The sequence below is a fragment of the Triticum urartu genome, chromosome 5A (assembly GCF_056163025.1).
Source record: "Triticum urartu cultivar PI428250 chromosome 5A, HENAU_Tu73, whole genome shotgun sequence".
Lineage (NCBI taxonomy): Eukaryota > Viridiplantae > Streptophyta > Magnoliopsida > Poales > Poaceae > Triticum > Triticum urartu.
Window position 1 is genome coordinate 14649113 of NC_141877.1, and position 60948 is coordinate 14710060.

The 60948-nt window shown below is 44.8% G+C and overlaps 2 protein-coding genes across 3 annotated transcripts; both read right to left on the bottom strand.

The window, feature by feature from the left end:
• Window positions 1-15264: 15264 nt before the first annotated feature.
• Window positions 15265-19004, bottom strand: LOC125555438 (chloroplast envelope quinone oxidoreductase homolog). The gene is made up of 4 exons (XM_048718398.2): window positions 18831-19004; window positions 17616-17757; window positions 16625-16716; window positions 15265-15960 (listed from the first exon to the last, which is right to left on the bottom strand). Exons 1-4 carry the CDS (start codon window positions 18909-18911, stop codon window positions 15265-15267), a joined length of 1011 nt encoding a protein of 336 aa, XP_048574355.2. The 5' UTR covers window positions 18912-19004.
• An 11669-nt stretch (window positions 19005-30673) lies between these two features.
• On the bottom strand, window positions 30674-37359 carry LOC125506933 (neutral ceramidase-like). Of its 2 annotated transcripts, XM_048671638.2 has the most exons (11): window positions 37205-37335; window positions 36889-37109; window positions 35611-36038; window positions 34929-35137; window positions 34223-34579; window positions 33869-34124; window positions 33507-33777; window positions 33302-33427; window positions 32784-32847; window positions 32137-32306; window positions 30674-31436 (listed from the first exon to the last, which is right to left on the bottom strand). In XM_048671638.2, exons 3-11 carry the CDS (start codon window positions 35955-35957, stop codon window positions 30888-30890), a joined length of 2349 nt encoding a protein of 782 aa, XP_048527595.2. In that variant the 5' UTR covers window positions 35958-36038; window positions 36889-37109; window positions 37205-37335; the 3' UTR covers window positions 30674-30887. The 2 variants fall into 2 exon arrangements, with proteins under 2 accessions (XP_048527595.2, XP_048527596.2); XM_048671639.2 differs by lacking the exon at window positions 36889-37109 and having other exon boundaries at window positions 37205-37359.
• Window positions 37360-60948: the final 23589 nt, after the last annotated feature.

The window sequence follows — 60948 nt, forward strand, 5'->3', positions numbered from 1 at the left end:
AGATTCGATTGCAAGATCTAAAGATATACCTTAAAGCGCTAACCTCCCCGGCAACAGCGCCAAAAAAGAGCTTGATGTCTACTACACAACCTTCTTCTTGTAGACGTTGTTGGGCCTCCAAGTGCAGAGGTTTGTACGACAGTAGCAAATTTCCCTCAAGTGGATGACCTAAGGTTTATCAATCCGTGGGAGGCGTAGGATGAAGATGGTCTCTCTCAAGCAACCCTGCAACCAAATAACAAAGAGTCTCTTGTGTCCCCAACACACCCAATACAATGGTAAATTGTATAGGTGCACTAGTTCGGCGAAGAGATGGTGATACAAGTGCAATATGGATGGTAGATAAAGGTTTTTGTAATCTGAAGATATAAAAACAGCAAGGTAACTAATGATAAAAGTGAGCACAAATGGTATTGCAATGCGTTGAAACAAGGACTAGGGTTCATACTTTCACTAGTGCAAGTTCCCTCAACAATAATAACATAATTGGATCACATAACTATCCCTCAACATGCAACAAAGAGTCACTCCAAAGTCACTAATAGCGGAGAACAAACGAAGAGATTATGTAGGGTACGAAACCACCTCAAAGTTATTCTTTCCAATCAATCCGTTGGGCTATTCCTATAAGTGTCACAAACAGCCCTAGAGTTCGTACTCGAATAACACCTTAAGACACAAATCAACCAAAACCCTAATGTCACCTAGATACTCCAATGTCACCTCAAGTATCCGTGGGTATGATTATACGATATGCATCACACAATCTCAGATTCATCTATTCAACCAACACATAGAACCTCAAAGAGTGCCCCAAAGTTTCTACCGGAGAATCACGACGAAAACGTGTGCCATCCCCTATGCATAGGTTCATGGGCGGAACCCGCAAGTTGATCACAAAAACATACATAAAGTGAATCAATAGAATACCCCATTGTCACCACAGGTATCCCACGCAATACATACATCAAGTGTTCTCAAATCCTTAAAGACTCAATCCGATAAGATAACTTCAAAGGGAAAACTCAATCCATTACAAGAGAGTAGAGGGAGAGAAGCTTCATAAGATCCAACTATAATAGCAAAGCTCGTGATACATCAAGATCGTACCACCTCAAGAACACGAGAGAGAGAGAGAGAGAGAGATCAAACACATAGCTATTGGTACATACCCTCAGCCCCGAGGGAGAACTACTCCCTCCTCGTCATGGAGAGCACCGGGATGATGAAGATGGCCACCGGAAAAGGATTGCCCCCTCCGGCAGGGTGCCGAAACGGGTCTAGATTGGTTTTCGGTGGCTACGGAGACTTCTGGCAGCGGAACTCCTGATCTATTGTGCTCCCCGATAGTTTTAGGGTATATGGATATATATAGGCGGAAGAAATACATCAGGGGAGCCACGAGGGTGGAGGGCGCGCCCAGGGGGGTCGGCGCGCCCCCCTACCTCGTGGCTTCCTCGTTGATCCCTTGACGTGCACTCCAAGTCTCCTGTGGTGCTTTCTTTCCAAAAATAACTTTTCCGAAGGTTTCATTCCGTTTGGACTCCGTTTGATATTCCTTTTCTTCAAAACCCTAAAACAAGGAAAAACAGAAACTGGCACTAGGCTTTAGGTTAATAGGTTAGTCCCAAAAATCATATAAAATAGCATATAAATGCATATAAAACATCCAAGGTTGATAATATAATAGCATGGAACAATCAAAAATTATAGATACGTTGGAGACGTATCAGGGCATCATGATCATTCTTAGAACATCAACTTATATAATTATTGTCATATGATTTCTTATGCTAGAGTAACAATTCAATCACAATTTCAAGTATGAATCATAAACTTCATTGAAAACTAACAAACTATAATCTCAGTCATTGAAGCAATTGCAATTTATCATAACATAGGAAAGAGTCAATATAAGAGCTTTTCAGCAAGTCCACATACTCAACTATCATATAGTCTTTCACAATTGCTAACACTCACGCAATACTTATGGGTATGGAGTTTTAATCGAACACAAAGAAAGATAGGGGCTTATAGTTTTACCTCCCAACGTTTTACCTCAAGGGTAATGTCAACAATAATAGTTCATGAAAACTCACATCCAATTAGCCATATATACCAGGATCTTTCCAACATATTATGCTTGCCAAAAGATAAAATGTAAAAAGGAAAGGTGAGGATCACCATGACTCTTATGTAAGGTGGGAGATAAAAGTAAAATATAGGCCCTTCGTAGAGGGAAGCAGAGGTTGTCATGCGCTTTTATGGTTGGATGCACAAAATCTTAATGCGAAAGAACGTCACTTTATATTGCCACTTGTGATATGGACCTTTATTATGCAGTCCATCGCTTTTATTTCCTCCATATCACAAGATTGTATAAAGCTTATTTTCTCCCACACTAATAAGTCATACATATTTAGATAGCAATTTTTATTGCTTGCACCGATGACAACTTACTTAAAGGATCTTACTCAATCCATAGGTAGATATGGTGGACTCTCATGGCAAAACTGGGTTTAGGGATATTTGGAAGCACAAGTAGTATCTCTACTTGGTGCAAAGAATTGGCTAGCATGAGAGGGAAAGGCAAGCTCAATCATGTTGGATGATCCATGACAATACAATTTATCTCAGATGTAAGAAAACATAACCCATTACGTTGTCTTCCTTGTCCAACGTCAACTCTTTAGCATGTCATATTTTAATGAGTGCTCACAATCATAAAAGATGTCCAAGATAGCGTATTTATATGTGAAGACCTCTCTTTCTTTATTACTTCTTATTAATTGCAACGATGACCAAAACTATGTTTGTCAACTCTCAACAACTTTTAATCATCATACTCTTTATATGTGAGATCATTACTCTCCATAAGATCCATATGATCTCTTTTATTTCTTTTTATTCTTTCTCTTTTATTTTATTCACTCAAGATCATGGAAAAATAATCAAGCCCTTGACTCAACACTAATCTTTATTATATAGCTCACGGACTCGATTACATAGAGGGATCATAAAGCAAAACTCAAAACTAGATCATACCAAAAACTTTATTCTACTGGATCAAGATATTATCGAACTAAGAAAAACGATAAAGATAAAAGTGATGGTGATACGATACGATACCGGGGCACTCCCCCAAGCTTGGCAGTTGCCAAGGGGAGTGCCCATACCCATATGATTATGTCTCCTATGTTGGTGAAGAAGGTGATGGTTTTGTTGATGGCGTAGGCTTCTTCCTTAATTTGCGCTTGAGGACAGAATTTTGGTCCCTTAGGTCATCGATCTCCTGCTCCAGGCTCAGTATCTTTTTGCATAGTTCCTACTTGTTTTCCTGCAAGAGGCGAAAAGGGATAAACTCGATCTTAGGTTTCTTTACTCTATCCGGTTGGCTTGACTTTTTGAACTCCACATGCATGTCCCCGGGTTGAGGTAATGGGACTTCATCTTCTTCTGAGCTCGTCTCCTCCCTTCCCTTGGGTTCATAGTCCTCTTCTTCTTCCGTAGTCCAACCACAATGCTCCACATCCCCATATACCTTAGGATCTGTAAGGTAATCAGCCACATAGCTTTCTCCTTCCGAATCCTGGGACGACATGTTGCTCTAATCTGCAGCAGGACAGCTCGAAACAAAGACAGGAGGTAATTGCGTGATACAGGAATCAAAACCTTCGGGAGATTATATAATGATTTTTTACTGACCAAAATACGTAACATGTAAGAAAACGGAGTACAGAGAGCACACGAGGTGCCCACGAGGTAGGGGGCGCCCAGGGGGTAGGGCGCGCCCTCCACCCTCGTGGAGCCCTCATGTCCTTCACGGACTACTTCTTATTTTTCTATTTTTCTAAATATTCCAAAACGGAGAAAAATTGCCACTAGAACTGTTTTGGAGTCGGTTTACTTACCGTACCACATACCTATTCCTTTTCGGAGTCTGAAACGTTCCAGAAAGTGTCCCTTATGTATTCCTCCGGGGTTACGGTTTCAATAACATTGGTTTCAACATTTATAGGATTACCTGAGATATAATGTTTGATTCTTTGACCGTTCACCACCTTCGGATTTGTGGCTTCGAAGTTGTTGATTTTTATGGCACCGGAACGATAGACCTCCTCGATAACGTAAGGACCTTCCCGTTTAGAGAGAAGTTTTCCTGCAAAAAATCTTAAACGAGAGTTGTATAGCAATACATAATCACCTACATTAAACTCACGCTTTTTTATTATTTTGTCATGCCATCTTTTAACTTTTTCTTTAAACAATTTGGCATTCTCATAAGCTTGGGTTCTCCATTCATCAAGTGAGCTAATGTAAAATAACCTCTTCTCACCGGCAAGTTTGAAATCATATTTGAGCTCTTTGATAGCCCAATAAGCCTTATGTTCTAGTTCGAGAGGTAAGTGACATGCTTTTCCATAAAGCATTTTATACGGAGACATACCCATAGGATTTTTATATGCAGTTCTATAGGCCCATAATGCATCACCAAGTTTCTTGGACCAATTCTTTCTAGATCTATTAACAGTCTTTTGCAAAATTAATTTAACTTCTCTATTACTCAATTCTACTTGACCAATAGACTGTGGGTGATAAGGAGATGCAATTCTATGATTAACATCATACTTAGCAAGCATTTTACGAAAAGCACCATGAATAAAATGTGAACCACCATCAGTCATTAAATATCTAGGGACTCCAAACCTCCAAAAAATAACTTCTTTAAGCATCTTAATAGAGGTGTTATGATCAGCACTACTAGTTGGAATAGCTTCTACCCACTTAGTAACGTAATCAACAGCAACTAAAAATGTGTATATCCATTAGAGGCAGGAAAAGGTCCCATATAATCAAAGCCCCAAACATCAAATGGTTCAATAACAAGTGAATAATTCATAGGCATTTCTTGACGTCTACTAATATTACCAATTCTTTGACATTCATCACAAGATAAGACAAACTTACAGGCATCCTTGAAGAGAGTAGGCCAATGAAAATCGGATTGCAATACCTTATGTGCAGTTCTATCTCCAGCATGGTGTCCTCCATAAGCCTCGGAGTGACACTTGCGTAGGATCTGTTCCTGTTCATGCTCAGGTACACAACGTCTAATAACACCATCTACTCCTTTATAAAGATGTGGATCATCCCAAAAGTAATGTCTTAAATCATAGAAAAACTTTTTCTTTTGCCGGTATGTGAAACTAGGTGGTATAAATTTAGCCACAATGTAATTAGCATAATCAGCATACCATGGAGCAGTATGAGAAGCATTTATGACATTTAATTATTCATCAGGAAAGCTATCATCAATAGGTAGTGGGTCATCAAGAACATTTTCTAACCTAGACAAGTTGTTTGCAACGGGGTTCTCAGATCCCTTTCTATCAATAATATGCAAATCAAATTCTTGTAGCAAGAGAACCCATCTAATAAGTCTAGGTTTAGCATCTTTCTTTTCCATAAGATATTTAATAGCAGCATGATCAGTGTGAATAGTTACTTTAGAATCAACAATATAAGGTTTGAACTTATCACAAGCAAATACAACTGCTAAGAATTCTTTTTCAGTAGTAGCATAATTTCTCTGGGCATTGTCTAGAGTTTTACTAGCATATTGAATAACAGTTAGTTTCTTATCAACTCTTTGCCCTAGAACAGTACCTACAGCATAATCACTAGCATCACACATAATTTCAAAAGGTAAATTCCAATTAGGTGGCTGAACAATAGGTGCAGAGATCAATGCTTTCTTAAGTATTTCAAATGCTTCTACACAATCATCATCAAAGACGAATGGTATATCTTTTTGTAATAAATTAGTCAGAGGTCGAGAAATTTTTCAAAAGTCCTTAATGAACCTCCTATAAAAGCCGGCATGACCAAGAAAACTTCTTATACCTTTGATGTCCTTGGGACACTTCATATTTTCAATAGCATCAACTTTAGCTTTATCAACTTCAATGCCTCTTTCAAAAATTTTATGCCCCAAGAAAATACCTTCATTAACCATAAAGTGGCACTTCTCCCAATTCAAGACAAGGTTAGTTTCTTCACATCTCTGCAAAACTCGACCAAGCTTTCTCAAGCAATCATCAAAAGAGGATCCATAAACGGAGAAATCATCCATGAATACCTCACATATCTTTTCACAAAAATCAGAAAATATAGCCATCATGCATCTTTGAAAGGTAGCAGGTGCATTACATAAACCAAAAGGCATACGTCTATAAGCAAAAGTACTGAAAGGGCAAGTAAAAGTGGTCTTAGATTGATCATCAGCTGATACAGGTATTTGAGAGAAACCAGAATAACCATCTAGAAAGCAAAAATGTGTATGTTTGGATAATCTTTCTAGCATTTGATCAATAAAAGATAAGGGGTAATGATATTTTTAGTAGCCTTATTTAATTTGCGGAAATCAATTACCATCCTACAACCTGTAATAATTCTTTGCGGAATCAATTCATCTTTATCATTAGGAACGACAGTAATACCTCCCTTCTTAGGAACACAATGGACAGGACTTACCCACTGACTATCAGCAACGGGATAAATTATACCTGCCTCAAGGAGCTTTAGTATTTCTTTTCTTACCACTTCTTTCATCTTAGGATTCAGCCGTCGTTGGTGATCAATAACTGGTTTGGCATCTTTTTCCAAATTTATTTTGTGTTAACATAGAGTGGGACTAATGGTCTTAAGATCATCAAGAGTATATCCAATAGCAGCAAGGTGCTTCTTCAGAGTTTTCAATAATTTTTCTTTCTCCTTCTCTGAAAGGTTAGCACTAATAATAACATGATATATCTTCTTTTCATCAAGATAAGCATATTTAAGAGTATCAGGCAATGGTTTAAGCTCAAACATGGGATCACCCTTGGGTGGAGGAGCATCCCCTAAGATTTCAACAGGCAAGTTTTGTTTCAGAATAGGTCCCTGTTTAAAGAACACCTCATCTATTTCCCTTCTTTCATTCATAAACATATCATTTTCATGGTCTAGCAAATATTGTTCTAAAGGATCACTAGGAGGTACGGCAATAGAAGCAAGACCAACAATTTCATCTTTACTAGGCAATTCCTCTTCACGGTGTTGTCTATGAAATTTAGAAAAGTTGAACTCATGAGACATATCACCTAAACCAATAGTAACAACATCATTTTTGCAGTCTATCCTAGCATTAATAGTGTTTAAGAAGGGTCTGCCAAATATAATGGGACAAAAGCTATCTTGTGGGGAACCAAGAACAAGAAAATCAGCAGGATATTTAGTTTTCCACACAAGACTTCAACATCTCTAACAATCCCCATTGGTGAAATAGTATCTCTATTGGCAAGTTTAATTGTGACATCAATATCTTCTAACTCAGCAGGTGCAATATCATGCATAATTTCTCTATATAAGTCAATAGGTATTGCACTAGCACTAGCACCCATATCACACAAGCCATGATAACAATGATCTCCTATTTTAACAGAAATAACAGGCATGCCTACCACAGGTCTATGTTTATCTTTAGCACAAGGTTTAGCAATTCTAGTAGTTTCATCACAGAAATAAATAACATGCCCTTCAATATTATCAGCCAAGAGATCCTTAACAATAGCAATATTAGGTTCAACTTTAACTTGCTCAGGAGGTTTATAGGTTCTAATATTTCTTTTACGAACCACAGTTGAAGCTTTAGCATGATCTTTTATCCTAACAGGAAAAGGTGGTTTCTCAACATAAGCAGTAGGAATAATAGGATCATTATAAGTGATAGTCTTTTCTTCAACTTTAATAGGTGCAGCTACTTTTACTTCTATGGGAGGATGATATTTAAACCACTTCTCCTTAGGTAGATCAATATGAGTAGCAAAAGATTCACAGAAAGAAGCTACTATCTCAGAGTCAAGTCCATATTTAGTGCTAAATTTATGGAAAACATCGGTATCCATAAAAGATTTAACACAATCAAACTTAGGTGTCATACCCGACTCCTTACCTTCGTCGAGATCCCAATCTTCAGAGTTGCGTTTAATTATTTCCAATAAATCCCATTTGAATTCAATAGTCTTCATCATAAAGAGCCAGCACAAGAAGTATTGAGCATGGTGCGATTGTTATTAGAAAGCCGAGCATAAAAATTTTGGATAATCATTTCTCTTGAGAGCTCATGATTGGGGCATGAATATAACATTGATTTAAGCATCCCCCAAGCTTGAGCGATGCTTTCTCCTTCACAAGGCCAAAAATTATATATATAATTACGATCACGATGAACAAGATGCATAGGATAAAACTTCTGATGAAATTCCAATTTCAATCATTTGTAGTTCCATGATCCCATATCATCACATAGCCTATACCATGTCAATGCATGTCCCTCCAAAGATAAAGAGAAGACCTTCTTCTTGATAACATCATCGGGCATACCTGCAAGCTTAAACAATGCACAAACTTCATCCACATATATCAGGTGCTCATCGGGATGTAATGTTCCATCTCCTGCAAAAGGATTAGCTAGCAGTTTTTCTATCATACCCGAAGGAATTTCAAAGTAGACATTTTCATTTTCAGTAGGTTCAGTAGGTTGAGGAGCAACTCTTTGCTCTACTGGTCGGGGTGAAGATACCCCGAACAAGCCCCTCAGAGGATTACTTTCCATAGTAACAAGTGACAGTAAATTTCAGCACACTATATAAATTTTTCCTTACCAAAGGCGCCTCACTCCCCGGCAACGACGCCAGAAAAGAGTCTTGATGACCCACAAGTATAGGGGGTCTATCGTAGTCCTTTCGATAAGTAAGAGTGTCGAACCCAACGAGGAGCAAAAGGAAATGATAAGCGGTTTTCAGCAAGGTATTCTCTATAAGCACTGAAATTATAGGTAGTAGATAGTTTTGTGATAAGATAATTTGTAACGAGAAACAAGTAACAAAAGTAAATAAAGTGCAGCAAGGTGGCCCAATCCTTTTTGTAGCAAAGGACAATCCTGGACAAACTCTTATATAGAGAAAAGCGCTCCCAAGGACACATGGGAATTATCGTCAAGCTAGTTTTCATCACGTTCATATAATTCGCGTTCGGTACTTTGATAATTTGGTATGTGGGTGGACCGGTGCTTGGGTATTGTCCTTACTTGGACAAGCATCCCACTTATGATTAACCTCTATTGCAAGCATCCGCAACTACAACAAAAGTATTAAGGTAAACCTAACCATAGCATGAAACATATGGATCCAAATCAGCCCCTTACGAAGCAACGCATAAACTAGGGTTTAAGCTTCTATCACTCTAGCAACCCATCATCTACTTATTACTTCCCAATGCCTTCCTCTAGGCCCAAATAATGGTGAAGTGTCATGTAGTCGACGTTCACATAACACCACTAGAGGAGAGACAACATACATCTCATCAAAATATCAAACGAATACCAAATTCACACGACTACTAATAGCAAGACTTCTCCCATGTCCTCAGGAACAAACGTAACTACTCACAAAGCATATTCATGTTCATAATCAGAGGGGTATTAATATGCATATAGGATCTGAACATATGATCTTCCACCAAATAAACCGGCTAGCATCAACTACAAGGAGTAATCAACACTACTAGCAACCTACAGGTACCAATCCCAGACTTAGAGACAAGAATTGGATACAAGAGATGAACTAGGGTTTGAGAGGAGATGGTGTTGGTGAAGATGTTGATGGAGATTGGCCCCCTCCTGATGAGAGGAGTGTTGGTGATGACGATGGCGATGATTTCCCCCTCCCGGAGGGAAGTTTCCCCGACAGAACAGCTCTACCAGAGCCCTAGATTGGTTCCGCCAAGGTTCCGCCTCGTGGCGGCGGAGTCTCGTCCCGAAAGCTTGCTTATGATTTTTTCCTCAACGAAAGACTCCATATAGTAGAGATGGGCATTGGAGGGCCACCAGGGGGCCCACAAGGCAGGGGGCGTGCCCAGGGGGTAGGGCGTGCCCCCCACCCTCGTGGCCAGGGTGTGGGCCCCCTCTGGAACTTCTTGCGCTCAGTATTTTTATATATTCTGAAAATAGCTTCCGTGAAGTTTCAGGACTTTTGGAGCTGTGCAGAATAGGTCTCTAATATTTGCTCCTTTTCCAGCCCAGAATCCGAGCTACCGGCATTCTCCCTCTTTATATAAACCTTGTAAAATAAGAGATAATAGGCATAAGTATTGTGACATAATGTGTAATAACAGCCTATAATGCAATAAATATTGATATAAAAGCATGATGCAAAATGGACGTATCAAAGGGGAACTACAAGAAAAAATGGCAAGCAAGTTGCTGCTCAAGTGAAGAAACCCAAGTCTAGACCTAAGCCTGGGACTAAGTGTTTCTACTGCAAAGGGACTGGTCACTAGAAGCAGAACTGCCCCAAGTATTTAGCGGATAAGAAGGATGGCAAAATGAATAAAGGTATATTTGATATACATGTTATTGATGTGTACTTTACTAGTGTCTATAGCAACCCCTCAGTATTTGATACTAGTTCAGTTGCTGAGATTAGTAACTCGAAATGGGAGTTGCAGACTGAACAGAGACTAGTTAAGGGTGAAGTGACGATGTGTGTTGGAAGTGGTTCCAAGATTGATATGATCATCATCGTATACTCCCTATACTTTCGGGAGTAGTGTTGAACCTAAATAAATGTTATTTGGTGTTTGTGTTAAGCATGAATATGATTTGATCATGTTTATTGCAATACGGTTATTCATTTAAAGTCAGAGAATAATTGTTGTTCTGTTTACATGAATAAAACCTTCAATGGTCATACACCCAAGGTGAATGGTTTATTGAATCTCGATCGTAGTGATACACATATTCATAATATTAAAGCCAAAAGATGCAAAGTTAATAATGATAGTGCAAATTATTTATGGCACTGCCATTTAGGTCATATTAGTGTAAAGCGCATGAAGAAAATCCATGCTGATGGGATTTTGGAATCACTTGATTATGAATCAGTTGATGCTTGCGAGCCATGCCTCATGGGCAAGATGACTAAGACTCTATTCTTCGGAACAATGGAGCGAGCAACAAACTTGTTGGAAATCATACATACTGATGTATGCAGTCCGATGAGTGTTGAGGCTCGCGGCAGGTATCGTTATTTTCTGATCTTCACAGATGATTTGAGTAAGATATGGGTATATCTTCTTGATGAAACATAAATCTAAAACATTTGAAAAGTTCAAATAATTTCAGAGTGAAGTGGGAAAACATCATAACAAGAAAATAAAAGTTTCTACGATCTGATCGTTGAGGAGAATATTTGAGTTACAAGTTTGGTCTTCATTTGAAGCAATGCGGAATAGTTTCGCAACTCACGCCACCTAGAACACCACAGCGTAATGGTGTGTCCGAACATTGTAACCATACTTTATTAGATATGGTGCAATCTATGATGTCTCTTACCGATTTACCACTATCGTTTTGGGGTTATGCATTAGAGACAGCTGCATTCACGTTAAATAGGGCACCATCTAAATCCGTTGAGACGACGCCATATGAAATGTGGTTTGGCAAGAAACCAAAGTTATCGTTTCTTAAATTTTGGGGTTGCGATGCTTATATGAAAAAGTTTCATCCTGATAAGCTCAAACCCAAATTGGAGAAATGTGTCTTCATAGGATACCCAAAGGAGACATTTGGGTACACCTTCTATCATAGATCCGAAGGTAAGACATTCGTTCCTAAGAATGGATCCTTTCTAGAGAAGGAGTTTCTCTCGAAAGAAGTGAGTGGGAGGAATGTAGAACTTGATGAGGTAATTGTACCTTCTCCCGAATTGGAAAGTAGTTCATCACAGAAGTCGGTTCTAGTGATCTCTATACCAATTAGTGAGGAAGCTAATGATGATGATCATGAAACTTCAGATTAAGTTACTACCGAACCTCGTAGGACAACCAGAGTATGGTCCGCACCAGAGTGGTACGGTAATCCTTTCTGGAAATCATGTTAGTAGACCATGACGAACCTACGAACTATGAGGAAGCGATGATGAGCCCAGATTCCGCGAAATGACTTGAGGCCATGAAATCTGGGATGGGATCCATGTATGAGAACAAAGTATGGACTTTGATTAACTTGCCCGATGATCGGTGAGTCATTAAGAATAAATGGGTCTTCAAGAGGAAGATGGACGCTCATAGTAGTGTTACTATCTACAAAGCTCGAATTGTCGCAAAATATTTTCGACAAGTTCAAGGTGTTGACTGCGATGAGATTTTCTAACTCGTATCGATGCTTAAAAGTGTGTCTGAATCATGTCAGCAGTTGCTGCACTTTATGAAATCTGGCAAATGGATGTCAAAATTGTATTCCTTAATGGATTTATTAAAGAAGAGTTGTATATGATGCAACCAGAAGTTTTTGTCGATCCTAAATGTACTAACAAAGCGAGCAAGCTCTAGCGATCCATTTATAGAATGGTGCAAGCATCTCGGAGTTGGAATATACGCTTTGATAAAGTGATCAAAGCATATGGTTTTATACAGACTTGCGGTGAAGCCTGTATTACAAGAAAGTGAGTGGGAGCACTACAACATTTCTGATAAGTATATGTGAATGACATATTGTTGATCGGAAATAATGTAGAATTTTCTAGAAAGCATAAAGGAGTGTTTGAAAAGAGTTTTTCAAAGAAAAATCTCGATGAAGCTGCTTACACATTGAGCATCAGGATCTATAGAGATAGATCAAGACGCTTGATAAGTTTTTCGAATGAGTACATACCTTGACAAGATTTTGAAGTAGTTCAAAATGGAACAGTCAAAGAAGGAGTTCCTGCCTGTGTTGCAAGGTGTGAAATTGAGTAAAGACTCAAAACCTAACCACGGCAGAAAATAGAAAGAGAATGAAAAGTCATTCCCTATGCCTCAGTCATAGGTTCTATAAACTATGCTATGTTGTTTACAAGTCCTATTGTATACCTTAGCATCTTTCTGGCAAGGGAGTACAATAGTAATCTAGGAGTAGATCACTGGACAGCGGTCAAAATTATCCTCACAGGACTAAGGAAATATTTCTCGGTTATGGAGGTGATAAAAGAGTTCGTCGTAAAGAGTTACGTCGATGCAAGCTTTTTACAACGATCTAGATGACTCTAAGTCTCGATCTGGATACATATTGTAAGTGGGAGCAATTAGCTAGAGTAGCTCCGTGCAGAGCATTGTAGACATAGAAAATTTGAAAAATGCATACGGCTCTGAATGTGGCAGACCCATTGACTAAATTTCTCTCATAAGCAAAACATGATCACTCTTTGGGTGTTAATCACATAGCGATGTGAACTAGATTATTGACTCTAGTAAACCCTTTGGGTATTAGTCCCATGGAGATGTGAACTAATCACATAAAGATGTGAACTAGATTATTGACTCTAGTGCAAGTGGGAGACTGGAGGAAATATGCCCTAGAGGCAATAATAAAGTTATTATTTATTTCCTTATATCATGATAAATGTTTATTATTCATGCTAGAATTGTATTAATCGTAAACTTAGTACATGTGTGAATACATAGACAAACAGAGTGTCAATAGTATGCCTCTACTTGACTAGCTCGTTGAATCAAAGATGGTTAAGTTTCCTAGCCATAGACATGAGTTGTCATTTGATTAACAAGATCACATCATTAGAGAATAATGTGATTGACTTGACCCATTCCGTTAGCTTGGCACGATGATCGTTTAGTTTGCTGCTATTGCTTTCTTCGTGACTTATACATGTTCCTATGACTATGAGATTATGTAACTCCGATTACCGGAGGAACACTTTGTGTGCTACCAAACGTCACAACGTAACTGGGTGATTATAAAGGTGCTCTACAGGTGTCTCCGATTGTACTTGTTGAGTTGACATAGATCAAGATTAAGATTTGTCATTCCGATTGTCGGAGAGATATCTCTGGGCCCAATCGGTAATGCACATCACTATAAGCCTTGCAAGCATTGTAACTAATGAGTTAGTTGCGGGATGGTGCATTACAGAACGAGTAAAGAGACTTGTCGGTAACGAGATTGAACTAGGTATTGAGATACCGACGATCGAATCTCGGGCAAGTAACATACCGATGACAAAGGGAACAACGTATGATGTTATGCGGTTTGACCGATAAAGATCTTCATAGAATATGTGGGGGCCAATATGAACATCCAGATTCCGCTATTGGTTATTGAACGGAGACATGTCTCGGTCATGTCTACATAGTTCTCGAACCCGTAGGGTCCGCATGCTTAAAGTTCGGTGACGATCGGTATTATGAGTTTTTGTGTTTTGATGTACCGAAGGTAGTTCGGAGTCCCGGATATGATCACGAACATGACGAGGAGTCTCGAAATGGTCGAGACGTAAAGATCGATATATTGGACGACTATATTCAGACACCGGAAATGTTCCGGGTGATTTCGGAGAAAATCGGAGTGCCGGAGGGTTACCGGAACCACCCCGGGAGAAATAATGGGCCTTATGGGCCTTAGTGGAGAGAGAGAGGGCTGGCCTAGGGCAGGCCGCGCGCCCCTCCCCCTCTGGTCCGAATTGGACTAGGAGAGGGGGGGCCTTTCCTTCTCCCTCTCCCCCTTTCTTTCCCACTCCTAGTAGGAGTAGGAAAGAAGGGAGTCCTACTCCTACTAGGAGGAGTACTCCTCCTGGCGCACCATATAGGGCCGGCCGGCCTCCCCCTTGCTCCTTTATATACGGGGGCAGGGGGCACCTCTAGACACACAAGTTGATCATTGATCCCTCAGCCGTGTGTGGTGCCCCCCTCCATCATAATCCACCTCGATCATATCGTAGCGGTGCTTAGGCGAAGCTCTGCGTCGGTAGCAACATCATCATCGTCAACACACCATCGTGCTGACGGAACTCTCCCGTGAAGCTCTGCTGGATCAGAATTCGTGGGACGTCATCGAGCTGAACGTGTGCTGAACTTAGAGGTGCCGTGCGTTCGATACTTAGATCGGTCGGATCGTGAAGACGTTCGACTACATCAACCGCGTTCTCATAACGCTTCCGTTTACGGTCTATGAGGGTACATGGACGATACTCTTCCCTCTTGTTGCTATGCATCTCCATGATCTTGCGTATGCGTAGGAATTTATTTAAAATTACTACGTTCCCCAACAGATAATTAGCCTATTTTCTCATAAACAAACGTACAAATGACTAGTGATTCCATCATAAGTATTCCTCTCCACTGTCTGCATGCAAGTCTGTTGGTAATATAATAGCATTATATTGACGACGATCAGCTCTTCATCTCAACGACAATCTTGCCAGTGGCATGGCCATCGATACTGCTCTGCCACGCCTTGCCTGCGTCGCTCAACGGGAACCTCGACTCGATCACCGTCTTCAGCTTGTCTTCCTCAAGCAACCCGGCCAAGAACTCCAGGTCTACCTTGTTGAGCGACAGGAGCAGCTGGGGCACGAGGCGCTTCTTGGAGAATGTCACCCTGTGCAGCACATATGTGAGGATGGCTGACAAGTTCGGCGTGATGTCTACCACTCTCCCGCCGTCACTCAACAATGGCTGGAAAGACGACCAGCTGACAGCGACGGTGCAGTGAACCACGCCGTCGTACTTCCGGCCGGAGGGGCTCTGCAAGGTCGCTCCCTCTGGGATCCTGTAGTCCATCACCTCGTTTGCGCCCAAGCTCTTCACAAGATCCATGTTGCGGTCGCCGCAGGTGGCGGTAACATGAAGGTTCGCCAGCTTTGCAAGCTGCACGGCATACAGGCCTACGCCACCAGAGGCAGCGGTGATCAACACGTTTAGAGGCTTGCCGGTGCCGTCAAACTTGGAACCAATGGACCTCAACGCCTGGAGCGCAGTGCCTGCGGCAATGGGAAGGCCAGCACCCTCAGCTGCAGAAACCTTAGCTGGCCTTTTGACAGTCAGGTTTGCGGATGCTACAGTGTACTCTGCAAGTCCACCTCCATTCTGAAACAACAAATACATTGTCATGTTGACGAGTTTACGGCAATATTTTTTTAAATGAAGAGGATTTTTCTTAAACTATATTCTTTTCTTTTCTTTTTCTTTTTTTTCGACAAGGGAAATGACCCCGGCCTCTGCATCAGAAAGATGCATACGGCCAACTTTATTAGTAAGCAAAACAGTTTGACAGGTCTTAAAGTCTCAAAAAAAACAAGAAGATGCTCACAAAGAGCTAAAAAAAGAAGGCACAACCGGCTAGCAAAAAAAAGATAGAAAACTAATTGCCTATCCTATTACATGACTGCCATTCAAACCGGTTGAAAATAGCCTGTGCTACCATCTCCCATCGGATAGATCCAGTAACCAAACGTTCCCTGGCCTCCGTCGGAGTGAGTAGCGACCACATACGGATCAACGTAGTGGCTCAGAAGATAACCTGTAAAAAATGAGTATTTGTTGTTCTGTTAAAGACCAAATCATTTCTGCAATTTCAGATAGCCCATAATAAAGCACATACTCACGAATGCGTCTCGCTGTTCCGGGCACTATCCCATCAAGCCACGTCCCAAATGATGTGTTGATATTATTCGGAGGAAACCATCTTCTTTTCTAAGTATATGGAGATGGAAAACATGGGAAGAAGTTGTCATGAGTGAAGTTCACTTACAAGAGAGTTCAACTTGGCGACAACTTGATCACCCGCTGTGAGACCATTCACTCCAGGACCAACATCAACAACTACTCCCGCGACATCAGGCACTGCAGGAAAAGGAGCAGTAGAGATGCAGCTATTAGCACATTGTTCGATGAATTGAGTAACACACACATACACACACACACACATGTTATCTTTATCACAACGAAAAGGTAAGAGACACTCTAGATAGATGTTAAAGGTGAAGAACCAAATAACATAGTAAGGCCCCGCTTGAAACGCCGGATAGGAAATATACAGAAATATGAAAGGAAATCGCAGGCAAAAGATAAGAATTGAAAACATAGGGAAAACTGCAAGTATGCTGTTTGGAATGCAGGAATTGGGACATCACATGAATCCTAAAAGCACAGTCAAACACAGCCTTAAGCCCGACCTGTCACTGAATCTTGCTGCCTACAACTACCAAGTACGTGTGGCCAAAGAACATCCTGCAATCATCCTTTCTCCACCACATGTTCTTTCTTACCCCAACCTCATCTTCTTCAGGCACGGTTCCTTCTTTTCACTCTGTGCTAGCTTTCGCTCGAGCGCGGCTATTGTAGCTGCGGTGCCTCGGTCTTATTATGCGACGAGACGGAAAAAGTGTGGTTGGACTGGATGTTCAGAATCCTGCGAAATTCCTGTACAAGTGAAGGAAATCGATTCCTGTCCTTCGCTTTTCCTACGACGGTTCCTGCGCTCCAAACAACATGAAATTTTCCAACGTGAATAGTGTTCCTATATATGGGTTTCCCGTGTTCCAAACAGGGCCTAAGACACAACAGGAAATGGAAATATTGACAGTTGATAAAACTGAAAGACAGACATCATCAAATGAAGTTCTCATAACTACCCTTGGTGCTATTTTGCTGTCTATACATAGGAAACCTCCAAACAAAACTCATGATAGATAGAAAATGGGTAGCATCCACACGGTGACACTATGACTGAGGATAGTTACCTGGAATAAAAGGCAGTCTACGAGGCAGCAGAGGCCGCAAGTCCCCTTTCTGTATCTTCCAGTCAAGTGGATTGACGGTCGCAGCTTGTAGTCTCAACAGGACCTCATTCCTCTTTGCTGAAGGGACGAGGACTTGTGCATGCTGCATTAGAGAGATTTCAGAATCACATGGTTATAGTAGGTTTTACTGGTTTAACTCCATGGAAGAAGGAAACCTTGATGTTTACTGTTTTTCTTTCTTTCCAAAATATTTAACTAATTAATTTCACGGTAACATCTTAACTAGTCCTAAAGCCGTGTATACATGAGAAAGAGAGAAAATATCTAGTGTAACACATCACAACCAAACAAACCACTCAATCGATCGTACAACCACCTAGTGCCCCTCACAAATTAAATTATAGAGCAAAAGCGTGATTAAGCCACCTAGCTGCTGCTCCCGGTGGCTTTCCTGCGGTTTACTGGTGTCCTAAGCTGCGACGGTACGGTGGATGTGGTGTGCTCATTGTCCAAGGGGTCGTGCTCTGTGGTTGCTCCAGGACTCGAGGTCGGCATCTCTTCTGCTCTAGGGTGAGCGCTTCTCAGGTCTGTTGGTTCGACGCCTTTCGATCCAAGACAAGAGGGAAGGTTCCCTCTGCGGCGCGAGAGGAGGAAGATGTTTGGATTTCTCTATCCTGGGAGTGTCAGCCGAGTTCATACCCTCACTCTGTACTAGTAGGTCCTCATCGTGCTCTTGCCGGTCGCTACCCTTGGCACCAGTTTTGCTGCGGTCTTCGGCAAGTGCAAGCATTGGGCTATGTTTTTCTTTACTTTCGTGCTTGTGCGCTGCGTTGAGTTGTAAGCTTCCTAGAGTGCTTCCTTGTATTGTTGGGCCGATGTGGTCTGTTCTATGTGTGTAACTCCTAACCGGTTGATGGCTTTGTTAATTCAAAGCCGGGCTCTCCGCGAGCCTTCGTTCTAAAAAAAAAGCCACCCAGCTGCCATAAAAAATAATTCTCCACCAAGGGAGAGGCACAGGAAACAACTAACATAGACTCTAATGCTTACTAATAACTAATCAAATAGGCAGTGAATCGATCAGCCATATCATCCTTTACCACCAACCTCGATCGCCGACCGGAATACAGAGCAAACTCGCAAGCTTCGGCCCTCTTCCCCGCGCGTTATCCAGAATAAAAAGAACACGTGCAGAGCTGCGGGGCCGGTAACTCCTACCTTGAGGCCGGCGGTGCCTCCGCCGCAGGCGTCGTAAAGCACGGCCCGCATCTTCGCCGGCGTCGCCGTTGGGGTGGTCATGGCGAAAGAAAGATAGCCAATGGAGGGGAAGAAGCCTCGTGAGGGCTGTTTGTGTGTGCTTTAGCTGATGCGTGGGCGGGCTGGTTGGCTCTCTAGTTCCTCATGGGGTACACGGGCGGTGTCTGGGCTGATATCTATATACACACACGCGGACGCGAGGAATCCTGGGTTTTGGCTTTGGACTTTTCTATGCGGGTTGCCCCACATCTAATCAGAAAAGCATGCATTATTAAGTAAGTACGGTTGTGCTAATTCTCAGTTGTCTCAGTCGATGAGTTTTATTTCTGCAATTGATCTTTTCTTAGGTGATTTGTACAATTGATCTGTGATTTGTCGCTGAGGTATTCCTCTCATCCAAAAACATACTGGGCTATTCATCGCAAAAAAAAGAGCATACTGGCCTATGTTCAAAAAAAAGAAAAACATACTGGGCTTTTTGTCCCAGTGGGGGTAGAGCGTGCCTTCTACGGGCTTTGCTTTTGTATATCTGGCCACGAGCTGCGGCTTAAGGTCCTTTCCTATTTCTCTTATTTTTGTGTTTTTTATTTTCTCACTCATAGGTCTCCCGTGTGAACGTTTTGTATTTTCTTTCTTTTTTTGTTCGGCTTGTGTGTATTGTAGGAATCTCGCTGGTGCAGCTCACTCTGTGTCTACACATACCTTTTTTCATTTTTATATTTCCTTTCCCTTTTGTATGTTAGTGTATTTATTTATCATTTTATTATTATAAAACTGGTTTCACTTGTATTTCTATTTTTTACCTTTTCTAATTTCTTGTTTTAGAAAAATGGAAGATCTAATTCTTTTTAGAATAGACATTTTGCCATGCATTTTGTAAACTTTTTATTTTTGATACGGACAAATCTTAATCGACTGAGACTTAACGAAGTCCGGGTTAACGCGTTAACCGTCTGCCTTACTTGCTTCAAGAATCGTTCTGGAGTGTGAATTTTCTCGTTTCGGCCTGCTAAGGCGCGCGGCCAGCTCATTTTTTTCTGTTTATTTTCGGGTTGGGCTCTTTCCTTTTGTTCTTTTAGATTCTTTTTTTTTCTGTCGGGCCTGTCGTTGGTTGGGCGTGCTGGACGGGCCTGAGGTCTTCTTTTAGCCTTTTGCTCCTTTCATTTTGACTGTTTTTTTATTTGTTGTTGACTGCCTTTTGTAGTAAACCGAGGTTAGGAGGCTGGGGGTTGAAAGTACGGATTCTTTAAAATCTGCAATATTTTTAACATATGCATAGACTTTTTAAATGGACATTTTTTGTGCATAATTTATTGTAAATATGGGATGACCATGTTTATTATACGCGTATGTATGTATATAGGCAAATATATTTTCCATTTTTGTATATTTTTCCTCTATACACTTTTTTTAGTTTGTTTGGTTTATATTTTTGACATGGTATTTTTCAAAATATAGGTTTTTTTGGATTTAAACTTTTCTCATCAGTGTTACCTGTGGTATTTTTTTGCATGTCTTATCACCATTACTTCTTTTTTTAATGATGGTTTTAGACCTTTTTCTTGCTAACAACAATGTTCTTGCTATCCATTTTGTTTTTAATATTTATTAAATAACAACTTTCATTTTCGGAATTTGAAAATATTTGTCATCTGGTTGCACAAGCAACTGCATGTCTTCAAAGTGATTGCAACTTAATGATGTTTTGTCAGGGAGGCATTTGCATATTTGCAACCAACAAGCAACTGCAAGTGTCACCCCCTGACAGCAACCGCATGCCTTCAACGCGCCCGCAACTTGGTGTTGTTTTATTGAGGGAGGGGCAATTGCACGTCTGCCTCAAATACGCAACTGTAAGTGTCGCCCCCAACTGCAACTGCATGTCTTCAACGTGCCCGCAACTTGGTGGTGTTAATTTTATCGAGGGAGGGGCAATTGCATATCTGCCTCAAAAACGCAACTGTAAGTGTCGCCCCCAACTACAACTGCATGTCTTCAACGCGCCCGCAACTTGGTGGTGTTTTGTTGAGGGAGGGAAAATTTTAATCAAACAATGAGTTTCAAATTGCAACAAATCTCAAGAACATCTAGTAGATTGTACTCACTCCTTCCACTTAAACTTGTAGAAAACCCATCCAAGATGTTTGTTCGTGGTCGAGACGAGGCACAGCACCTGCCGCCAGCAATCATCACACTTGATGACTGATAGAGGCTCGCTGACGGGCTACTGGGAGAGGGTTGAGCCCGGCCAACCGGCGGACGTGGCTGTGCATGCGGTCGGTCGACTGATGAAATGCAAGCATGGGCAAAAGGTAAGTGGATATCTAAATCCAAAATGTAAGTGGGTACGTTTAGGATGGCACGCCTCGCCTCTCCATCTTGCTGCAAGATGCACATACTCAAAAAATTATCCAAATGGCATCTTACAAAATGATGAAATGTCCCACATGCTATATCATTTCTTTTGTTACCAAAGCATGACATGAGTATGGAGTAACTCATTCAGAAACTGTTTTATCATGTGAATACGCACACTGCAAGTGCAAAATAATGTGACCATCCTACTGCCCTTATTCGATTCCACTTGTGAAGAATGGTGAGAAATTCATCCGTTGTATAAATACTCCCATCAAGATTGAATTCAAGACTTGCGATTCAAATGTGAAATCAGTCTACCGAACAATCCCGGAATATTGGAGGAAGCCAAAAGATGAGCAAACACGAGTGCTGGAAAATCTCTCTATCTAGCTATACTTCATGTTGTTTCCTCCAATTATCCATCTATTGGATCAAATTGTTGGAATCCATGTATGGAGCTCTACTTCTCTTCATACCCAAGTAGAAGGTGGCAAAGGACAATCTAAAATGCACGTGACTCGAACATACCATCCCTTGGCAGGCCTCATTACGAAGAGAAAATCCAATCCCACTGCACAGTGAAAGATGTCACCTCCTGAGAAATGTTAACTTCCGTGCTATGTTTTTTCAACTGGCACCCCGCAAAAAAATGTTTTTTTCAACTGGCACCCCGCAAAAAAATGTTTTTTTCAACTGGCAAAAAGAACAATACAAAATGCTATCCGGCGACATGCAAAAGACAATGCATATATATTCACAATACGGAGAGAAATTGTACTTCCTTCGTCTCAAAATAAATGTCTCAACTCTACAACTTTGTACTAAAGCTCCGTCCCAAAATAAATGTAGTACAAAGTTGAGACACTTATTTTGGACGGAGGGAGTACATGTTAAGCCAAACTACCTTTCGAGATCAGGTGGAGTCAGCATATCATATAGCCTATCACTGATGTGCTCGTGCATACTCGTCAATCAAAGAAAAGCATCTTCCAGCAAATGATTTCTGGAAATTGGTGTCGATCAGTATGGCAATTCATTCAGAAACCGCGTATGGTGTCTCGTCATTTTTATCGTGCAAGCATGCATGACAGAAATGTCCATTCCAGGTGACTTAAAAACAAGGTTCACATTCCAATACAAGAAATTACAACATCTCAGATACTCGTGCAGCATTTTGCTTGAAAATGTCACTCTAGTGCCAGGCTCTGAACTGACATTTCCTTTTCCATTTCGCATGAAATACATCAATCAATCTTGCCAGAGAATTTGCCATCAAACAGCTCAAAGGTGGTAAACCTCACATGATGAGAACAATGGTCAACCATGGATTAATTATATGTCCATACAACATGGCATCCAATCTGCACGCATCTCAGCCTTAACATATACATCCAATCTGCATGATAGTGCAATCTGAACTATATAGTCTCTCAAGGGGGAACAAATCGAGTCCAAATTTGCCCAATCCACTGTTAACTCAGTTCTTGAGGAATAAGGTAAAAGGAGATGAGCTTTACCAACAGACAGTAAGTAATGCGTGAGCGAATCCACGACATACATACAGGATCCTCAAACGGCCTGCGTTATTGCAAAGCACTAGATATGTATAATATGAACATGCACCCGATAGTGGGATGTATTTTCCCAAATGTACACGCTATATATTTCCTTGTAACAAAAGCATAAAGAGCAACAGTTCTCGGACATCGTCACAAGTTGTGTATTGCTTAACACACTGCAAACGCGCGAGAGGTACCTGTAAAATGCCCGATCAACCCTATCAGCGGCTTGGAGGCACCAAAATGCCTCAGCCTATAAACACCAGGGGCAGCATCTTCAGGAATGGTCCACTCTAGTGTCGCAAAGCTCTCTGGACTGAATTTCAAAGGCCTCGACCACTTGAATCGCAAAGACCAATCGTCATCGTCGTAGACAGGGATCCAGTCGTTACCATTTAGCCTCTCAACAAGCGCGAAGGTACCGCCAGTCAGAAGGTCGTTCCTTGGACAGGCCTAGCATTCACGGTACTGCCCTTCCTGAAGTCTGAGTTTGCTGTGACATCAGAGCTGACATCCCCAAAGTGAACGCCAGCGCAGCCCATGCCCGTCGCGGTGGCTTACTCACGCCGCTCCCCTTGTGAAGTGCAGCGCGGTGAGGGAGGTGCGTGATATCGACGGGTTCTAGTCGACGTTCTTGGTCAGCTGTCAGGGAGCGGCGGTTGAGATGGTATGTGCGTAGATGTTCATTCTATTTCAGCAGTGTTGCCATTCATCTTCAGTTTTGATGACTTTATTTTACGCTTTCGTGTTTAGCCTTCGACAGTATGTATGCCTGGAAAATTTGCTGATCTCTGTGACGATCTGAATGAGGACCAAATAAAACTTGTGCATGAGATGGACTTAGGGCCATTGCTTAATGTACCCTCCATGTCAATCCGTCGCATTCTTCTCGAGTCCCTTGCAGATGGTTACAGTGAAAGGGATAGAAGCTTTACAGTAGGTGAGCATGTGGTTCCAATCTGTATTTGGGATGTGGAATGCATCTTAGGTTTGCCAAACCGAGGTGAGAAGATAACAATTAGTAAAAATCGAGCAGACCCAAAGTTGTTTGCGTTGTACAAGGGCGATAAGGCGATCACTTTCACTCACTTAGAAAAACAGATACGGAGTGGTGTAGCTGATGAGCACTTCATTAGAATGTTTGTCTTTGTATGCAATTGGGACAGTTTTGGCACCATGCTCAAAGGAATATGTTAGCAGCCACTACTTAGAAGTTGTTGCAGACATTTCAAAGATAAAAAAATACAACTGGGCAGAGTTCACACTGGAATATTTGCTAACTAACTTGGCAGAATTCAAGAAAAATAAAAGATCAGGCCTAGTAGGTAACTTGGCACTACTACAGGTAATTTTCATTCTTTTTATATTCCTTGGTTTATTGCTTGAGTTGTGTGATTTGCTAACTCATGTAAGTTCTATATCTTCGATGATCAGGTTTGGTACTTCGAACATTTTCAAGCACATGGAGATGACTTTGCTTATGATCACCATGAGCATCCATTGATTAAAAACTGGGATCAACAGCAATGTGACAAGCGGATGGTTTTAGACGCAAAAAATAAAATGGGTGCTGCAAAGGTTATTAAGAATCTTAGACATATATTTTGTATTATGACTGTGATAACAATGTAATAATGGTCTGCATGGTTTAGGTGGTCATGTGTTTGCGTCTCAACTATTCTGATACACGTTTCACTTGCGACCCAATTGTTGATGGTGTACTTATTTGTCCGATACGTGCTGTCAAAAATGAGAAGATCCCCAAATGCTTGGTAATCTAGGCGAGACTGACCATCACACCAAAACAAATTAACCAAGCGGCCTTCAGAATTGGTTTGGTAGTCAAAGAAGAATTCACAATCTTCTAGTTGTCTTTGTCTCGTATTCTGCAGAACTGCATTTGCATCACCATCAATAATCTTAGCACATTTATTTAAGTATGAAAAGTTGTAAAGATCCCTCGGGACAAATCCAACTTCAGCATGATCTCCATTGCTCTCCTGCACCATAACATCCATAATCTGATGTTTTCTCAAGCCAACCTTCTGGAGACCTATAATTTCATTTTTCTGCCACTCTGTCATTTTTCTGTGTGAACGGAGAAATGTTGTTTCGTTGGGTCTAGCCAGCTCATGGTTGTGTGAATCAATGTACTTGTCAACATACCATAGATCCATCTCCCGGCTGAATCTAATCACTAACTTCACAGGACATTCAAATCTTGTAAGTGGCCAATGTTTCCGTTTTCTATTTGGCAAATTGAAATACTTCTCATCTCTCACCCCAGTTTTTGAGCAAAGAAACTGTCGACTTATTATACAACCTGTGATTTTTGAGCGCCAAACTTTGCTCTTCCTAACACTGAATCCTTTTGTCTTGGCAAACTTATTGAAAAAATCATAGCATTCTTCATCAGAACTGAAGGTCCTCTGTATTATATCTTCATATTCAGCTAATTCTTCCAGTGTCTGGGTTACTTCATTATCATCTTGGGGAGACATACCAAATTATTCCCTAAATGAAGACAGCCAACTATTTAACATCTGGATTACTCACCCGTGCTAAAATAAGAATGGGAAGATCGACTGGTTTGGCTTGGCATATGCCAATATAACATAGTAGACAAAGAAATATACAGTCTGGGAGTAATGACTGTTACCTTGGGTACTTGGACTCGAGGATGCCAGCAGAACTGGAGCGGTGGCAGCCGGCGGGAATGGAGCGGCAGTGGCGGCCCTAGGCAGCGTTGACTGGAGCGACAGCGGTGCCTTCACCGGATACTCGAGCGGCGGCCGGCGGGAATGGAGCGGATGTGGACCCGTGGACTGGAGCGACAGCGGTGCCTTCACCGGGTGACGCCCGGCGGGAATGGAGCGGCGGTGGCGGCCCTTGGACTCGTGGACTGGAGCGGCGCCGATGCTTTCAATGGGATCTCGAGCGACAGCCGGCAGGAATGGAGCGGCGGCGGATGAAAAGCTAGCAAGATTGGATCGTACGTAAATCTAGTTTTTTTAGGGGTATCATAGACCTAGCTAAAGCGTTCTTTTCCAGGGATTTCTATAGTACTATTTTCGTCTCTATATATTCCACACAAAAATAAAACTATAAATCGGACGGTTCAACGGGCTTTTATATGTTCGATACTGATGGGAAAAATATACAGTAGGATTAAAAACTACTCCTTCCATCCCATAATATAAGACGTTTTTTTGACACTAGACTAGTGCCCAAAAACGTCCTATATTATGGAACGGAGGGAGTAGTATCTAGGAAATTTTGAGATTTATGAAGTCATTCTGATCCTCGCGATGTTGTGTCCTCGGTCACGACATGCTCAACGATATAGGTACTCAAGCCATACCCCCTCCCCATAAACCCTTGATAGTTTCCATCACTCCATCTGCTACCCGCCGACGAAGCCACGAGTCCCCTCCTCCTTTGTCATCCGCTCCGACAAAAAGAGAGGTGCAGGCCCAGATATGTGTTCTGGCGTTAAAGTTATGTCTCTTGAGTTAGAGTAAGTTTTGTTCCCCTTCGTCGCTCTCCCGGAGTGTTGGGTCTTGTTGTGCTTGCATGTTATGCAAGAGGTACTCAAGGCCTAAGAGAGCCTCATTTGACCAAATTTGTCGTCCTTGGTAAGCTTCTAAAGTTGAGTCTACCTTTTAAACTTTTGGCCGAATCTAGGCTAGTCGTCCAACCCTCTTCGTTGATTTTACCAACATCTTTCTAGTTCATATCCCTTTCAATTTTTTTTATCTATTTGTAGAAATCATCATGAATTATGAAAAGATGTGGAGGTCCATCTAAGTTGAAAATTAGAGACGGTGTTAGTATTTCAAAAAATAAGAATATTTTAATATTTGTAAAACAACACATCGTTGCATTTTACGCAGTAATCAGTTTGACTATTGTCGCGCATGTTACCTCCACATGATCCGAAAAGCTAGATTAAAATTGGATTTTTTTTTAGATGAGATAGAAACTTGAGAATTAATCTGTTTGCCTCTGCTCGCGGTTGCCAGATGATTAGAGTTTCACCACCTGTCGTCGATATCGCCGTCGGTCCGCCTCATCTCCAACAGGCATTTGTGTCCTGCTTAGTAAGCCGAGGCAACAACGGCTCCCCATAGATGAAATAAGGTCCTCCCGGCCTAGCCCCCATCCTGATGGTGCGTCCAGCTCGACGACGGCATGTTAAGGTGTGACTCCATTGTATTTTGTGGGATTAGGTTTAGTGTTGGTCCTCGGTTGTTCTTGGTGGATTCTGTCTTTGTTCATCTCCATTTACTTGTCTACGGTTTGGATCATTCTGATCTATGCTTATCTTCATCTGCAGGGGTTACTGTTCTGGTCACCTGGTCCTGTGCGGGCTTAGCACGACGACTTTTTGACTGTTTACTACGTGTTTTTGTCATGCTCCGGTGAGGGAGGTGTGATGACGATGGCATGCCTTGAGCTCGCTCCAACGCTTCGACTCGTTGCTAGGTATCTACAAACCTGCAAAAAAAAAAGAAATTGGCTGAATCACATCGAATAGAAATAGTGGAAAACTTATGAAAATAGCATTAACATAATACCAAGTTTCGAACTCACAACTTAAAGAAATAGCTAACTAGGACAACGCCATATTTTCTTCATTTTTTAAATTTATTGGTGTATATGACCATATATGTGCATTTTTAACACACATTAATAAATTATGGAAATAATACAAACATTCATATTAGATGTACTGTCACGCTATTGTGTGACCTCATGGTATCTTGGTGTACTTGACCATATATGTGCATTTTTCTTACAGCCTTTAATAAATTATGGAAATAATACAAACATTCATATTATATGTATTGTCACGCTATTGTGTGACCCCATGATATCTCAATATAAATCGTGGATTTAATGTCATTGATCATGTTAATTTGGAATGCAATAGTTTCCTTATACCCGAGCGCTCTTTATATGGTAGGAATATATCATTAATGTTTACTTTCCATTTCTGGTGTTTCCTACTTTTCCAAAACTTTCCAAATAAGAGTGTTGGGCGACCTATTACCTCTTGATGGTGACTTATTACCTCTCATGGATAACCTATTACCTCATAAAATCTCGACCCTTGGATCAGAAATAATGGACGGTCCATAATAGTTGGGACCATCTTAAAATTTGCCTTGTTTGCGACCATAACCGTGGCAAGTTTCTGAAACTCTTGAATGTATGCGCTCAAGATGTTGGGACCGTACAATGTCGACGCACCCTGCAAAACACATATTCACTCCAAATTATTCATGCATTTTTTATGTCTGATGGAGAACTAACTGGAAATTCAGGTTACCGAAATATTGAATCTTTAGCCAACTGCCATAATTGTGGGACGTTTCTAGAAAAAACAAACGAAAATATATGTAGAGACCTTTTACAGTACATGAGGTACCGAAGGAAAAATCCCATACCCCGTATCTTTGGACCTGGTATTCTTCGAATGTTATAACATACTAACAATGTGTGTTTGTAAGCCCCGCAAGAACAACATGAACGTTGGTATTAAAATCACCATTGCCGCCGCTTATCAGTACATCTTTTACAGCATCGCGTAACCGCCTGCCGGCCATTGTCGTGAATTCTATACCAAAACATAACAACAAAAATTAGCGGAGCGGTGGTGCTTATAGTTTCTGAGCATATGCTTGCTAGCTCTGTAACCCAAGCAATTGCCCCCACCTAAGTCCTACCCGGCAAAGTCTTCTTTTTGTTACAAGGAAATATATAGCGTGCTCGTTAACATGGGCAATGTCTTCTTTTTGTCATGTTGTGGACTTGTGATCCACTAAGTAGTTTCTCATAATTACTACAGTATATAGTATTTTTGCTGACAGTTACATTAAGATACAAACCATTTTATGTACCAAACACCTATCTTTGCTGGCTGCTGCCTTGAGCCATTGTTCAAGTGGGCTACTTTTTCTTGCCTAGCAAAGCAAAGTGGGATAATGATGCAGACATGCATGTTGCTGCTGTTGTTGAGAAAGAACTGGGTAACATAAGAATGGCATGTCGTAGCACATCTTGGTAGAAAGAAAAAAAATGGTATGCACTTCTAACTGTACAGACATCCTAGGATTGACGAATTGGAATATACCTCCAGGAACACACAAGATAACCAGCTGACCGATTCTCATGATCTGAACGGGAAGTATCACAGGCTGCAAAAGATTACAGAAGTGAATACAAGAGCAGGAAACGAAAAATGTGTTAATTCAGTAAACTGGTTTCTAGTTGAGATCTTGGTTCTGATTTGCATATTGCGGAGCTTGCACACAACAGGTGCCCTGCAGTTAACAAATGATGACTCATTTGATCCCATCACCTCTCCATATATATAGTGGCTGCGCATTAAGTTCTAAAACTAAAAAACTCTCATGGGAAAAAAAGTCAAGTTTGTCACAGAAAAAATAATGAATGTGAAATTCACTAATGTTACATGGAATTATATCCCATATACTCCGGTCATTTTTACTCCGCCTATTAGATTTGTGTCAAGTCAAACTTTGCAAAGTTTGACCAAATTTATATCAAAAAGTACCAACATTTACAATACCAAATATATATACTATGAAACTACATTTCATAATGAATCTAACAATGTTGATTTGGCATTGTAAATGTTAATATCTTTTTTGTAAGTTTGATCAAAGTTGAGATACTTTGACTTCGGACAAAACTTATATACGGACTAAAAAGGACCGGAGGGAGTATTAGCCTATGCGGTGCTGATTTGATGCAGCAGCAATTAGTTATATTGATGGTGCCATTGGTGTCAGCTATTAAGTGAAATCACAATTTAGACATTCGAGAGAAAGCGAACGACTGAAAAAAGGCCGAATTATTCCACATGCTTTATTGTTTTTGTGTTACCAAAGCATGACATGAGTATGGAGTGACTCGTCCAGAAACTGTTTTATCATGAGAATATGCACACTGCAAGTGCAAAATCATGTGACCATCCTACCGCTCGTATTCGTTCCACTTGCGAAGAATGGTTAAAACTGCATGAAATGGGTAACGGATGTCAAACGCATGAAGGAGGGTGACAAGTTCATTGACATCCCTTGTATAAATACTTCCATCAAGATTACATTCAGGACTTGCGATTCACAAATGTGAAATCAGTCTACTGAACAGTCTGGAATACTGGAGGAAGCCAAAAGATGAGCAAACACGAGTGGTGGAAATTCCCTTTATCTAGCTATACTTCAAGAGATGATTAAGGAGGAAGGTAGTGTCTCGGTTCATCATGTAAGTATGCATGACAAAAGTGTCTCTACCAGATGACTTAACAACACAGTCCACATTCCGATACAAGATATTACCACATCACAGATACTCTTGCTGCTTTTGCGGCCTTGTGTTTGAAATGCTACACTTGCTGCTTTTGCAGCCTTGTGCTTGAAAATGCTACTCTAGTGCCAGGTTGTGAACTGCCATTTCCCATTTCCCATGAATTATGTCAGTCAATCATGCAAGAAAATTTGCCATCTGATCACGTAGCCAGCACTCAAAGCGGTAACCCTCACATGATGCGAACAGTGGTCAACCATGGATTAATTATATGTCCATACAACATGGCATCCAATCTGCATGCATCTCAGCCTTAACATATACTCCCTCCGTTCCCAATTACTTGTCGCAGGTATGGATGTATCTAGATGTATTTTAGTTCTAGATACATCCATTTCTGCGACGAGTAATTTGGAACGGAGGGAGTACATCCAATCCGCATGGTGGTACAATCTGAACTATATAGTCTCTCAAGGGGGAACAAATCGAGTCCAAATTTGCCCAATCCACTGTTAACTCAGTTCTTGAGGAAATAGGTAAAAGGAGATGGGCTTTACCAACAGACACTAAGTAATGCATGAGTGAATGCACGACATTCATACAGGATCCTGAAACGGCCTGCGCTATTGCAAAGTACTAGATATGTATAATATGAACATGCACCGATAGCGGGATGTATTTTCCCTAATGTACACGCTATATATTTGCTTGTAACCAAAGCAAAAAGAGCAGCAGTTCTCGGACATCCTCACAAGTTGTGTATTGCTTAACGCACTGCAAACGCGCGAGAGGTACCTGTAAAATGCTCGATCGACCCTATCAGCGGCTTGGAGGCACCGAAATGCCGTAGCCTGTAAACACCAGGGACGGCATCTTCAGGAATGGTCCACTCCAGCGTCGCAAAGCTCTCCGGACTGAGTTTCGAAGGCCTCGACCACTTGAATCGCAAAGACCAATCGTCATCGTCGTAGACAGGAATCCAGTTGTCACCATTCAGCCTCTCAACGAGCGCGAAGGTACCGTCGGTTAGAAGATCATTCCTTGGACAGGCCGAATGGAACGTAGCATTCACGGTACTGCCCTTCCGGAAGTCTGAGTTTGCTGCGACGTCGGAGCTGACATCCCCAAAGTGAACACCAGGAGGAGTCGAGTCGAGAATGACGCCTGGCAGCAGTCCGATTTGCTTGTCCAACATGTCAGGAGGTAGAATGTTTGTTGCTGCGATCTCTTTGTTTGCAACCATAGCCGTGGCAAGTTTCTGAAACTCTTGAATGTATGCACTCAAGGTGTGGGGACCGTACAAAGTTGACGCACCCTGCAAAACACATATTCACTCCAACAAATTATTCATGCATTGGTACATATGTGAGTGGATCTATTTCATATGTTTGATGGAACAATCACTGGAAATTCAGGTTCAGAAATGTCAGATCTTTAGCAACAAAACATCAATGAAAGCCAAACTGGTATAATTGTGGAGAGTTTCTAACAAAAACCAAAAATACTGGTTAGCGCTAAAAATATTGGATGTGGCTGAAACAAGTTCTGACATCTTCAAATAATGACACTTCAATCTACTGCAGGCTTGCAAGCAAATCGAAGAGGAATGACTAATGTTCTGACATATATATATGGGGCAGGGGCATATGGACTACATGCATTCACTTGATGTAGAGGCTGAGGGTCCCTCCTTTCCATAAAAAAGGGGTAGCAAGGACATGAAAAACATCACAACGAGATGTCTACTGATGGATGCAATCTGTTGTGGAATCCAACCACCGGCAGGCTGCTGTAGCAGATCCCAGCCAACTCAGTTTTCTTGGGGTGGAACTGATTGGAGATAGGCACTCATGAAGTTCACGCAACAATAATCATAATCATGAGTAATAGCTCTATGAAACCGCTCCAGTATTTAATATTTAATGGACTATATTACCCATTTTGATTAGAGGGGTGTGTTTCAATCTCCACCGTCAATTTATTTAAGGGGGTGTACAGAAGCAAAGTTCACATACCTCGTATCTTTGGACTTGGTATTCTTCGAATGTTGTAACATACTGAGAATATGTGTTTGTCAGCCCCGCAATAACAACGTGAGTGTTGGAATTAAATTCACCATTGCTGCCACTTATCAGTACATTTTTTACAGCATCACGTAACCGCCTGCCGGCCATTGTCGTGAATTCTGTGCCAAAACATAACAAAAAAATATTAGAGGAGTGCTGCCGCTTATTGACCATATGATTGCTAGCTCTGAAACCCAAGCAATTGCCCCCCACCTAACTCCTGCCCGGCAAGACTAGGTGTTTGGCAGAGCTCAAAAACCTTGCTACGTAAAGCAAGTCCGTTAACATGGGAAAAGTCTTCCTTTTGTCATGTTGTGGACCTGTGGTCCACTAAGTAGTCTCTCATAATTACTATACAATTTCACTTAGCTTTGCTGGTCTTGCTGCCTTGAGCTATTGATCAAGTGGGCTACTTTTTTCTTGCCTAGCAAAGCAAAGTGGCAAAATGATGCAGACATGCATGTTGCTGGTGTTGTTGAGAAAGAACAGTAACTCAAAACATTGGATAACATGAGCATGGCATGTCTTGATAGATAAAAACCCCGCATGCACTTCTAACTGGATGGACATAATAGGGTTGACGAACTGGAATATACCTCCAGGAACAGACAAGATAACCAGCTGACCAATTCTTATGATCTGAATGGGAAGTATCGCAGGCTGCAAAAGATTACGGAAGTAAATAAGACCAGGAAAGAAAATTTGTATTAATTTGGTAAATTGGTTTCTGGTTGAGATTTTGGTTCTGATTTGACATATTGTGGAGCTTGCGCACAACAGGTGCCCTGCAGTTCACAAATAATTACTCATTTGATCCCATCACCTCTACCAAAAAAAACAGCGTCGGGCGTGAACATGCAGATATATAGTGCCTACACATTAATCTCTAAAACAGTAAAACTAAGAAACTCGCACTGGGAAAAAATCAAGTTCATTACAGAAACGAAATTATATCTTATATATCAGCCTGGGCAGTGCTGATATGATGCAGCAGCAATTGGTCCTTATTGATGGTGGCATTGGTGTCAGCTATTAAGTGAAATTGCAATTAGGACATTTCAGAGAAAGTGACGTAACAAGCCTGCTTATGATTACTTAAAAAAGCATATCATACCGCCCAATCATATGGTTCCTTCATTTCACCAGTGTCTAGCAATATTGGTTTCGGAGCTTGGCAGTCGACTTGCTCTTTCCCTGGTTTCTTTAGTATGCCTCCCACTAATCTCCAGAAAGGGTTTCCCTGATAATAGAAGGCGTGCAATCAGTGAATACCACGTCATCTACAATTTTGAAGCAAGTATTTAACTGATATACCAAACCTTGTCATCTCCTTGTTTGAAATCAAAAGCTCCAGGGCCATCTGTGGTTCCAGCAGCAAATGAAAACCCCATGGCTGCTGGGCATGTTTTCACCACCTGCTGACCTCCCGTACTCGTCGAAACACTAACTTCGAGTTGCGAGAAATCTAAGTAAGTGTGACGATAGTCAATTTTTCCTTGTAGTTCTTCTGAAGCCGAATTAAAGAGATCTACAGCCTTCAGAAATTGCCTATCCCCAATTATGCGGGTACTTTCGAATTCATTAGGATACCTGCAAGACAGGAATATTTGAAAACCTCATTTATAAGGACTTGTCGCTGATGCTCATGGAAGGTTAATAACTTGATATGCGAGAAGAATACCCTGGACCTCGTCCATAGCAAAGTTCGTTCTTCCCATTGCACGTGCTGTGATTGAAGTCACAAGGAAGGTTGGTGTCTATGCAAAATGCACCCAAGACATTTGGACTGACATCTCCACAGTTTGACTGGCAAAATGCGGAAACAAATTTGGCACTGTTTTCTTGAGTGTTTCTAATGCGCCTAGTGATATTTGAACTTGCCAATATTCTGCCACCTGAGGCCTTGTAGGATGATGCTAATTGCATCAAGTCATCCGCTGAACAAAAGCAAATGGAGAAAATAGTAGGTTTAGGAATAATCTAACATGTTCATTCCGACACACTATCCATACAGTGCAAGAAGGATGGGACATACTTATCTCATCTGGTTCTGGTATTATTGTAGAGACTCTTCTCGGAAGGTGCAAAGATCCAAAATCATTAGAATTTGCATGAGCTGTATGCTTAGGAAGGCCATTTTGTTCAGCCCAGTCTTCCATGAAACGTGCAGCTGCTCCTTTGTTATCACCGCTTATCAAAGAATTTGTACGACTCATTGATGTTCCGTGAGTCGCAAACCAATTAAAGCTTCCAACTGGACCGAATTCATCATCTACAAACTTAACAAGGGTCATTTCTTTATCAACATTGTATCGATATTTGCTTCTCTCTTCAGCCGGGTTATTCAGATACCCACTCGGGCTGCGATTCACACCAGCATCCAGAAGGTCACCTGAACATCAAGCATATGAGATTGACAACAAAATCTTCGCAGCAACTAGATCTAAGCTTAGCCGGCATCACAATACCATATAGAGAGAGAAAAGTAGGCATCACATGAGGAATGAACATCCGAACTTATACTGCATTGATTATTATATAGATGGAGCAGTGAGAAAAATAATTGCAGCCAGACTTGAAGTAACATTTAAAGACCAAACTGAAACTAAATGACATTTTAGAGCCAGGTGGAAGATGCTATAAATATTACGAAACATATGTGTTTTAATTAGATGTGTGATATCAGTACAAATGGTAGTTTGGTAAGACATTAGTTTAAGACAGTGCAACTAGTTGCATACCTTTATTCACATAGATTTTCCCAGGACGGAGATTGTTATGAGCTTCAACAATACTTTGCTCAATGCCATCGACAATTACATCAAATGACTGACGAACAAACCCAAGTGATGTGATAATATAGACTACATACTGCAGATAACCTCCAGGCCCAGCATGGGTATGGATACCACTGATAGCCACGTTATTCTCATTATAAAGATCACCGTACCTGCCAAATCGAGGCTTGCCAAGTCAACCCAACTTCATGAGCGTGCAAGGCAGAATCTACTTTCTTATTGATGAAATAGACCAAGCAGATTATAAGACTTTTAATCATGTCATTGGGTGCCTCTGTACAGTATGTATGTGCATTGTGAAATGGCTAAGCGCGTTAAGTGACAGCAGCTCAGTTCATATTATCATAAAAAGGTACAGAAAGACACCAGCAGCTAATGATGGCTTAACATAATCACGAGAATAAACATGGTACAAGTAAGAAAACAACTTCATATAATGAACTAATGTTTCAAGAGAGAAAGATGCACAAAGGATGATGGAACCATGCAACTGTATGCATGATCTACAAAGAGACACAAAACATGCACTCAGAATTGAAACCAACATCTCAGGATTTTCTGATGATTAATTCAGGAGAAGTTTTTTTTTTGCAGGGTTAATTCAGGAGAAGTTGCTTCTTACTACCTTGCTTTTAGCCTGTCGAGCACCTTTATATTCACAAGCTGTGATGCCATGCAAGCGTCGAGATTCACAAAGACAGCACGCTTTCCATCGTCAGGCTCCGCAACAATAAACGCTCGTGACTTTAGCCTGAAGTGAATCCCTGATGTAACCTGCTCCGCATTTGCATATCCCATCATGTTAACATCTGCCGCAGGCCCTGTTATGTCATAGCTCCCCATGCCGACCAGATAAGGAGAGTCCGAGAGCACCAGGCTGCAATTCTGGAGATGCAGTAAAAGAAGACATAGCCATATCCAGGACAAACCAAAACTGCAGACTTGGTAGCGCAAGCAAGACGAAGCCTCCATCAGGAAGGAACCAGGGAATGAAGTTGTTAATTAACTAGTGCAAGTCAGAAGCCTGGAGAGAACAAGAAATTTAACTGCATTCTGCAAAAGAGAAGAAAAGCCTATTAAAAAAACCACCAAACATTATATCATACTGATGCAAGGGAAAGGGTGCATACTAGTAGTATCCAACAAGACTATCAAGCTATAATGACACAAGTACATGTTAAGCTATAAATACAGTGTCCCCGCGAGAAAAAAACAGTAGTGTGGCGTGGGCCAGGCTTCCGGGTCACCATCTCCTGAGTGCTCATGGGCCAGCTGAGGTATGGCTTCTATTTGGTGGATCTGACTGATATGTGGTCCATCTCATCATCTGGCAGGCGATAACATGTTTAACTAAATGAAGTAGGAGCTCTGAACTAGGAGGCATTAATGGCCTATTCTGTACGGGTTAATGGTTTGATGAACTGGGGTCCGTTTGGTAGGTAGGTCTGTACTCTAGAATCAGTAGTACTAGTGTATTAGCACCTACCTAATGGACGGGAATTTTTGGCTCTCGGGACCCAGAGTACACTCAATTTAATTTGCGGTTGCTGAATTACTGTCCCAGAATTATCAATTTTCCACTTAAATTTAAGTTCCGGAAAGATCATGAAATTCGCTCGATGTTCAAAAAATAATCTTGGAATTAGTATTGATGAAATTCTGGGTTTTCTTAGAGATGTAGTATCATAAAAACTCCTAGAATTGGTATGCTCAAAAGTCATCCACTGGAGCACAAAATCTAGTACCCCAGATCCGCACCAAGCATGCTCAAACCCTAGCTAGAACAACTGCATACAGCAATTTAACTGGTACTGCAGCTGATTAGCACAACGCGTCCAGCTACGACCGACGCGACCTGGCTGGAATGAAGTGAGGGGCGGAGGGGGGAGGCGGACTGGCTCACCATGCGAACGGCGAATCTCGACTGGGAACCCCGCCCCGGCTGCTCCACTGGCTAGTGGCCTCCGCCGCCATTTAAACCCGCAGACACGACTAGGCCGGTTGGGAACTCCAAGAGCGGGGCGCCTCGTAGTCGTAGCTCAGTGGCGGAGGCCGACCGCGACGGACGGAGGGGGACAGGGTGGAGCCTACAAGGCACGGCTCGGAAAGGGAAAAGGGACCCAGCTAACCAAACAAGCAAACACGAGAGGAGTTCAGCGCCGCGGGAACTGGTGAGGTGTGGAGTAGGGGGGGAGCGGGGGAGGAGGAGGCGCGCGCACCTCTGGGCTCGAGGGCCTGGACCTCGTCGGCATGGGGACGGCCGGACCGAGGAGGAGGGGGAGCGGGCGAGGCGTTGAATCGGCGGCGAGGATGACGACCAAGTGGGGAGACGATGGCGACGCGCCGCGGAGACTTCGGGCCGGGCCTTCCACGCGTTTGCGCCCATTTTGTTTTTTGTTTTTTTTACTCCCCTGCGAACGTTAGATTTTTTTTAGCAGTCCAAACGCCCTTAGAATCGTCGGATCCCGATCAAACGCGTGACAATTTTTCTACTATTTATTTTACTACTCTCTCCGATAAAAAAAACAATGACACTTTTTTTGAATTGGAGGGAGTACATGGCAATGTTGCTTTAGAGTATAGCAAATCTCTTACAAGGGCATCACAGACAGTTTTTTAACAATATTTGTTTTTTTAGATGATCCATGCGTTTGCACCATTTTCTATAGAGACAGAAACGAGCAACCAATAATGGTCAGACCTAATGTTATGTTGCTTGCAAGTGACGACAACGAATAATTTTTTTCCTTTCTATGTTGATAAAAAAGTCCCCCTTCCCCAAACCCAAACACCATTTCATTAAAGCGAAAAGCAGCATGGTATCAAACTGCAGGCAACATCATCTTTTTTTCCTTAGGCTTTTTTATATCGATGAGGAATACGTCTAGTTTACGATATAATTTTATTTTACAGTTGGTTCGATATAATTTTCATGCTCCGACGTGCGGCGGACTGTTGATAGAAGAATACGCCTAGTTTACAATATAATTTTATTTTTAATGCTCGTTCTTAATCCAGTTGTTTGTACATTCTATTAGCTATTGTTTTTCATCATATTTATCAGATATAAGATACTCTTTGGGTGTCTTTTTTGAAAAAAGAATATGCCAAGTAACATAGTATCAAGCTAAATCTGAGCAACCAGCCACGTTTCAGCTTTAATTTGAATGTGAACTTTCACTCTTGTTTATTACAAGCACCAAATGCAAGAAGAACTACAACTAAAATAACTCAACGGCCAAAAATGCAAAGCAGATCACTCATCACGAAGGACCAATTGGTGTTGGCAATAAGCATCCAATATCATTGTTCGTCAGTTGCATCCAGTGAGAGAACTATACCCTGCGGTGATGATCCAGAAGAAGTAGACAACACATTGGCGGCACTAAGCGTGCATCACCGCAGATCACTTCCCATTGATGGAGGTGAGTATTCATTTTTCCTAGCATGTATCTTACACTTCTCCATGTTCTCTCTTGGAAACAAAACTAATTTCGAAGGCACCAAATGCTCCACGAGGCAATAGAGTTAACCATATTAAATATACGTGTATTTATTTCGACACCAAAACTTAGAAATATCATCAATGCATTTAGTGCTAGGCATTTCAAAAGCTACAACGGTAAATTGCCAATCTTTCTTAGCCACAACACAATCAAATAGAAAGTATTGCACCAATTCATTCTCACAACATCATAAGCAAGACGTATCAGCAATGGTCCTTCTTTGACAGGTTATCCCTAGTTAATATTATGTTATAGACCACCAACCAAAGAAACACATGGATGTTTGGAGGAACCAAAAATGCCCGCATCAAATCTTTCAATGGTGGTACATGATCAATGTGCCAAAACAGGAAGTCCCATGTGCAAAAACCTTCCCAAGTACACGCACCATTCAGGAGGAAGTCCCTCAAACCAAGATTCAACCCTCAATTGATTCTCCAAAAAGGATCAACACTGCCCTTCCATTTAGTTATCTTGACATTCATGTTGGGGATCGTAGCAGAATTTAAAAATTTTTACGCATCACCAAGATCAATTTATGGAGTCATCTAGCAACGAGGGAGAGAGGAGTGCATCTACATACCCTTGTAGATCACGAGTAGAAGCGTTCGGAGAACGGGGATGATGGAGTCGTACTCGCCGTGATCCAAATCACCGATGACCAAGTGCCGAACGGACAGCACCTCCGCGTTCAACACACGTACGGAGCGGATGACGTCTCCTCCTTCTTGATCCAACAAGGGGGAAGGAGAGGTTGATGAAGATCCAGCAGCACGACGGCGTGGTGGTGGATGCAGCAGTGATCGCAGCAGGGCTTCGCCGAGCTTCTACGAGAGGGAGAGGTGTAGCAGGGGAGAGGGAGGCGCCAAGACTTCAGGTGCGGCTGCCCTCCCTCCCCCCTCCTTTATATAGGCCCCCTGGGGGGGGCGCCGGCCCTGGAGATGGGATCTCCCAAGGGGGCGGCGGCCAAGGGGGGTGGAGTGCCCCCCAAGGCAAGTGGAGGCGCCCCCCACCCTAGGGTTTCCAACCCTAGACGCAGGGGGCCCAGGGGGGCGCACCAGCCCACTATGGGCTGGTTCCCCTCCCCACTTCAGCCCATGGGGCCCTTCGGGATGGGTGGCCCCACCCGGTGGACCCCCGGGACCCATCCGGTGGTCCCGGTACAATACCGGTGACCCCGAATCTTTCCCGATGGCCGAAACTACACTTCCTATATATAATTCTTCACCTCCGGACCATTCCGGAACTCCTCGTGACGTCCAGGATCTCATCCGGGACTCCGAACAACTTTCGGATTACTGCATACTCATATCTCTACAACCCTAGCATCACCGAACCTTAAGTGTGTAGACCCTACGGGTTCGAGAGACAAGCAGACACGACCGAGACGACTCTCCGGTCAATAACCAACAGCGGGATCTGGATATCCATGTTGGCTCCCACATGCTCCTCGATGATCTCATCGGATGAACCACGATGTCGAGGACTTAATCAATCCCGTATTCAATTCCCTTTGTCAATCGGTACGTTATTTGCCCGAGACTCGATCGTCGGTATCCCAATACCTTGTTCAGTCTCGTTACCGGCAAGTCACTTTACTCGTACCGTAATGCATGATCCCGTGATCAACCACTTGATCACATTGAGCTCATTATGATGATGCATTACCGAGTGGGCCCAGAGATACCTCTCCGTCATACGGAGTGACAATCCCAGTCTCGATTCGTGCCAACCCAACAGACACTTTCGGAGACACCTGTAATGTACCTTTATAGTCACCCAGTTATGTTGTGACGTTTGGCACACCCAAGGCACTCCTACGGTATCCGGGAGTTGCACAATCTCATGGTCTAAGGAAATGATACTTGACATTCAGAAAATCTACAGCAAACGAACTACACGATCTTTGTGCTATGCTTAGGTTTGGGTCTTGTCCATCACATCATTCTCCTAATGATGTGATCCCATTATCAATGACATCCCCATGTCCATAGCCAGGAAACCATGACTATCTGTTGATCAACGTGCTAGTCAACTAGAGGCTCACTAGGGACACATTATGGTCTATGTATTCACACATGTATTACGATTTCCGGATAATACAATTATAGCATGAATAATAGACAATTATCATGAACAAGGAAATATAATAATCATTTTATTATTGCCTCTAGGGCATATTTCCAACAGTCTCCCACTTGCACTAGAGTCAATCATCTAGTTACATTGTGATGAATCGAACACCCATGGAATTCTAGTGTTGATCATGTTTTGCTCTAGGGAGAGGTTTAGTCAACGGATCTGCCACATTCAGGTCCGTATGTACTTTACAAATTTATATGTCTCCATTTTGAACACTTTCACGAATGGAGTTGAAGCGACGCTTGATATGCCTGGTCTTCCTATGAAACCTGGGCTCCTTGACAAGGGCAATAGCTCCAGTGTTGTCACAGAAGAGAGTCATCGGGCCCGACGCATTGGGTATGACTCCTAGGTCGGTAATGAACTCCTTCACCCAGACTGCTTCGTGTGCTGCCTCCGAGGCTGCCATGTACTCCGCTTCACATGTAGATCCTGCCACCACGCTTTGCTTGCAACTGCACCAGCTTACTGCCCCACCATTCAAAATATACACGTATCCGGTTTGTGACTTAGAGTCATCCAGATCTGTGTCGAAGCTAGTATCGATGTAACCCTTTACGACGAGCTCTTCGTCACCTTCATAAACGAGAAACATTTCCTTAGTCCTTTTCAGGTACTTCAGGATATTCTTGACCGCTGTCCAGTGTTCCATGCCGGGATTACTTTGGTACCTTCCTACCAAACTTACGGCAAAGTTTACATCAGGTCTGGTACACAGCATAGCATACATGATAGACCCTATGGCCGAGGCATAGGGGACGACACTCATCTTTTCTCTATCTTCTGCCGTGGTCGGGCTTTGAGCTGTGCTCAATCTCGTACCTTGTAATACAGGCAAGAACCCCTTCTTTGACTGATCCATTTTGTACTTCTTCAATATCTTGTCAAGGTACGTACTCTGTGAAAGACCAATGAGGCGTCTCGATCTATCTCTATAGATCTTGATGCCTAATATATAAGCAGATTCTCCAAGGTCCTTCATTGAAAAACACTTGTTCAAGTAGGCCTTTATGCTTTCCAAGAATTCTATATCATTTCCCATCAACAATATGTCATTCACATACAATATGAGAAATTCTACAGAGCTCCCACTCACTTTCTTGTAAACACAGGATTCTCCATAAGTCTGCGTAAACCCAAATGCTTTGATCATCTCATCAAAGCGAATGTTCCAACTCCGAGATGCTTGCACCAGCCCATAAATCGAGCGTTGGAGCTTGCACACCTTGTCAGCATTCTTAGGATCGACAAAACCTTCCGGCTGCATCATATACAATTATTCCTTAAGGAAACCATTAAGGAATGCCGTCTTGACGTCCATTTGCCATATCTCATAATCGTAGAATGCGGCAATTGCTAACATGATTCGGACGGACTTTAGCTTCGCTACCGGTGAGAAAGTCTCATCGTAGTCAACCCCTTGAACTTGTCGATAACCCTTAGCGACAAGCCGAGCTTTATAGATGGTCACATTACCATCCGCGTCTGTCTTCTTCTTAAAGATCCATTTATTTTCTATGGCTCGCCGCTCAACGGGCAAGTCAGTCAAAGTCCATACTTCGTTTTCATACATGGATCATATCTCGGATTTCATGGCTTCTAGCCATTTGTCGGAATCCGGGCCCGCCATCGCTTCTTCATAGTTCGAAGGTTCACCGTTGTCTAACAATATGATTTCCAAGACAGGGTTGCCGTACCACTCTGGTGCGGAACGTGTCCTTGTGGACCTACGAATTTCAGTAGGAGCTTGATCAGAAGTATCTTGATCATCATCATTAACTTCCTCTCTAGTCGGTGCAGGAACCTCAGGAACATTTTCTTGAGTTGCGCCATTTTCCGGTTCAAGAGGTAATACTTCATCAAGTTCTACTTTCCTCCCACTTACTTCTTTCGAGAGAAACTCCTTCTCTAGAAAGGATCCATTCTTGGCAACAAAGATCTTGCCTTCGGATCTGAGGTAGAAGGTATACCCAATAGTTTCTTTAGGGTATCCTATGAGACGCATTTTTTCGACTTGGGTTCGAGCTTTTCAGGTTGAAGTTTCTTGACATAAGCATCGCATCCCCAAATTTTCAGAAACGACAGCTTAGGTTTCTTCCCAAACCATAATTCATATGGTGTCGTCTCAACGGATTTCGATGGAGCCCTATTTAAAGTGAATGCGGCAGTCTCTAAAGCATAGCCCCAAAAAGATAGCGGTAAATCGGTAAGAGACATCATAGATCGCACCATATCCAATAGAGTGCATTACGACGTTCGGACACACCATTACGCTGAGGTGTTCCAGGCGGCGTGAGTTGTGAAACTATTCCACATTTTCTTAAGTGTGTGCCAAACTCGTGACTCAAGTATTCTCCTCCACGATCTGATCGCAGGAACTTGATTTTCCTGTCACGGTGATTCTCAACCTCACTCTGAAATTCCTTGAACTTTTCAAAGGTCTCAGACTTGTGTTTCATTAAGTAGACATACCCATATCTACTCAAGTCATCAGTGAGGGTGAGAACATAACGATAGCCACCGCGAGCCTCAACATTCATTGGACCGCACACATCAGTATGTATGATTTCCAATAAGTTGGTTGCTCGCTCCATTGTTCCTGAGAACGGAGTCTTGGTCATTTTACCCATGAGGCATGGTTCGCACGTGTCAAATGATTCGTAATCAAGAGACTCTAAAAGTCCATCTGCATGGAGCTTCTTCATGCGTTTGACACCTATGTGACCAAGGCGGCAGTGCCACAAGTATGTGGGACTATCATTATCAACCTTACATCTTTTGGTATTCACACTATGAATATGTGTAGCATTACGCTCGAGATTCATTAAGAATAAACCATTCACCATCGGAGCATGACCATAAAACATATCTCTCATATAAATAGAACAACCATTATTCTCTGATTTAAATGAGTAGCCATCTCGAATTAAACAAGATCCTGATATAATGTTCATGCTCAAAGCTGGCACTAAATAACAATTATTGAGGTTTAAAACTAATCCCGTAGGTAAATGTAGAGGTAGCGTGCCGACGGCGATCACATCGACCTTGGAACCATTCCCGACGCGCATCGTCACCTTGTCCTTTGCCAGTCTCCGCTTATTCCGCAGCTCCTGCTTTGAGTTACAAATGTGAGCAACCGCACCGGTATCAAATACCCAGGAGCTACTACGAGTACTGGTAAGGTACACATCAATTACATGTATATCACATATACCTTTCGTGATGCCGGCCTTCTTGTCCGCTAAGTATTTGGGGCAGTTCCGCTTCCAGTGACCACTTCCCTTGCAATAAAAGCACTCAGTCTCGGGCTTGGGTCCATTCTTTGGCTTCTTCCCTGATATAGACTCGACTAGATGGCGAGTCGTTCGACGTCCCGATCTTTCACGATACTAGCAGCAACAAGAAATTCCGGTCGAGCAAAGATGCAAGACCGTAAGAACGAAAACTTGCGTCAAGTAGATTGAATCGACTCCACGCACAGCAGCAACAAAATCCTCACGGATCAGCAACGAAGACGATATTTGGTGTCCCTCGACATGGGACGTTTTTCTGTAACTTTATTGACTCACGATTAAAGAAAAACCAATCTGCGTTACATGGCCGAAGCTAGCCATATTTATAGGCGACCCTGAGCTCATAAACCGACCTGGACTCTATCCTAACGTGCAAAACAAAGAGAAGGAAAACTAGGACTCTCTCTCTCAACCATATAACTAGGACTTTCCTAATAAAATAATCCGGCAACGTTGTTAATCATGCAGGATCACGCCTAACCAAAATAGATCACGCAGGATCTAACCAACCAAAACAAGATTTCTATTCGGATGAAACTTACTAAAAAAACTAAAAAAAATTAGGCTACTTGAATTGGAATAGCACCGACCAATGTCCAACTTGGAGTACGAAAATTTGGCGTGACTTCTTCAGCTGGTGGTTCTGATGATGGTACTTTCATTGTAATTTGGCCAATGGTCAAACTATTTGATTTGAGAACTTGATCTCTTTTTGCACCTCTGGTCACATCATTCCCGGCAGCTTGCTTACCGGGCGCGGCAACTCCCTTGCCGTCCTTCTTGAAGTTCTTCTTACACTTGCCTTTCTTGAACTTAGTGGTTTTATTCACCATCAACACTTGATGTTCCTTTTTGATTTCTACCTCCGCTGATTTCAGCATTGAATATACCTCAGGAATGGTCTTTTCCATCCCCTTCATATTGAAGTTCATCATAAAGCTCTTGTAGCTCGGTGGAAGCGACTGAAGGATTCTGTCAATGACCGCGTCATCCGGGAGATTAACTCCCAGCTGAGTCAAGCGGTTATGTAACCCAGACATTGTGAGTATGTGCTCACTGACAGAACTATTTTCCTCCATTTTACAGCTGAAGAACTTGTCGGAGACTTCATATCTCTCGACCCGGGCATGAGCTTGAAAAACCATTTTCAGCTCTTCGAACATCTCTTATGCTCCGTGTTTCTCAAAATGCTTTTGGAGCCCCGGTTCTAAGCTGTAAAGCATGTCGCACTGAACGAGGAAGTAATCATCAGCACGCTGCTGCCAAGCGTTCATAACGTCTTGGTTCTCTGGGATGGGTGAGTCATCTAGCGGTGCTTCTAGGACATAATCTTTCTTGGCAGCTATGAGGATGATCCTCAGGTTCCGGACCTAGTCCGTATAGTTGCTGCCATCATCTTTCAGCTTGGTTTTCTCTAGGAACGCGTTGAAGTTGAGGACAACGTGGGCCATTTGATCTACAAGACATATTGTAAAGATTTTAGACTAAGCTCATGATAATTGAGTTCATCTAATCAAATTATTCAATGAACTCCCACTCAGATAGACATCCCTCCAGTCATCTAAGTATAACATGATCCGAGTTAACTAGGCCGTGTCCGATCATCACGTGAGACGGACTAGTCAACATCGGTGAACATCTTCATGTTGATCGTATCTTCTATACGACTCATGCTCGACCTTTCGGTCTTCTGTGTTCCGAGGCCATGTTTGTACATGCTAGGCTCGTCAAGTCAACCTAAGTGTATCGCGTGTGTAAATCTGGCTTACACCCGTTGTATTCGAACGTTAGAATCTATCACACCCGATCATCACGTGGTGCTTCGAAACAACGAACCTTCGCAACGGTGCACAGTTAGGGGGAACACTTTCTTGAAATTATTTCGAGGGATCATCTTATTTAAGCTACCATCATTCTAAGCAAATAAGATGTAAAACATGATAAACATCACATGCAATCAAATAGTGACATGATATGGCCAATATCATTTGCTCCTTTGATCTCCATCTTCGGGGCTCCATGATCATCGTTGTCACCGGCATGACACCATGATCTCCATCATCGTGTCTTCTTGAAGTTGTCTCGTCATCTATTACTTCTACTACTATGGCTAACGCTTTAGCAATAAAGTAAAGTAATTACATGACGTTTATGTTGACACGCAGGTCATAAATAAATAAAGACAACTCCTATGGCTCCTGCCGGTTGTCATACTCATCGACATGCAAGTCGTGCTTCCTATTACAAGAACATGATCAATCTCATACATCACATATATCATTCATCATTCATCACAACCTTTGGCCATATCACATCACAAAACACTTGCTGCAAAAACAAGTTAGACGTCATCTAATTGTTGTTGCAAGTTTTTACGTGGCTGCTATAGGTTTCTAGCAAGAACGTTTCTTACCTACGCCAAAACCACAACGTGAATTGCCAATTTCTATTTACCCTTCATAAGGACCCTGTTCATCGAATCCGATCCGACTAAAGTGGGAGAGACAGACACCCGCCAGCCACCTTATGCAACTAGTGCATGTCAGTCGGTGGAACCGGTCTCACGTAAGCGTACGTGTAAGGTTGGTCCGGGCCGCTTCATCCCACGATGCCGCCGAATCAAGATAAGACTAGTAACGGCAAGCAAATTGACAATATCGACGCCCACAACTACTTTGTGTTCTACTCGTGCATAGTAACTACACATAGACCTAGCTCATGATGCCACTGTTGGGGATCGTAGTAGAATTTAAAATTTTCTACGCATCACCAAGATCAATCTATGGAGTCATCTAGCAACGAGGGAGAGAGGAGTGCATCTACATACCCTTGTAGCTCACGAGCAGAAGCGTTCAGAGAACGGGGATGATGGAGTCGTACTCGCCGTGATCCAAATCACCGATGACCAAGTGCCGAACGGACGGCACCTCCGCGTTCAACACACGTACGGAGCGGATGACGTCTCCTCCTTCTTGATCCAGCAAGGGGGAAGGAGAGGTTGATGAAGATCCAGAAGCACAACGGCGTGGTGGTGGATGCAGCAGTGACCGCAGCAGGGCTTCGCCGAGCTTCTACGAGAGGGAGAGGTGTAGCAGGGGAGAGGGAGGCGCCAAGACTTCAGGTGCGGCTGCCCTCCCTCCCCCCTCCTTTATATAGGCCCCCTGGGGGGGCGCCGGCCCTGGAGATGGGATCTCCCAAGGGGGCGGCGGCCAAGGGGGGTGGAGTGCCCCCCAAGGCAAGTGGAGGCGCCCCCCACCCTAGGGTTTCCAACCCTAGGCGCAGGGGGGCCAGGGGGGCGCACCAGCCCACTATGGGCTGGTTCCCATCCCCAATTCAGCCCATGGGGCCCTCCGGGATGGGTGGCCCCACCCGGTGGACCCCCGGGACCCATCCGGTGGTCCCGGTACAATACCGGTGACCCCGAATCTTTCCCGATGGCCGAAACTACACTTCCTATATATAATTCTTCACCTCCGGACCATTCCGGAACTCCTCGTGACGTCCAGGATCTCATCCGGGACTCCAAACAACTTTAGGATTACTGCATACTCATATCTCTACAACCCTAGCGTCACCGAACCTTAAGTGTGTAGACCCTACGAGTTCGAGAGACAAGCAGACATGACCGAGACGACTCTCCGGTCAATAACCAACAGCGGGATCTGGATATCCATGTTGGCTCCTGTCGTGGTTCTAACTCTGACAGTGATGTAGGGGGGTAAGTATGGAGAGGCAAGATCTCAGCTATGGAGAAGTTGTAAGCGCGCAAGGTTTACGAGTTCGGGCCCTTCTCGGAAGAAGTAATAGCCCTACGTCTCGGAGCCCGGAGGCGGTCGACTGGATTATGCGCGTGTGAATTACAGGGATCCGAACCCTTCATACTGAGGAGGGGGGTGGCTTATATAGAGTTCGCCGGCCCCCTCCTGCCCTCAGTAATGCAGGGTTTTAAGGTACATTTAAGGTCGAGCGTTACTGGTAACGCCCCTAATAAAGTGCTATAATGACCATAAAGACTACTTAACAGCTGACCGTTTGCCTGCGGAGTGACTATAGGCCTCCTGGTAGTCGAGTGGTTGGCTTCATGGTCGAGTGATGGCTTCTTGGTCGAGTGTCTTGAACCCGTCGAGTGGGATACCTTCAAGTCGATTGAAAGGTGACTTCTCCTAGGGATGTCCCAGGGTAGGGCTCTTTGGACAGGCCCGTGCCCCTACCCTAGGTACATGGCTTCATCATTAGCCCCCAAATGGATCGAGGTTAGAGTGGGGAAAGAGTTGGAGATCTTTCCGACTGGTTCTTTGGGCTACGTGAGCGCCTCGTTTTGGGCCAACCGTCACGGATGATGTCATCAACCTCTTTCAGTCGCCTTGAACCATTCCAGGCCTTTCATCGAGTGAATTTCTTTATGTGTGACATACCGAGTGTCGGCGCGAGCGGGGTCTTCTGTTTTAATAAGCTGTTCTGCGGCCCGCGGGTGTCGCGGGATTCGGATTTCGGGAAGCGCGCGGGACGGGAGCGGCCGCAGTAATCGGAAGCGATAAAGTGGAAGCTCCTCGATCCTCGCGTCGCCTTTTTCGCCACGTACTGCGCGCGCGTCTGCTGCGGGATTTGACTGGATAGCCTGGGCCTACCAGTCAGCCACTCGGAAGCGGCCCCTCATAAGTTGCCGGCTCGAGGTTTCCAAACAGTGCGCTTCCTTCTTCCTCTCTCCCTTCGCGAGTTCCTCCGCCACCTCCGTTCTCACCCTAGCGCCGCGGGTCCGTGCAAGATTTGTCGGCGACGATGGCGAAGGACAAGACATCCGCCCTGGAGCGCGCGAAGAAGGCGGCGGCGCAGGGGAAAGGGAAGAGGTCCGCTCGGGGCGGATCCTCCTCAAGGTCTGCTCTGCCCCGAGGCTGGATCCAAGGCGATTGGATGCCGTCGGTGATCCGGCAAGAAGATCTCGACGACATGGTCGAGGGGGGGGTCATTCCTCACGAAGCCGCGTGTCTCCCGGGGAGAGAGATCGAACCTCGGCCCCACGACGGTGAGTGCGTGCTCCTAGCCACCCATGTCGACCGCGGGTTTTCTCTGCCGCCCCATCCTTTTTTCCGGAGCTTCCTGAACTTCTTCAGAGCACAGCTTCACCACTTCACTCCCAACTCCATCGTATACCTCGCTGTTTTCATTTCCATGTGTGAGGGTTTCTTGGGTTGCCGCCCCCATTGGGGTCTCTTCAAGCACATCTTTATCTGCCGTTCTCAATCGGTCAAGAAGGCCAAGTCGAGTGATGAAAGGACGCAGGTGATCCAGCTGTGCGGGGGCCTGGCGATCCAGACGAGGGGAAAGAGTTGTTTTCCATCTATCACTTTCCCGGAGTCGGTCCGTGGCTGGCAGGCGACCTGGTTCTACTGTCAAGACCAGGCGACCCCAGGACAGTCGACTGGTCTCCCCCCTTTCTCACTCGACCGAGCTGAAAAACCTGCTTCTCTGAAAGTGGCGCCGGAGGAAAGGGGCCAAGTCAAAGTGCTGGTCGGTCGAGTGGTTGAGCTTGTCCGTGAGGGCGTGACGGGTATGGATTTGCTGGAGGTCTTCCTCCGGAGGCGCATCCAACCGCTCCAGGCTCGTGACCACCCGATGTGGCTGTACTCGGGTCTCGACGACACCACTCGGATCCACCCGGAGGAGGTCACTGATGAGATGCTGGAGGGGTGGCTGTCGAGCATCACAGGAAACAAGGACAACCCCCGAGGAGCCAGGAGGGTAATTCCACTCGACAACTCGTATGACGTGGACCAGGTATGTCTTTATGCTCCTGACTGAGATCTTGTTTTTCTTCATTGGTCTTCTTTGAGTTGGTCGATTAACCTTTGTCTTGTCTGTTGTTTTTCAGGCGACTACTGAGATGTACTCGACGCCCAACGGGGCACAGGGGCCAACTGAGGAAGGGGAGGCGAGCGGAGGTGAGAGCGGGGACGACCAAGGCAAGTGGGAGTCCGACGGTGAAGGAGAGGGAGGCGATGATGTCGACTCCAGCGAAGAGGAGGAGGAGGAGGTTGAACCCCCCCCCCCCCCCCCGCCCGGAGGGGCGATCCAAGCTCACACACGATCCAGCGTGGGAGTGTGGTAGGGCGACTGCTCCTGTTGGGCAGTCGTCGAAACGCCCTCGGACCTCTTCTCCTATGCCGACTGGAAAGGCTCCCAAGCACCCACGCGCAGCGCCGTCCAAGCCGCCCAAGGCTCTGCCCAAGATGAAGATGGCCGTCCCCACCATTTCTGGGTAATAATAAAACTTGTTTTCCTTTGTCGACCATGGACGGATCCTTGGTCGATCCATTGAGCCAACCGACTGACTTTCGAGGCTTGCAGTGCTGCTACTTCTGAGATCTCCGCTAAGGACGACGACCAAGAGATGGAGGATGCTGTTACCTCCAACCCTGGTATGATTACTGACGTTCCGCTTTGAGTCGACTAAACATTTATTGCAACCCTGGTCGATTGAATGTTTCCCTTGTAGCTCCTCCTCATGTTATCGACCTCCCGGATGACGACGACAACGATCCGTTGAGAGTGAGGAGGCACAAGAGGGCGTCGGCTGACAAGACCCCCCTATCCGCTCCGGCGTCTGAGGCCGTAGCTCGGGATGATGGTGACACCACTCGGGCTTCTGTGACCTTCGCCATTCCTCTGGCGAGTGTGCGGCCCTCGACGTCGACTGCGGATCCGTCTTCGCTTTTTGCCGCATACCCCATCCCTGAGGACCAAGCGGCTGCTGCAAAAGAGGCTATACGCCAGGCGGGGATCATGATGGAGCAAGTGAAGGTGGCTCGGGAGGCCAGCCAAACAGCTTATGACGCGAGCTCGGCTCTTCAGAGCAATGTCCAGGTCAGTCGACTCAACACTTGGTCTGTTATGATATGCTGTTTGAAGGATCTCTTTTCCGAAGATCTTTGTATCTGTACACCCACTGGGTGTGTCTGTCAATTCTTGGACGAGTGGGGGCACGCTAAGTGCACCCACTGGGTGTAGTCCCCGAGACTACGGTGGACTGCTGGCAGTCGACTGTAGTCTTTATATTATGTTGCTGTAGCTGTATTTCTTCACTCGGTCTGGTCAGGCCATGTCGAGTGGGACTGTATCCGGTCGACTGCGGGCAGTCGACTCTTTTTTTTACAGTGGGGGCACGCTGAGTGCACCCACTGGGTGTAGTCCCCGAGACTACTGTCGAATGTTCTTGATTCGGCTGTAGTCTTAGAAATGTCATCATTGTCTCTTGGTTGCTCGGAAGCAACTTGTCTTGGACGTCTGTCGACTGATTTTTCTTTTTACGGAAATCTTGCGAACTTGTAGCTCGCTATACTGAGTTGGAGAATCAGCAGATCCAGCTCAACCTTAACTTGAAGCTTGCTCAGGAGAATTTGAAGAAGGCGCAAGAAGAAGCAAAAGGTATGGCTGGTGAGGTTCTCCATTCTTAACGGGTGGCTTTTCTTTCTTGTCCATTCTTGATGTTGGTTCCACTCGACGCGCCGCAGATAAACTGGAGGAAGCTCTGAAGAAGAAGGATCAAGATCTTGCAGAGGCACACAAGGAGGCCTCGAGCAAAACGAAGCTCGCAGAAGAGAAACTGGCTTCGGTCGGAACTCTTGAACAGGAGAACTCCAGACTGAAAACTGCTCTCGAGACAGCTAATCGAGAGTCCAGTCGACTGAAGAAAGAAAAGATGGCTCTGCACGACATGGCGGGTGAGCTGGCGGGGAAGGTAAAAGATCTGGAGGCTTATCTCGGTGGACTCGCCAAGAAGCTGTTCGTCATGCTCGAAGGTAATTATTCCAACCCGGCTGTCTTGTAGTTGCCGAGCCCACGTACGGCCACTGTCTTATTCTTGAATCGTGTTTGCAGAATTCTGCCAGAGCTTCAAAGAGGAAACCAGTCGAGTGGAGCCAGGCTTGGATCCCGCCAATTCTCTCGTGAAGGACGAGGCTGCTATGAACGTGCTCCGACTGGAGTCTCGTGTTACCAGCGTTGTTGATTATCTTGCTCGGCTGAAGGTTGCGATGTCGCGGATCGACACATCACTCTGGCCTGGAACGATGCTTCAGAACGACCTCGAGTCCCTGATGGTCCGACTGGATGAAGTCCCGGGTCGAGTGTCGGAATGGAAGAAATCTTCTGCTAGATGTGGTGCTGATGTCGCTCTGTCTCTGGTCCGCGTCCATTGCAAGGAGGCGCGAGAAGAAAAGCTGGCCGCCATCCAAGTTGCCAATACCAGGAAGCGCAACTTTCAAGACTTCATGGAGACTTTCATTGCTGCCGCCACTCGTATTGCAGACGGGATCGACTTGGACGAGTTCGTCGCCCCTTCCAGTCCTCCTCTTGAGGAATGAAAAACTTTTATGCTTCACTTTAAATTTTCCTCGGAATGCCTAGTGGATTTGTACCGTTAAACTCCGCCGAGCCGAGGGCTCGAGTACTTTGATCTGAGGTCTGGGACCTTTTAGGCTTTATCTGATCTTGATTTCTCGTTGAATATCTTCATGGTTTGATTTGTCGAATGGAACTTGATCTTCACTCGGAATAACCTTGTATTTACGGCGCAGCTCCGAAGGAGAAGGTAGCAGTCGACTTGCGGATTGGGTTGTGTCCTGTACTTAGGCGAGCAATGGGCTGCAGCTAAGCCTCTGAGTGAGAGGTTTGCTCTCCACTCGGTAGGATTTTTAAACACTTAGGCGAGCGCTGGGCTGCAGCTAAGCCCCCGAGTGGGAGGTTTGCTCTCCACTCGGTAGGATTTTTAAACACTTAGGCGAGCACTGGGCTACAGCTAAGCCCCCGAGTGGGAGTCTGGCTCGCCACTCGGTAGGATTTCTAATCACTTAGGCGAGTGCTTGGACTGCAGCTAAGCCCCCGAGTGGGAGGTTTGCTCTCCACTTGGTAGGATTTTTATATACTTAGGCGAGCGCTGGGCTGCAGCTAAGCCTCCGAGTGGGAGGTTTGCTCTCCACTCGGTAGGATTTTTTCAAACTTAGGCGAGTGGTTGACTGCAGCTAAGTCTCTAAGTGGGAGAACTTAGGCGAGTACTGGACTGCAGCTAAGCCCCCGAGTGGGAGGATTGCTCTCCACTCGGTAGGATTTTTTCAAACTTAGGCGAGTGGTTGACTGCAGCTAAGTCTCTAAGTGGGAGAACTTAGGCGAGTACTGGACTACAGCTAAGCCCCCGAGTGGGAGGATTGCTCTTCACTCGGTAGGATTTTTTCAAACTTAGGCGAGTGCCTGACTGCAGCTAAGTCTCTAAGTGGGAGAACTTAGGCGAGTACTGGACTGCAGCTAAGCCCCCGAGTGGGAGGATTGCTCTCCACTCGGTAGGATTTTTTCAAACTTAGGCGAGTGCCTGACTGCAGCTAAGTCTCTAAGTGGGAGAACTTAGGCGAGTACTGGACTGCAGCTAAGCCCCCGAGTGGGAGGATTGCTCTCCACTCGGTAGGATTTTTTCAAACTTAGGCGAGTGCCTGACTGCAGCTAAGCCTCTAAGTGGGAGAACTTAGGCGAGTACCGGACTGCAGCTAAGCCCCCGAGTGGGAGGATTGCTCTCCACTCAGTAGGATTTTTCAAACTTAGGCGAAACGGATTCGCAGCTAAGTCACCCACTGGGGGATTTCGTATGCAAACAAGAGTGACAGCAATTATTGGGACACTCTTGTCTTTGGTAAAAATGAACTGCAGAATTTTTTTCTTATTACATCTCGTCCAAGGGAGAACTCAAGTGTAAAAGGGGCAGAGCAGTTCCGCATTCCAAGCTCGTGGCTCGTCAATCTGGTGATCAACATTGTAGAGGTGATATGCTCCATTGTGGAGGACTCTGGTGACGATGAAGGGGCCTTCCCAAGTAGGAGCAAGTTTGTGTGGTTTCTGTTGATCCACTCGGAGGACCAAATCTCCTTCCTGGAAGGCTCGGCTCTTCACATTTCTGGCATGGAATCGACGCAAGTCTTGTTGATAGATGGTCGATCTGATCATAGCCATTTCCCTCTCCTCCTCTAGGAGGTCGACTGCGTCTTGCCGGGCTTGCTCTGCTTCGTCTTCGTTATAAAGCTCGACTCTGGGGGCGTTGTGAAGTAGATCACTCGGCAGGATGGCTTCGGCTCCGTAAACCAGAAAAAATGGCGTTCTTCCGGTCGACCGGTTCGGGGTGGTCCTCAGCCCCCACAAAACCGATGGAAGTTCGTCGACCCAAGCGCCTGCTGCGTGCTTGAGATCAGCATCAATCGAGGCTTCAATCCTTTGAGAATCAGACCATTTGCTCTTTCAGCTTGTCCATTCGACTGAGGATGCGCGACCGACGCGTAGTCGACTCGTGTGCCTTGAGAGGCGCAAAAAGCTCTGAACTTGTCTGAATCGAAGTTTGACCCATTGTCAGTGATGATGCTATGCGGGACCCCATATCTGCATATCAACTCTCTGATGAAACCGATAGCAGTGCTGGCATCAAGATTTTTGATAGGCTTGGCTTCAATCCATTTGGTGAACTTGTCGACTGCCACAAGCACATGCGTGAATCCGCTCCTGCCTGTTCTCAGTGGACCGACCATGTCCAGTCCCCAGACAGCAAAGGGTCAGACAAGTGGAATGGTCTTCAGGGCTGATGCAGGCTTGTGTGACATGTTGGAGTAGAACTGGCAACCTCCACACTTGTCGACTATCTCTTTTGCCATCTCATTTGCTCTTGGCCAGTAAAATCCTGCTCGGTATGCTTTAGCCACAATGGTCCGAGAGGACGCATGGTGACCACAGGTCCCCGAGTGGATATCATCAAGGATCATCTGACCCTCTTCTGGTGTTATGCACTTCTGACCGATTCCAGTCGCGCTTTCCCTATACAACTGTGAAGGCCTTGGATCGGCGGACGATCTGTCGAGCCTCTTCCTCGTCCTCCGGGAGTTCTTTCCTCAAGATATACCCGATGTATGGTACCGTCCAGTCGGGAGTGATAGCCAAGACCTCCATGACTAGGTCGACCACAACAGGAATTTCGACTTCGGTCGGATCTGTGGCACTTTTCGGTTGCGGGGCTTCTTCTGTGAAAGGATCCTCCTAGACTGACGGCGAGCGGATGTGCTCCAAAAACACATTGCTGGGAATGGCTTCTCTCTTGGAGCCTATCTTTGCCAGATCATCTGCTGCTTGATTTTTCAGCCGGGGGATGTGATGAAGCTCTAACCCCTCGAATTTCTTTTCTAGCTTTCTTACTGCGTTGCAATAGCCAGTCATAGCAGGGCTTCTGACGTCCCACTCCTTCATCACCTGATTAACCACCAAATCTGAGTCGCCGTAGACCATGAGGCGCCGGACGCCGAGTGAAATGGCCATGCGCAACCCGTACAAGAGTGCTTCATATTCTGCTTCATTGTTGGAGGAATCGAAGTGAATCTGGAGAACGTATCTGAGCTTATCTCCTCGGGGGGAGACCAATACTACCCCAGCACCGGAACCATTCAGCATCTTAGATCCATCGAAGAACATGGTCCAGTGCTCCAAGTGAACATGAGTCGGAAGTTGCTGTTCAATCCACTCGGCGACGAAATCTGCAATTGCTTGGGACTTGATAGCCTTCTTTGCTTCAAACTTGATATCTAGGGGAAGGAGTTCAATCGCCCACTTAGCCACTCGACCAGTTGCATCTCTGTTGTGCAAAATCTCTGATAGTGGAGCGTCGCTGACGACTGTAATGGAATGGTCAGAGAAGTAGTGTGCAACCTTCTTCGTGGTCATGTAAATCCCATATACGAGCTTCTGGTAATGGGGATATCTTTGCTTCGAAGGAGTCAAAACTTCAGACACATAATATACTGGGCGCTGAACTCTGAAGGCCTTTCCTTCTTCTTCTCGCTCGATCGTAAGTACTGTACTGACAACTTGTCCCGTGGCCGCAATGTAAAGCAGCAGAGGCTCTTTACTGATTGGGGCAGCAAGCACCGGCTGGGTGGAGAGTAGAGCTTTGAGCTCTGCAAACGCTGCGTCAGCTTCTGGAGTCCACTCAAACTTGTCAGACTTCTTCATCAGTCGGTAAAGAGGCAACCCTTTTCACCGAGACAAGAAATGAATCGACTTAGAGCGGCCAAGCAACCTGTAAGCTTCTGGACATCGTGTACACGCACAGGGCGCTTCATCCGGAGTATGGTGCCAACTTTCTCGGGATTGGCGTCGATTCCTCGTTCGGAAACGAGAAAACCGAGTAACTTTCCACCTGGAACTCCGAATGTGCACTTTGATGGATTGAGCTTGATATCGTATCCCCTGAGGTTAGCAAAGGTTTCGGCAAGGTCAGTCAGTAGGTCGGAACCTTTCCGTGACTTAACCACAATATCGTCCATGTATGCTTCTATGTTTCGACTGGTCTGAGTGAGCAAACACTTCTGAATCATCTTCATGAACGTGGCTCCAGCATTCTTGAGGCCGAAGGGCATGGTGACATAACAGAAGCACCCAAATGGGTGATGAAAGCCGTTTTGATCTCGTCGGGTCCATACAGACGGATCTGATGGTACCCTGAATAAGCATCTAGAAAAGACAAACGCTCACACCCCACGGTCGAGTCCACTACCTGGTCGATGCGGGGGAGAGGGAAATGATCTTTCGGGCAGGCCCGATTGATGTGTTTAAAGTCAATGCACATGCGAAGTGACTTGTCCTTCTTGGGGACCATGACAACATTGGCGAGCCACTCGGAGTGGTAAATCTCTCGGATGAACTCCGCTGCTAAGAGCCGAGCCACCTCCTCGCCAATAGCTTTCCTCTTCTGGACGGCGGACCGTCGAAGATGTTCTTTCACAGGCTTGAACTTCGGGTTGACTCGTAGACGGTGCTCAGCCAGCCCCCTGGGAACTCCAGGCATGTCAGAAGGCTTCCATGCGAAGATGTCCCAGTTCTCACGGAGGAACTGGATGAGCGCTTCTTCCTATTTGGAGTCGAGCGTCATTGAGATATGAGTCGGGGCGGCATTGGGGTCGTTCGGGTGAATGTGAACTGGCTTAGTTTCATCGGACGACTGAAAAGCTGATTCTGAAGCTGGCTTCTTGGCTCGCAGCAATTCACTCGGATCAGCAGTCTTCTGGTACTCTTGCAGTTCGACTACTGACATCTGAGCATCAGCGATCTTTGATCCTTTCTGAAAACACTCCTCTGCTTTCTTCCGATTGCCTGTAACGGTGATCACACCTTTGGGGCCGGGCATCTTCAACTTGAGATACACGTAGCACGGTCGAGCCATGAAGCGTGCATAAGCTGGCCGGCCCAGAATAGCATGATAAGCACTTTGGAAGTCCACAACCTCAAATGTCAACTTTTCCTTGCGGTAATTCTTTGAATCACCGAAAACCACGTCGAGAGCAATCTGGCCGAGTGACTCGGCTTTCTTTCCAGGAATGACTCCATGGAAGCTCATGTTGCTGGCGCTGATCCTGGACATCGGAATGCCCATCCCTTTCAATGTTTCAGCATACAATATGTTCAGGCCACTGCCACCATCCATCAGGACTTTGGTCAGTCGAGTGCCTTCGACAACTAGGTCGACCACCAAAGCTTGCCTCCCAGGGGTGGCAATGTGCGTAGGGTGATCGGACTGGTCGAATGTGATGGCAGTCTGAGACCACTTCAGATAACTGGGTGTCGCCGGAGCAACCATATTCACCTCACGGTTAATGACTTTCAGTCGACTTTTGCTTTCGACATCAGCAAAAATCATCAGGGTGGAATTGATTTGGGGGTATCCATCGTCGCTATCTTCCTTGTCCTCAACTCTGTCCGACTCTTTTTCCTTATCTTTGGGCTGTTTGCCCTGAAACCGCTGGATCAGGAGCCGGCACTGTCGAGTGGTATGCTTTGGGTAAATAAAATTACCCTCTTCATCTTTCTTGGTGTGGATGTGACATGGCAGATCCAAAACATCATTTCCATCTTGATCCTTGACTTTCTTGGGCTTCCAGGGGCCTTTGGGTTTTCCCTTGAAATTTCCCTGGGTTACGGCCAGGGCCTCCCCAGGGGCGGCTGGCTCGGCCTTCCGCTTCTGCTTCCGACTGGAATTGCCTCCGGTTTCCTGGGCGACTGCTTTCTGCTTGCCACTCCGGAGTCGATCTTCATCTTCTCCGTTAGCGTATTTGGTGGCAATTTCCATCATCCGATTCAGGGACATTTCTCCGGTCCGACCGAACTTCAGGTTCAACTCTCTGTTCTTGACGCCTTCTTTAAAGGCACAAACTGCTTGGTGATCCGGTACGTTCTCAACTGTGTGATGCAAAGTGATCCACCTCTGGATGTAATCCCTCAGAGTTTCACTCGGCTTCTGCACGCAAGACCGCAATTCTGTAAGGCCCGCGGGTCGCTTGCATGTTCCCTCAAAGGTTGTGACAAACACTCCAGAGAGATCCTTCCAAGTGTAGATGATGTTGGGTGCTAACTGATTCAGCCACGCTCTGGCCGAGCCCTCTAACAGGAGAGGCAAATGCTTCATGGCCACCTCATCATTGCCACCGCTAATCTGTACAGCCACTCGGTAATCTTTGAGCCAAGTGTCAGGCTTAGACTCACCGGTGAACTTGCTGACTTCAGTCGCCAACCGAAAGTTGGGAGGAATCACTGCGGCCCTGATGGCTCGACTGAAACACTCTGGCCCTGAAACACGTACTCTGCTGCTGGCGGGCGCATCTCTGTTCTGGCCTTCCCGATGAGCCCTGTTCCTGTCAACCAAACCTTGAACGAGGATAGATCTCGCGTCAAAGCATGGGTCCCTGGGGTCGACTGGAATCCTCTGCCCAACGCTATGAGGGTGCCTGTCATCTCGATGTCGAGGCGCATATGACCCACTCCTCGGGGGAGGGGTTGGCACTCGACGTCGATCATCACGATCGGACCGGTGATCATACTGCTCATCCCTTCTGTACTGATCATGCCGGTCACCACGTCCCTCATGCCTCGGGGGCGACCTCGGGCTGTGAGCCGACTGGACTGTATCTGTTGCAACGGATCGACTGTGGATCCTATTCCGCGACTGAGAAACAGCGGAATTCTGGTTTCCCGCCGCCCGGAGCAACGCTCTGATCTGCAACAAGCCCCTGCCAGCCTCCGACTGGGAGGGCTGAATCGATTCTGCTATACGGGCCGCGGCGGCCAAATTCTAAACTGGGGTTCGATATACCTGTGTCGGCGGAAAGAGCTGGCGTCGACTAGACTCGGGAGCCCGCTGACGCGCTTGCTCGTCGAGTGCTCGCTGGAGATTCTCCAGTCGAGTGCGCTCGGCCAAGTTAGCCAAGCGCGCGTCCTCCAAGGCCCGGGCCTCAGGGGTCTCTCCAACGATAGGAGTGCGGAGTGCGTCCATGTTCCGGCGGCGAAGCTCCTCTCGCTGTAATGACGTGAGAGGTTCGGGGAGATACTCATCGTGGGGATGCGACGGGTCGCCCCCACCCGCGCCTCCATCAGCGCGAGGGAAACCGGGAGGACTGTGTGTTCCATCGACCCCTAGAATCTCAGCCGCTGGGTCGCTGCTGTCGCACTCGGATGCGGTCTCCGTGAAGCCAGTCGAACAGGCCGCAGAGGGATTCGTCGGGCTCGATTGCCGTGACTTGCGGGGCGGCCGACTGGCGAGCCACGGCATGCCTCACCCACCTCTGAAGTCTCGACCGACCGGAGCGCTTGCGCCGGTGGGAGACAGAGCGGGGAGACGATACGGGGGCCGACCGATACTGGGTCGACGGCTGCCGCAGGAGGACGCCACGAACGCATGCGCGAAAATGCGTCACACCGCGGACGGGGAGCACGTCAATGTCGAGTGGCGCCTCCTGAAGCCAGGCGGAGTCGTCGGCGATGAACGTGAGCGCGCCGAGGCAGATCTCGCGGCCCTCCACCAAAACTCCGCACGAAACCATGATCAAAGGGATCGGAAAAATCGCAACTTCTCCAATCAGGCGCTAAGATTCCGGCCCCACGGTGGGCGCCAACTATCGTGGTTCTAACTCTGACAGTGATGTAGGGGGGTAAGTATGGAGAGGCAAGATCTCAGCTATGGAGAAGTTGTAAGCGCGCAAGGTTTACGAGTTCGGGCCCTTCTCGGAAGAAGTAATAGCCCTACGTCTCGGTGCCCGGAGGCGGTCGACTGGATTATGCGCGTGTGAATTACAGGGATCCGAACCCTTCATACTGAGGAGGGGGGTGGCTTATATAGAGTTCGCCGGCCCCCTCCTGCCCTCAGTAATGCAGGGTTTTAAGGTACATTTAAGGTCGAGCATTACTGGTAACGCCCCTAATAAAGTGCTATAATGACCATAAAGACTACTTAACAGCTGACCGTTTGCCTGCGGAGTGACTATAGGCCTCCTGGTAGTCGAGTGGTTGGCTTCATGGTCGAGTGATGGCTTCTTGGTCGAGTGTCTTGAACCCGTCGAGTGGGATACCTTCAAGTCGATTGAAAGGTGACTTCTCCTAGGGATGTCCCAAGGTAGGGCTCTTTGGACAGGCCCGTGCCCCTACCCTAGGTACATGGCTTCATCAGCTCCCACATGCTCCTCGATGATCTCATCGAATGAACCACGATGTCGAGGATTTAATCAATCCCGTATTCAATTCCCTTTGTCAATCGATACGTTACTTGCCCGAGACTCGATCGTCGGTATCCCAATACCTTGTTCAGTCTCGTTACCGGCAAGTCACTTTACTCGTACCGTAATGCATGATCCCGTGATCAACCACTTGATCACATTGATCTCATTATGATGATGCATTACTGAGTGGGCCCATAGATACCTCTCCGTCATACGGAGTGACAAATCCGAGTCTCGATTCGTGCCAACCCAACAGACACTTTCGGAGACACCTGTAATGTACCTTTATAGTCACCCAGTTACGTTGTGACGTTTGGCACACCCAAGGCACTCCTACGTTATCCGGGAGTTGCACAATCTCATGGTCTAAGGAAATGATACTTGACATTCAGAAAAGCTACATCAAACGAACTACACGATCTTTGTGCTATGCTTAGGTTTGGGTCTTGTCCATCACATC

Bases quoted from the DNA above. Each gene is read 5' to 3' on its own strand.
- LOC125555438 (XM_048718398.2), bottom strand. From the start codon at position 18,911: ATGACCACCCCAACGGCGACGCCGGCGAAGATGCGGGCCGTGCTTTAC. The intron at 17,758-18,830 runs GTAGGAGTTACC...TCTCTAATGCAG, and splicing joins GAGGCACCGCCGGCCTCAAG to CATGCACAAGTCCTCGTCCC. The intron at 16,717-17,615 runs GTAACTATCCTC...CTTTTCCTGCAG, and splicing joins TAGACTGCCTTTTATTCCAG to TGCCTGATGTCGCGGGAGTA.
- LOC125506933 (XM_048671639.2), bottom strand. From the start codon at position 35,957: ATGGAGGCTTCGTCTTGCTTGCGCTACCAAGTCTGCAGTTTTGGTTTG. The intron at 34,125-34,222 runs GTATGTCCCATC...GCTTTTGTTCAG, and splicing joins ACCAGAACCAGATGAGATAA to CGGATGACTTGATGCAATTA. The intron at 32,848-33,301 runs GTATGATATGCT...AATCTTTTGCAG, and splicing joins AGGAACCATATGATTGGGCG to CCTGCGATACTTCCCATTCA.